Source organism: Abrus precatorius, unplaced genomic scaffold, assembly GCF_003935025.1.
Source record: "Abrus precatorius isolate BTA unplaced genomic scaffold, Abrus_2018 Scaffold8, whole genome shotgun sequence".
Taxonomy (NCBI): Eukaryota; Viridiplantae; Streptophyta; class Magnoliopsida; order Fabales; family Fabaceae; genus Abrus; species Abrus precatorius.
Window position 1 is genome coordinate 29,019,214 of NW_020874428.1, and position 68,697 is coordinate 29,087,910.

At 32.0% G+C, this 68,697-nt stretch overlaps 12 protein-coding genes across 25 annotated transcripts in view; 8 read left to right on the forward strand and 4 right to left on the reverse strand.

Annotated features, from left to right (window-relative positions):
- The window catches only part of LOC113846992 (homeobox protein SBH1-like), a 4,909-nt gene extending 1,981 nt beyond the window's left edge, over nt 1–2,928 (forward strand). Inside the window, exons 3-4 of the mRNA XM_027475801.1 lie at nt 1,964–2,205; nt 2,725–2,928. Of these exons, the coding sequence (XP_027331602.1) occupies nt 1,964–2,205; nt 2,725–2,928 (446 nt within the window). The remainder of the gene's footprint in view (nt 1–1,963; nt 2,206–2,724) is intronic.
- Nucleotides 2,929–5,768: 2,840 nt separating this feature from the next.
- LOC113874637 (subtilisin-like protease SBT2.4) lies at nt 5,769–10,850 on the forward strand. Its single transcript, XM_027512852.1, has 10 exons — nt 5,769–5,956; nt 7,404–7,548; nt 7,680–8,077; nt 8,171–8,266; nt 8,506–8,575; nt 8,815–9,097; nt 9,184–9,524; nt 9,611–9,878; nt 10,072–10,344; nt 10,441–10,850. The coding sequence occupies exons 1-10, from the start codon at nt 5,769–5,771 to the stop codon at nt 10,848–10,850; spliced, it is 2,472 nt and encodes an 823-aa protein (XP_027368653.1).
- A 545-nt stretch (nt 10,851–11,395) lies between these two features.
- On the reverse strand, nt 11,396–14,926 carry LOC113846688 (O-fucosyltransferase 15-like). Of its 2 annotated transcripts, none has more exons than XM_027475218.1 (10): nt 14,493–14,926; nt 14,316–14,405; nt 14,127–14,220; nt 13,931–13,992; nt 13,699–13,787; nt 13,113–13,233; nt 12,879–13,022; nt 12,405–12,739; nt 12,040–12,280; nt 11,396–11,785 (listed from the first exon to the last, which is right to left on the reverse strand). In XM_027475218.1, the coding sequence occupies exons 1-10, from the start codon at nt 14,778–14,780 to the stop codon at nt 11,477–11,479; spliced, it is 1,773 nt and encodes a 590-aa protein (XP_027331019.1). In that variant the 5' UTR covers nt 14,781–14,926; the 3' UTR covers nt 11,396–11,476. The 2 variants fall into 2 exon arrangements, with proteins under 2 accessions (XP_027331019.1, XP_027331020.1); XM_027475219.1 differs by having other exon boundaries at nt 13,116–13,233; nt 14,493–14,913.
- Nucleotides 14,927–18,194: 3,268 nt separating this feature from the next.
- LOC113848455 (calcium permeable stress-gated cation channel 1-like) lies at nt 18,195–25,386 on the forward strand. 7 transcript variants are annotated; one of them, XM_027477970.1, is made up of 13 exons: nt 18,195–18,341; nt 18,440–18,662; nt 19,084–19,434; nt 19,515–19,670; nt 20,219–20,354; nt 20,885–20,986; nt 21,486–21,602; nt 21,694–21,774; nt 22,265–22,605; nt 22,700–22,945; nt 23,276–23,600; nt 23,707–23,940; nt 24,549–25,384. In XM_027477970.1, exons 3-13 carry the CDS (start codon nt 19,121–19,123, stop codon nt 24,819–24,821), a joined length of 2,325 nt encoding a protein of 774 aa, XP_027333771.1. In that variant the 5' UTR covers nt 18,195–18,341; nt 18,440–18,662; nt 19,084–19,120; the 3' UTR covers nt 24,822–25,384. The 7 variants fall into 7 exon arrangements, with proteins under 7 accessions (XP_027333771.1, XP_027333772.1, XP_027333770.1 ...); XM_027477973.1 differs by having other exon boundaries at nt 18,246–18,341; nt 18,444–18,662; XM_027477971.1 differs by lacking the exon at nt 18,440–18,662 and having other exon boundaries at nt 18,206–18,341.
- Nucleotides 25,387–27,719: 2,333 nt separating this feature from the next.
- LOC113846017 (lysine-specific demethylase JMJ25-like) lies at nt 27,720–33,450 on the forward strand. Of its 2 annotated transcripts, none has more exons than XM_027473810.1 (13): nt 27,720–27,953; nt 28,685–29,232; nt 29,363–29,475; nt 29,588–29,687; nt 29,813–29,945; nt 30,017–30,080; nt 30,166–30,778; nt 31,206–31,535; nt 32,015–32,425; nt 32,505–32,577; nt 32,661–32,746; nt 32,830–32,949; nt 33,073–33,450. In XM_027473810.1, the coding sequence occupies exons 2-13, from the start codon at nt 28,690–28,692 to the stop codon at nt 33,142–33,144; spliced, it is 2,658 nt and encodes an 885-aa protein (XP_027329611.1). In that variant the 5' UTR covers nt 27,720–27,953; nt 28,685–28,689; the 3' UTR covers nt 33,145–33,450. The 2 variants fall into 2 exon arrangements, with proteins under 2 accessions (XP_027329611.1, XP_027329612.1); XM_027473811.1 differs by lacking the exon at nt 27,720–27,953 and having other exon boundaries at nt 28,690–28,885; nt 28,961–29,232; nt 33,073–33,293.
- A 2,133-nt stretch (nt 33,451–35,583) lies between these two features.
- On the reverse strand, nt 35,584–36,891 carry LOC113846399 (peroxidase 29). Its single transcript, XM_027474600.1, has 3 exons — nt 36,662–36,891; nt 36,195–36,552; nt 35,584–36,122 (listed from the first exon to the last, which is right to left on the reverse strand). Exons 1-3 carry the CDS (start codon nt 36,878–36,880, stop codon nt 35,725–35,727), a joined length of 975 nt encoding a protein of 324 aa, XP_027330401.1. The 5' UTR covers nt 36,881–36,891; the 3' UTR covers nt 35,584–35,724.
- Nucleotides 36,892–38,932: 2,041 nt separating this feature from the next.
- LOC113874638 (cytochrome b561 and DOMON domain-containing protein At3g25290-like) lies at nt 38,933–39,507 on the reverse strand. The gene is made up of 2 exons (XM_027512853.1): nt 39,307–39,507; nt 38,933–39,214 (listed from the first exon to the last, which is right to left on the reverse strand). Exons 1-2 carry the CDS (start codon nt 39,505–39,507, stop codon nt 38,933–38,935), a joined length of 483 nt encoding a protein of 160 aa, XP_027368654.1.
- A 3,328-nt stretch (nt 39,508–42,835) lies between these two features.
- Nucleotides 42,836–43,216, forward strand: LOC113874639 (stigma-specific STIG1-like protein 1). Its single transcript, XM_027512854.1, has one exon. The coding sequence runs from the start codon at nt 42,836–42,838 to the stop codon at nt 43,214–43,216; it is 381 nt and encodes a 126-aa protein (XP_027368655.1).
- A 1,409-nt stretch (nt 43,217–44,625) lies between these two features.
- LOC113846398 (putative pectate lyase 2) lies at nt 44,626–46,720 on the forward strand. The gene is made up of 4 exons (XM_027474598.1): nt 44,626–45,363; nt 46,092–46,195; nt 46,277–46,415; nt 46,502–46,720. Exons 1-4 carry the CDS (start codon nt 44,626–44,628, stop codon nt 46,718–46,720), a joined length of 1,200 nt encoding a protein of 399 aa, XP_027330399.1.
- Nucleotides 46,721–47,110: 390 nt separating this feature from the next.
- On the reverse strand, nt 47,111–48,877 carry LOC113874640 (the record flags this gene model as incomplete). Its single annotated transcript, XM_027512856.1, has 4 exons — nt 47,111–47,238; nt 47,345–47,389; nt 47,457–48,188; nt 48,835–48,877. Coding segments are annotated over 4 exons (948 nt in total), but the record flags the coding sequence as incomplete, so codon positions are not given.
- A 10,067-nt stretch (nt 48,878–58,944) lies between these two features.
- On the forward strand, nt 58,945–61,949 carry LOC113845837 (probable WRKY transcription factor 31). Of its 5 annotated transcripts, none has more exons than XM_027473472.1 (6): nt 58,945–59,356; nt 59,671–59,772; nt 60,034–60,195; nt 60,371–60,700; nt 60,801–60,914; nt 61,015–61,949. In XM_027473472.1, exons 1-6 carry the CDS (start codon nt 59,060–59,062, stop codon nt 61,654–61,656), a joined length of 1,647 nt encoding a protein of 548 aa, XP_027329273.1. In that variant the 5' UTR covers nt 58,945–59,059; the 3' UTR covers nt 61,657–61,949. The 5 variants fall into 5 exon arrangements, with proteins under 5 accessions (XP_027329273.1, XP_027329276.1, XP_027329277.1 ...); XM_027473475.1 differs by having other exon boundaries at nt 58,991–59,356; nt 59,671–59,763; nt 61,015–61,883; XM_027473476.1 differs by having other exon boundaries at nt 58,991–59,350; nt 59,671–59,763; nt 61,015–61,883.
- A 2,120-nt stretch (nt 61,950–64,069) lies between these two features.
- On the forward strand, nt 64,070–68,623 carry LOC113845838 (aspartic proteinase-like). 2 transcript variants are annotated; one of them, XM_027473478.1, is made up of 14 exons: nt 64,070–64,211; nt 64,681–65,058; nt 65,168–65,228; nt 65,594–65,688; nt 65,794–65,906; nt 66,118–66,286; nt 66,365–66,404; nt 66,528–66,592; nt 66,822–66,935; nt 67,076–67,140; nt 67,265–67,421; nt 67,499–67,618; nt 68,106–68,194; nt 68,316–68,623. In XM_027473478.1, exons 2-14 carry the CDS (start codon nt 64,687–64,689, stop codon nt 68,398–68,400), a joined length of 1,545 nt encoding a protein of 514 aa, XP_027329279.1. In that variant the 5' UTR covers nt 64,070–64,211; nt 64,681–64,686; the 3' UTR covers nt 68,401–68,623. The 2 variants fall into 2 exon arrangements, with proteins under 2 accessions (XP_027329279.1, XP_027329280.1); XM_027473479.1 differs by having other exon boundaries at nt 64,208–64,340.
- Nucleotides 68,624–68,697: the final 74 nt, after the last annotated feature.

Genomic DNA, 68,697 nt, shown 5'->3' on the forward strand with positions numbered 1-68,697 from the left:
ATAATATATTAAATTTATGGAAAATCACATTTTCACTGCATTTTATCAAATAAAAATGAGTGGTGGCTATGTCTTTTACCATCTTTTCGATATATAGATTAATAACTCATGGTTTTGCCTTTTATTCGTGTCCTTGTAAAGATTCTTTCAAAGATTTTTAGTCCTCAGTAGAACATCTCTTACAAAGTTTTAGAAACATTTATTAGTTTTTTTAATATATTTGTGCTTTGTAAATATTAAAAATTTTAAAATTTTCAATAAGTAATATAATAATAGTTTTTCTTTAAGAGTAAATTTAGAATATTGAAACTATTTTTAAAAACTAATACATCAATTAATCAATTAATTTTAACATTTCTTAATTTGTGTAGGGATTTAATTGAAAGGATCTTACAGGGGAAATATTTGTTCATACTGATAAATTAAAATTTTTTGGTTGGGTGGCCTCAATAGTATCCTTTCGGCTAATTTGTTACACAGATCCTAAACAATGTAAATCTGCTGTAATAAGTACAATTAAGCATTGTATAATCACAGAACTAGAGTATGTATGTGCATCGTCATTATTTTACTTGTGTTTGTGTCTTCAGGTGCAGGTGCATATTGCCATGCTTCCTAGAATTGTGTCTTCGATATTATGATACTATTTATTTGTGTGTCTATATCTGGAAATGGATGGCCACCTGCCTTATCTACATATACATGGTGCTTATTGCTGATTGAAATTAACAATTGATGTGACAACCATCAATATGTGCCAAACTTTACTTCAAGAAGAATGATGACTATGATGAAAAATAGCAGGAAGCTTGTATATACTTCCCTGGATATAATTATAATCAAGCTTTCTCAAACTTCCAGCTATGTATGAGCCAAAAGTAGTGCATGTTTTCCTGTTAAGGCACGTAAAGGAACAAATGCTTCATGTTCTTGGTGCCCCAGTTATCGTAGTAGTCTATCCCAGGTTTATATTAATTTTGGAAAAAAAACGTGTGTGCTGTACAGTGTGTATCCTTGAAGTTTAACAAAATTATTTGTGAATTAAAAGGATTTCTGGTTAGAGTGTCCCACCCTTGCCAACATCTTTTGAGTTATTAAACAATTTTGCTTTTTCAATAGAATTATATTACTATTGTTGTTAGTTTTGTTGCTGTTTAATATTTCCCGATAGTTTTAATTCTTCCATGACTAACAGCAATGCCTCGAAGAGCATGCTGATTTTATGACTGTGTAGTGTATTGCTTTGATTATGAACCTTTTGAAGTAAATTAATTTGTACCCCTTTTTACTGTGTTTAAATGATCTTGTGATTGTCATTTCTGCATACAATGAAATGATCTTCCTTTTGGTGGGTCAATATAATTTATTAAGTAGCCTTACACAAGTTATATTGATGAAAGAAACACTAGACACATTCACTTTGAAGAACATATTTCTCTTCTCTAACCTTATTGGGTAATGTAGAAAATGGGGGTGGCTAGTGGTTGTTAAGAATAAGGTTCTATATGGACACTGGTTTCATTTTGGTTGCATCAATTTAAAAACTCACTTTTGTTTATCATTAATCATTTCCTAATTAATGCAAGTTGCACTTCTAGTCATCCTTCATCTAATTTTTCACCTCAGTGCAATTAAAATCGGCCCTAAACATGTGCATAACGTGGTGGCTTGCTAAATATGTGAAGGACCAAGAGTAATTTCTCCAGTGGTTCTCTGTGGTGTTCTTCTGTTCACTCTGAACTGGCATATTTATGCTTGCATTTGATATTAATCGAAGAGTCGCAGTTAAATTTTTTGTAATTGGTATTGATATTTATTGCTTACCTTGTACTTTCCAGCAGACAAATCTAATGATTTTGCATTAAGCCCTCCCCATGCTTTTTGTTTTCAAATTTATGATATCATAATAATTTATGCGTGAATTCTAGGGCTTACTTTAGTTGTTGATTCCTTTGATCATCAGCTTGTAATGAAGCTACTGATAGGAATGGATCATCTGAAGATGTTGATGTACACAACAACTTAATCGATCCCCAGGCAGAGGATCAAGAACTGAAGGGTCAACTCTTACGCAGGTACAGTGGATACCTTGGCAGTTTGAAGCAGGAATTCATGAAAAAGAGGAAAAAAGGCAAGCTGCCTAAAGAAGCAAGGCAACAATTACTTGAATGGTGGAGCAGACATTACAAATGGCCTTATCCATCTGTATGTTGCATCAATAATATGATCCTTTTCCTATATCTTAATGACGTTAATATGTTAATGGTGTTTTTTAACTCAAGTCATTGAGACTTAAATCCTTCATGTTGAATTCAAACATAAAAATCGCAAATTTTCATTAAAAAAATATTTATTATATAAAAATATCTAATTAAAAATTTAATGTGTTTTTAGATATTTAAAATCAGTTTTAAAGTCTAATGTTTAACATTTTTCATATGTTAACAAATAATGATATATATTATTTTATATCTTGTTAGCCAGTGTTTCAAGGCACAAGATGAAGAATTAAAAGTAAATGTTTTTTAATTATAAATCAAGATGCATTGAAAATTACAAAAGAGGTTTGCTGATAAGTTTTTTGAAAAATAAAAATTACTTTTTTAACTGTCATTAGAACGATAGATTAGTATTCATCTCCTCTTGTATGTATAAAACAAGTTACAGTAGCTTTTAGGGGAACGCATTTTCAAGGTTTTATTTGCTTAATATATACGTCAACAGGAATCGCAGAAGCTGGCTCTCGCAGAATCAACAGGTCTGGATCAGAAGCAAATTAACAACTGGTTTATTAATCAGAGAAAACGGCACTGGAAGCCTTCAGAGGACATGCAATTTGTGGTGGTGGATCCAAGCCATCCACACTACTACATGGAAAATGTTCTGGGCAATCCCTTTCCCATGGATCTCTCCCACACCATGCTCTGAAAAACACTTTGGTGGTTTTGTGATCTGAAAGTATGTATTGTATCCAAATATGCAAGGCATTCATAAAAACATAATAAGAATGTTACTTCAATTAGTGACGATATTTATACAGTAAAAAGTGTTATAAATATGTATATCTTTAACAATTGTGGTTACTATTATTCACTATTTTCCCGTTAAGAAATTAATTTTCTCTAGTTTAGTGCATGTTTGGAGATTTTTTTTTTCAAAATGAAAATTATGGACTTTTTAAACAATAAATTGAATTTAACATTTGAATAATAATGTGATTGCTAATCCGGATCGTTTTTTGGTTAAAATTTATCCAAAATGTTAGGAAAATCGACAATTAGTAAACAAATATTTTAGTACTTGTTGAAGAAATAAAAAATACTTGATTTTTTGAAGGAAAATATAATTCCCCCCCCCCCCCCCCCTTCTTTTTAGCATCTTTCACACACATAACGTCTAAGACATATCTCCATAGCTACTATAAACTTAGCCGAAAAGTAGTAATTTTGTTACAGCTTCTGGGTTGTTATTGCTAAGAACAAAATTTTACTATTGTATAGCACAAGCCATCTATAAGAGCGTTGACTTTTGTTGGATATTTATGAATGTTGTATTTCAAAATTTTGATAGGAATTAATTTTACATTGATTGGAAGATGAATGTTAAAAATAATGTTATTTTAATATTTTTTAATCTGTGTGAAATAAGATTTTGACTTGATTGTATTTATTTTTTGTGAATAATTTGGTTTGGCCAATTCCTCTTCTTTCTACATCTTCCTTTTATTTATGAATTTTTATTTAAATAATTATATTATTAATTTATTGAACCAATAAAAAGAACATTTTATATAAAAATCATTTTTAATTATTTTAAAGTAGAAGTAAAAATATAAAAAAAATTGTTGGCTTCTTTTGGATAGATTCAGTTATCTTGTCCATTTTTTGGTCCATCTTTTTCAAAATCTTATTTTGAGTTAAGGAATTTTCAGTTTAAGACTTTCTCGGCTTGTGACAAGGGTTTCTGGTTACCAAAGAAGTAATAAAAAAAGAGTCAAGAAAAAACACTTTTTATAGATGTAATTGTTATATATATATATATATATATATATTTAAATGTAGGTTAGCACCCGTTTTTTTGGGTTGTGAATGTAGTTTTGCACGACCAAAGAAATATCTAGCTTTGAAGATTGAGTTGTTGAACCATGGGCTCGTGCAGTTTTGGATCGACATGTGATGTAGAGTAAGTGTAGAGAATGAAGAATTCTTAGTTCTGACCAAACAAAAAAAGAGAAGAAATCTTAGTCCAAATTGTCATCCTGTACAAAATTTGTAAGCTGGAAGATAAAGCAAAGTTTAACAAAAATATTCACATGAAAAAATAACTTGTAGAATTGAAACAGTTAATTTTTCATATTAAAAAAATTAAAAGGACTAAATTAAATTTTAAAAATAATTAAAAAATGGATTTGAAACGTATATTACTTTGAGGATGAAAATTACTAAAATTATTTTTTATTTTATTTAACTAATAAAAATAAGCCATTTTATAATTTTGCTCTAGGCTACGTAATCTTGAGCTGTTTTCGTTCAAAAGCGTTTCCCTATTCTCCGGTTATGGTAATGAGTGGCCCATTTCCCAAAACTTCAATTCTGGTCGTTATCTCACCCCCTTTATGTTGTCCATGAAGATTTTTGCAAGCAAATTTTATTTTATTTTTTAAAAAATAACAATTTTTATTATATTAACTACGTTATGTTTTAACGAATTTTCAATCTAATGCACTTCTTAATACATTCTGTATATATTCTAATAAATTCACTCTAATTCTTTTACAGGCTATTTCTTATATTTCTCACAATTATTCTGTTTGAAAAAAAAAACAAGAAAAATTATGTATTTAAACATTATGCTTTGCATATTATATTGTCTAAAAAACAAATGATGTCAGAATGCCTTGTGAAAATAAATAGTGTAAAATAATGTAACAAAATGATATGCAGACTTATTTGTTAAAATGTAAAAGTATTGTGACTTTTCTGTGTGCAAATATTATAGTTTGCCATTGAAAAGTTATGGTTTCATATTATTTTTCTCGAATTTGACTACAACTAAAATATATAATTAAAAATAAAGTTTGGTATAATGGGCAAATATTTAGATAGTTATATTTTTAAAAAAATGTTGTCAAGATTCGTTTTATGGTTCTATGTAGTATGGCCAGACCATTAATTTGCAAATTAAAATAAACAAAGGAACTAAAATTATTTATTTATTTTTAACCCAAACCACTGATTTTGACCACAAATGAATGATCAATTTAAGTGATATATACTTAATTTTTGTTAGTAAGATTTTGAGTTTAAAATTTGTGTATAAAATTCTATTTTACAAGATCAGTTTGTTCTATTATAATATGAATGTTTCTACTTTAAGTAAGATTATTTCATATAAAAAATATTTGTGATTTAAAAAAATACTACGTATAAACAGAAAATAATTAAACTCGTCTAGATTGAACCGACTAAGTAACGAGAGTTCCTCGTTTTACGACTAAAGCTTTGTGTGTGCTTTGTTTGTTTGTTTTGGGGCATATTGCGTGATGGCATGCATTTGTTGACGCATTTTACGTAAAAGGTGTAATATTAAATACTCCCAACCGACCTTGAACATAAGATAGTAACGGTTGGACTAAGTTGATTTAGAATGCAAAGTTGCAATTTTTGTTCACGTTAACATTGTGTTTACCTTTGCTTTCATCATTATAAGAATCATCACCCATCAACTCTATAAGTTAAACCCATTGTGGCTTTCCCTTTGTCGTAACAATGGCTAAAAGGAGTGTTATTTCCATGGCTTTACCATTCCTAAGCATTCTCCTTTCCATCTTCTTTGTTTCTATAACTTGCATTCAAGAAGAGCGATCAATATTCTTGGTCCTGTTGGAAGGAGACGCAGTTGCTTTCCATCAAGGTTCACGGGATCATCATTCATCATCAAGAATTGACCACAACAGGTTAATATAGAATGCTGAATTTTGAGTGAAACGTTTTTTTTTTCAAGTGATAAATTTTCTTTGTTAATTCAGACATACTGGATTCTTCTTGAGAAAAGTTTCAAATTTAAATTTTATAAATGAAAAGAAATTGCTTGGAGAGCTAACTCCCTCATTTTATATAGATGTTCTTAACTCAAAATATAATACATAACAAAATTTAGTCTCAATTTTACTTTTCAAGAATCTGCTCGTATAAATTATAAAATTAAATCTTTACTATCGAAAAAAAAATTATCTGTCGCTCTTTTTTCTTGTGACACTTAACCTCATTTTTATTCAACATTTTTTAAAATTATTAAATTAGTTTCGATTCATAAATTTTCCTTTCAATCTTAAATTTTTAAATTAATAGCAAAAAATTATATATTTTTTTTCTCAAATTTCAATTATTTATATCCTCAAATTAACTATTTACATGTTTTGAAATATTTATTCTTTTATTTTAAATACAAAATACTTATATTTTTTAATTTTTTATTTAACTTTGTATACACATTTTTTTAGTAATTTTAAATAGTTTTATTTGTGTTTAAAAGTATACTAAAAAAACTTACATGTAATGCATGGGATAGATGTTTGTCAGTAATTTTAAACCCCCGTAGTATCTTCTTATTAGTCTTTTGTATTTACTACATTAATAAGGTATTGAATATTTTTAATATTTTCAATGTATTAAAATATTTTTTATTAAAAAATATTAGAATAATTAATATTAGAATGTTGTTACTCTTCTTTAGTTGTATTATTAATTTTGAAAATGTTAAAAAGTTACCAAACTTGTTAAGGCACTGTAAAAATTGATTTTTTTTCCTAAACGGAAACGAACTGAGGTGTCATGTTCCGCTAAATGCCCATCTTCTCCCTGTATAAATAAATAATCAATTATATTAATCTGCATATTGTTTTTGTCTCAAGTAAACACGCAACTACACGCAACTAAAGCTGCTATACATGTATAAAATGCAATATTTAGTTAAGAAAACTAAGTTTATATATGTTGAAATCAAACTCCATTATTAGGAATTCTACGGAGTGATCCTTGGAAGCACCTTTTGTAAGGCTTGTGGCATTTTTCTTTTCTTTTCTTTTCTTTTTTCGGGTCATCAGCTTTTAGCATGTTTGAACATTAAAATGAGATAATATTAATTTCCTTTCCTTAATTTATATAGTTACTCAACAACGAAAATTAAATTAAGCGCACTACTTTTTTGCACCACATTTTGAATAACACTCTCTTCAGATATATAAATGAATCCTTAATTGAAGATAATGTAATTTCCTTTATATGGAAATCTGTTTCAAATGACATACTGGCTTCATTTTATACCTGTAATTATCTCATCATGTCCTTCAATCAACAAACCTGAACACATAAGTTTTCCTCTTTGTGTGTATGGCTAATCAGTGAAGTCTCGAAGGCACATGCAAAGCACTTATTGTCATCCCATGATCTACTTCTGCAAAATACTTTGGAGAGTGGAAGCTACAATAAACTCCACAGTTACAAACACCTCATTAACGGGTTTTCTGTCCATACAACCCCTTCACAGGTTCTCTTCTTTGTCTCCATCAACTTCAAGAATGTGATGTGTGTGTGTATATATGTATGTACACGTACGTGTCCATTCGTGCTTATTATATATTCATGTACACGCTCTAAAATGGTGACAAAAAATTTAAGGCTACAAGACTGAGAGGTACCCAGGGAGTGAAGTTGGTAGAGAAAGATAGAGGAGCGAAACTGATGACAACATACACTCCTCAGTTTATAAATTTACCGGAAGGAATATGGGCACAAGAAGGAGGAGCCCAAAACGCAGGTGATGGAGTTGTTATTGGTTTTGTGGACAGTGGCATCAACCCTCTTCATCCCAGCTTTGCTTATGATCCCATGCACCCTTTCACATCAAACCTCTCTCATTTTGAGGGTGCATGTGAGGCTGGTCCTTTGTTCCCAGCTAGTTCTTGCAATGGAAAGATTGTATCAGCGAGGTACTTCTCTGCTGGGGCTGAAGCTGCTGCTACCCTTAATGCTTCTGTGGATTTTCTTTCACCGTTTGATGCTGAGGGACACGGCAGGTATTGATTCATGTTTGGCTTCAAAGTTGGTTTCCTCTCTATCTCTATGCTGCAAATATGCACTGTTAATTATGTCTAATTGGTTTGTTTCAGTCATGTGGCATCTATTGCTGCTGGCAATGCTGGTGTTCCCGTTGTTGTGAACGATTTTTTCTACGGGCGAGCTAGCGGAATGGCACCACGTGCAAGGTGAGCTTTCTACTGCTTTATTATTATTATTATTATTATTATTATTTTGGGTATTTGGGTATTACATATATGCATGAATCAGTTATTGAAATGAGAAATTATTGTTATTATTTTTATAACTAGGTCTTAAATAACCCAAATGAGAAGTTCTTCATTTAACCAATGCCACCACACCACAAAATGATATGTAGATTTAGATATCACATTTGTGTAGCTACGAATGTTGCTGTGTTTTGCAGGATTGCTGTTTATAAGGCTATCTATCCGTCCGTGGGAACTATGGCAGATGTTATTGCAGCTATCGATCACGTAAGTGCCACTTCGGTTCTAAATTGATCGCCATCATTTTTCAGTCGAAAGCAAAATAAAAAGGAATAATATTTAATGAATTGATAAAACTATGCAGTCGGCTTGCTATTTGTTATATTTTAGACTAGACAGATATAGAATAAGGATTGTGGGAGCAGTTATTTAGTGAAAATTTTTCTACTCAACGCTTCAGGTAAAGGTGGAATAGCCAGTAAAATTCCAAAATTTGACAATTGCAGGCTGTCCTGGATGGTGTGGATATCTTGACACTTTCTATTGGACCAAATGAACCGGAAGAACACACCTTGACGTTCTTGAGCTTGTTTGATATTGCATTGTTGTTTGCACGAAAAGCAGGAGTTTTTGTGGTGCAAGCTGCAGGGAACAAGGGTCCAGCACCTTCAAGTGTTGTGTCATTCAGTCCCTGGAGTGTAGGTGTTGCTGCTTGCACCACAGACAGAAGGTACCCCGCTTCACTTCTTCTTGGAAATGGGCAAATACTTCATGGCGTGGGACTATCAGGTAGTTCTGCCTACGAACACAATCCACTTAAATTTTCTCTGTGTAGCAATCCAAATGATAAGTGTTTGAGATTCTCACTTACTCAGGACCAAGTTTTGGTAATGGATCAGTTTTGCATAAGCTTGTGTTAGCTAAGGATGCAGTAAAAATAAATGGAACAAGCCCAAGGACTATGCAGTACATAGAAGAGTGCCAACATCCAGAAGCTTTGGACCCTAATGTAGTGTTAGGAAGTATCATTATCTGCACCTTCTCAGCGGGATTTGTTAATGGAACCTCAACCGTTGGTGCCATTATTGACACCTCAAAGGCTCTAGGATTAGAGGGGTTTATTCTAGTTGCCAACCCAACCTATGGTGATTATATTGGAGAGCCAATCCCTTTTGCTGTTTCTGGTATTTTGCTCCCTGCTGTAGCTGATGCCAAGGTACAAAAGCTAGTCACGATAATTACTATTATTTATTTAACTGAAACTGTGCAGTCAGACAAGTAAAAGGTTGCATTTGAGTGTAGGTTATATTACAGTATTATGAAGAACAAACAAAGAGGGATGAGAGAGGAACTGCTACAGAATTTGGTGCTGTTGCAGCTGTTGGAGAAGGAAGAGTATCCTCTTTTGTAGGGCGATCTCCTGTAGTTAGTAGATTTTCTTCAAGGGGTCCCGATATCAGTGACATTAAAAAGAATCCTGCTGATGTGCTTAAACCTGATATTCTTGCTCCAGGGCACCAAATATGGGCAGCTTGGAGCCCCATTAGTGCCTCAGAACCTATGCTGAAAGGTACACTATTTTTTTCTTTTTTTGCTAACATGACCGAATTGTTAACATGACCGAATTGTTAACATGACCGAATTGTGTCTAAATAAATAGGTTGCTTTCTCCAGTTACACAACAACATAATCCTGTTCCTTACCCCAACTTTCAGTTGACATTCTCAAATTACATTTAACTCTTGTACTACCAATACATACAGGGCACAGTTTTGCAATATTATCTGGTACCAGTATGGCCACACCTCATGTGGCTGGAATAGCAGCACTTATTAAGCAATATAATCCATTGTGGACTGCATCTATGATAGCATCTGCAATCTCCACAACAAGCTCAAAGTATGATAAATTTGGAGAGCATATACTGGCTGAAGGCTATGAGTCCACCCGCTTGCTTCCCTCTAATCCATTTGAATATGGAGCAGGTTTTGTGAACCCCAACTCTGCCATTGATCCAGGTTTGGTACTATCATCAGGTATGTAATTACTATTAAGTAGCAGAGTTAGAAAATTGAATAAGCGATCAGCTTGGTTTTACTCAGCAACCTAACTGTTTATTGGTCTTGAAACAGAATATTTAGACTTCATCAGCTTCTTGTGCTCTTTGCCAAACATGGACGCTGATGCAATAATTGCAGCTACTGGAGAACAGTGCAACCATCCGTTTGCCTATCCATTCAGTCTCAACCTTGCTTCAGTAACAATATCTGCACTAAGAGGATCAGTTTCTGTGCGAAGAACTGTCATGAATGTAGGGAACAACACAGAGACATACTTGGCCTCAGTTCTACCCCCAAATGGAACTAAAGTCGACCTTTATCCGACTTCGTTTACCGTAAGTCCACTAGGAACACAAGATCTGGAAATACAATTCACTGTCATCGAACCAGTGGAAAATTTTAGCTTTGGTGAAATTGTTTTGACAGGAACTTTGAACCACATTGTAAGAATAACATTATCACTTTTGGCAGTTTCAGTTTAATAAAGATCAATTCTGAAGTATATCAGGCTTCAGGTTATAATTCTTTCTGACAAATAAAATGTTACAATTTTATTATATTAGGAGGTTGGCTTCCCAATACCCTTTTCTTTTGAAAAACATATATTAGAAACATTCCGTATAATTCATAACCGACTTCTCAACTTTTTGATTTTATTAAGCTTAATTTAAAAATCATTATTTTATATAAAATTTATATGACAACCATGCATTTTCTAATCAATGAATTAGTCTATGATAGGTTATGTATGTGTTTTTAAAAATACATCACAAAATGATTTTAAAATAACATGAAAGTATATATTTTTTATTACAATATTGTAAAATTAATTCGTCGTCATATACAGCTTATTTATAGATTAAATGGTCAATTTGTCTCCCAAACTGAGTTTTCAGCTTTTAGCAACAAAATCTTATCGATCATAGCAGCGCGAAGGAAACATAAAAGACCATTGTCTCTGACTCAGTATCCGTCATTAATCCCGTGCAAACTCACGATTGAGTGTAACTACAATACATGGAGCCAAAGGAAAAAAATTGAATTGGAATAATGAACAACAATGTTAAAAATTACAACAGACAATTACAGTCGCGCTTACATAAATAAATCAATCTGTCCTGCACATACATGCTTTACACCTAGGATACCTGTAAACACTTCTTGCCTTAGGCCTTGTCTGTACATGTTTAGTTTGCCTAACTGCTTTTCTAACTCTCTGTTCAAAAACACGCCATTCAATGGTAGAATTCTTCATGAATATACTAGCTAGCCTACGTTTATTTGGACGTATTGTTGGCATTTTTCCGCCACCATAATATATTCGATACCCAGACACCAAAGATGATAGCTGACTTCCTGAATCGGTCATGGCAAATGCATCTGAAGCAGTGCAACCTATGAAGTCCAGCGCTGCTAACTATAATAAAAACAATTTATTGTCATTCATCCAATAGAACCAAAACAAATTCAGTGTTCTTTTCAGTTATCATATTCAAAAAGAGATAACAACAATGAGGCGCAATGCATAGAGAGAGAGAGAGCAGATATTCACGCCCAACTAATGCCAAAAATTGAACAATATACTGTACACACAACGTAGTTTCTTGTAACAAGCAACTTAATTAGACTTGCAACATCTTCAATGAAATAAGAATGAAACCAGCAACCAACCTGAGATGAATAATTAGCGAATGGTTCAAGTTCAGCCGGAGAAAGCAAGTTCTCTTTGGTGACTAATTTAGGGTACAAGCTGGTCAAAGCAACCAACCTTGAGCGACCTCCATACAAATTAGAACCAGCTACAAATATGTGTGTTTTGCGGTTAAAACCAAGGGCAGCAAGCATAAGGATGGCTTCTTCAGGTGTCAAAGGACATAGGCCTTCAGACCTGAGCTCTGAAGGAGAAGGTAACCTGCATAGAAGATTTCAACAACTTTTAAGGCAATACTAAAAAGCTCCTCTCTCCATAATTTAAAATTGCTGTCTAAAAAAAGATAAGTGGATAAGAGCTTCACATGGAAAATTATGATGCATACTTTGTAGTCTTCTTCAGCAGCACCAATGCAGGAAAATGGATTTCACGGTATGCTTCCAATTCTTTCCTCTCTTCTTCACCTCCCCCAAATTCACACAAAGAATGAGATACCATATCAATTTCAAATCTGAGATGCAAAGCCAGGTATTTGGATGCTTTCTTGGTATTATTTCCACTCTTCTCCTTGATTGATTCTGCAAATGGACCAGTAAGATAATGGTCCAGTGGTCCAATAAAATCGGAATGTTCACGCAACCTTTTAAGAAGCAAAGCACCAGTTTCTTGAATTCTGGGAACAAATTGCAGGGCATGAAAATTACATCTGCAACGAAGTCTCTATATGAAGTTCCCCCAATTAGGAAGAGCATAGTAGGGATTCAGATCAAGAAAGATGGTAATAACAGAGCATGAAGCCATGAAGGGCTTGAGATCATGAAAATTATATTGTGGTGTTTAAGCATCAGAGGACATTTACCTGCAGCTCAAATGGTATTGGATCAAATGCCAGGCGATTCCCAAATCCAACAAAGTGAACAACTTGATTTTTAAGTATAATAGGTAGTATGTGTTTCAAGTAAAAACTTGGCTTGGCCTCCTTCCCCATGTCAACATCTGTTACCTGGAAAAGCATTCAGGACAATTAAATATAAATACAATGCTATAGTTGAGTTTAATCACTTTACCAGAGGGGGGATAGGGTGTGACTTACAACACTACCAATTGCCTCCAAGTCCAAAGATTGTAGGTCCTTAGGAAGCTCCCTCACTATCCGAATATCAGGAGTCAAGTAGTTAATAAAATGCTGCTCCTGATAGATATCGCTGAATTGACTATGAAATTATACAATAAGCAGTTATAAGTTGTGTTGACAAAGTCACATAATAAAAAAAAGAAGGCACATGGACAGCTAATGTGACATTGAAATTTTCCAAGACAAAAGGCTAAGGCTAAAAATTCTAATGATTTACGCTATTTTGTCCCATAAATACATGAAAAGCAAAATAAAATGAAAAGCAGTGTACAATCAGGTCATGTGTTCAGCCTGTCACCCAAAATTATTCATAAAGCTTATAGCTATTTATAAATTGATTCAACTTCTACAACCTGATAAAAGTTCACAAGCATAGTATAATGTCCCGCTAATCATCTGTCTCTAAACTGAGAATTGGTCCAGCAACCAAATTATTGGTTTTTTTAAATAGAGTTTAGGGTAGGGAAAACAGAACAGAGAAAGATTATGTGAGCAGGAGGCCAAGGTGGAGGTGAAGAAGAAACAGAGATAAACAGAGCATTACCTCACATCTCTCCATACACTACTGTACATAAATCTGGGGATAACCAGAGTTGAATTGAGCAACCGGGCCACAACAACAGCATTACAAACCTGTTGCGAATCAAAACTAACACAAATCACGTGCTGATCATTAAAAAAAGAGTAAAACATAAGCTTTTCTACGTTAAAATCAACCAAAACTCAATTAATTCAGAAGTCATATAACAAACATTTGTCTAACAAAGAATACTCACCGCTACTCTTTGTTGATTGATCCCACCATTAGCAGTAATCAAAATGTATCCATTTTTTCCCTCTATTCAAGCAGAGTACAAGAGAGCAGGCCGTGAGTACCAGCTAAGAAACCAATGAACATTTTCGTTTTTTTTTTTTTTTCGTAGTAACAATTACACATAGACATCATCTAAACAACCGTCACATTGCACATACCATTAGGTTCCCAATTGCGCTGATCAGCACAAGGCCTCCAAGCAGAAGCAGGGACGAAGGGTTCCTGCCACAAATCTTTTGGTTCACGCTTATTCTGTTTCATTCAATTGGACACACAAAGTAAGATTCACAGAAAATTTGCTCTATAGTGAAATTTTCTCTTACTAATAATTGAAAATCATTCAATACCTCTGCTAAGGCATGAGCAGCCAATGCCAACATCCTTACATAATTCCCCTTCTGTGATTTCTTCCTATTTCCAACTTTGTTCCATTTCCCCTGAAAATATAATATAAAGCATATCATATCAGCGTTTCAAATAATCTACAAAGTTGGTAATGATAATTGATAAAGCAGAGCACGAACATGAAGGGGAAGCGAAACGGAGGAACGGAGTCGAGGTTTGGGAACAGGATGGGGAGCATCGTGTTGGTGTGGTAAGCGGAGAAGCATGAACCAATTGACGAAGAAAAAGGAAGCAAGCAACGCAAGAAGCGTCAGAAGCAGTTTCGTTCGTTTCCTTCGATACCACGAAGAAGGGTGGGATCTACGGGAGCTGGAGAGGCGGCTCGGGCCCAGCCTCGGAGTCCGGGAAGAAGGGGAGCAGGAGCGGCACCGATCCGGAACCACGTCTAAATCGGAAGCGGAAACCATTATTCGGGTTCGGGTCAGATCCGTTAGAAGAAGAAAATGGAATGGAATGTAATGTGATTGGTCCCAAGACAAATCTGAATCCCTATCCAATTCCCATTTGAGCAGCTTAGGACTTGGGAGCAAGGAATCCCCATAGTTTCTATTACTTTCTCATTTGTAAGCTACGCGGATGTTCGAATTTTAATACTTTTTATTATTAAATTTATACAAAAATAATAATACCATTACAACGTTAATTTTTTACCTTGTCTCAATTTATCATGGTTTAATTTCAATAAAACCTTAATTTTCAAATTTTCTGTTTAATTAATTATATTTTATTCGAATGAATGGTCATTCATTTGAAATATCAAAAAATTATTCCATAGTTGACAGTAAATATATATATATATATATATAAAATAAATTAAATGGGTATTGCTGTTTTACCAAAACGGTTTGAGAATGTCAGTTAAAGAAACATTGTCGGTTCGGAAGACGGTGTTTTCGTCGATAGAGAAAATGGGCTTGGGCCCAAATCAATTACGAGCTGTTTTCTTTTACAAATGTAGATGCCGGCAATGATACATATTGAAGAGATTGCAGTGGGCTTTTGGGCTTGTCGTAGCCTTGTCTTGGGTGACTTCTTTCAATGACAAGCAATAAAACGGTGTTGCTTAGAAGAAATAAAGCATTAAATATAAGTACAGTTGGGAAAATTACCCACTACTTGCAATCCATACAACACCGGTATGGGTTGTCTTGTCAAAGGTTTATGTAACGACAAAAATAGGCAAATATCTCAAACCATTAGCTTCTTCCTTCACAAAGAGACATAACATGGCCTCCAGGTTCCAAGCGTATGTGAAAACATCTTAATGTTGTATTATAGTACCTTCCGACTCACATTTAAGATCCAGTAAAAAGAGGAAGAAAGACGTTATAGTAAAAAGAAAGAATAGAAAGTAAAATAAATAAATATAAAAGAAAGTAAGCTGTGAAATATAAACACTATTTAATACAGCCAATAAAATAATCAAAATAAGATTATATTGTCGTATTTTATATATTTACTGGCTACTACACTAAATAATTTTGTCAACATTAAATTTTCAGAATCTAAAGATGATATTTTTTTAATTAAAATCCTTTTTATATGTCCCTATTCAATTTATCAAATATGTTCTGTAACTTTTTTATTTAAAAATACAATCTATTTACTTTATTAATCAAGTTTAAGTTTACGTAAATAATAATAATATACTACATAAAAAATATTAAATAAAAACAACATTATACATGTTTCAGTTTCAAACGAAACATAATCCAACTACTCAGCAAATTATATGCATCTTTTTCACCAATGTCTTTAGTTAAAAAAATAATATTTTAATTTAAAATGCTTCCTTCCTTTAATATGAAAAGGAAATTCTACTATTTGGGAAAGTGCCATCCAATTTTCTGTTCCCCAACCTGTGTCCTTTTCGTTTTTATTTTAATTAAGTCATTTTTTAATTTTATATTTCTGATACAACAAGCATTTATTTTTAAACAAATACATACTAAATAGGAAAAAAAAATACTACTTTTAAATATTGAAATCGTTAATACAGCGAAAATATTTAGAGTACAGACAATCCCTTTATTAATAATGCTCAATTAACTTTATGCCCTGGCCCCGCTTACCTTTAATAACAAAACAAGTCTAATAGAGTAATCCGTAGTTCAATTTACCACAGCCACACAAACGTTATCTATGGTCACCTTGCTGTGCTTTGGTCAAGATAATAATAATCAATCTCATAACTTCTCTCTCGCCGGTTATTCAAAAGATAATAATGTATAAATCCATTTGATATATAAAACATGGCTCTTCAGTTTTAAATAAGGGTTTTTTTTTACTGTGACATAATCAAGAATTAACAAATTACAATCTTTAATAAAAATTATATCGTTCAATGTTATTAATGCATGTTAGTAATTTTTTAATACAATTCACTGTATATAAGTTTTTGTTGTGTATCTTTAAATACACGTTAAAAATATTTAAATATTTTTTATAAATTATTTTATTTAATAATATTACATATAGTGTAGAAAAAAATTATTAATTCTTGATAATATTCATTTGTGAGATGTGAAAGATATTAAAGTAATTGTCCGAAAACCATAAGTTCTTAGAATGAATTTGTGGATCTTCCTTTGCTGTATTGTACAGAAATGTATAAATCATTCATTATAATTTTTGTTAATTACTCCATTTTTTTAAATCAATCTTAATAATTTAAAATATAAAATAATAATTACACATTTTCTATAAAGAAAACGCATAAAATTAGGTAAGAGAGGTTCATTTTAAAAATTTGAAAAAATCATCGTATCGTGCGACAAACCTAAAGATCTCACTCAGGAGTGTGTCTAGTTAGTATCATCTTTTTAATGAAGTTAATGAACCCTCTTTATATGTTAATTTACCATAGACAAATTTAGAATAAGAATATTAAGTAAACATAATACTAACTATGAATTCATCAGAATAAAAAGGTGTCGTATGTCGTACGTGTAAATGATTGTCGAAGAACAAGTTGTCCTTTGATGACCAACACAATAAAATGTGACATAGTGGATTTACATCTGTCAAACATATTTACTCCAAACTATTTCTAACAATAAAATTAGATTGAAACGTAATTGCAATGTGGTCTTATAATTTTTCTTACAATTTGCAATATAAAAAGAACATGACAAAATTTAATTTTACTTAACAAGTAACTTGTATTGTTGTAGTACTAAACAACTTCTTTAACGCTGAAAATAACGAGACATGTTAATATTTTATTGTTTTAAAAACTAAGAACTTGTTTGATAAACTTTTGCATTCGATTATTAACAGTAATTATTAATGTTCTTTTTTTTCTTCACTGGCATTGAGGTAAATCTCGTTTAATATCGATTAAAATAAATATTGAGATTAGCAATGAAAAACTCTAAATAATCAATATTATAAGAATAAAAATACATACTTATATTTTGCATGGATCTATAATCTATCTATTTTTTTTTCTTAAATAAAAGAATAATATCTTTAAGTGATATACAAATATAAAACTATATTTACTTTTAAATTTAAAGAAAATGGCCGGAGAAATACGCGTGGTGGTCGCGTGGCCATTCCCGCGAGAAAAACGCATTCTGGACACGGGATACGGATACGCCTGTCACTTGCCATCTCCGAGTAACTGATACACAAACCTAATAACTTTCACACTCTCTAACAGCGCGTGAATCGAACTCTTTAAAATCCCTGAAAACAATGAGAAGTAGCCGTTGGAAGACACCACGTGGCACCTTGCCGACACAGTGTTTGGAGTTCACGATGCTGAGGTTATTGAATCTTTCTTACATTACAACTAATAGATATTACCATTTAATATTACATTCTAAATGACAAATATTAATCCCTTTCACAAAATGACATAATTTTGAGAGTACAGTGTACACGGGTACAAGGGGTGGAGAATGAGATGAGTTAAGACACTACTAGAATTATTCATGTGGTGCTGTTCACCAGTAACGTAACGAGTAAGAACCAACAACACTGTCTTTTTGTTTTTCCTTTTCTTCTCTCTTTCCTCACATTGAAGCCAATCTCAAATTCAGTGATCTCTTGTTTGTTTAAGGTAGAGATAGTTGGTGTGTACCAGAGGAAAAGGCCTTCTAGTGTCGTGTCTTCTAAGGAGGTTTCATTGCACCCACGGTGGCCGAATCTTCTTGCTTTCTTCTCTCTCTAAGATATCCGAATACCCTTTTATTCAATTTTGGATCTTCACCTCTGATTTCCTTCTCATTCGTGGGTTTTAAGTTGGGGTTTCCCCTCATCAAATTGTGAACCACAAGCACAAAGTACGACCCTTTTTTGTTTTCCTTTTTCTATTTTTCGTTCACTCTATTTCTCCTCTTGTTTTCTCATGTCTTAGGATGGAATAGCATGCCAGTTGATGTGAAATTCTAGAACTGATTTTGGGAGTATCCAAGGACTTTCTATTAATGTCTGTGTTTTAGCTAAAGAGGAGTATAATTTTGTTGTGGGATACGCTTCATAAATTACTTTCCTTTTGGCTGTCTAAAATTTAGGGTAGAACAGAAAATGGTAAATTAGTTATAAATCATTCCTGTAAAATTTACAGAGGAAAAAAGAACCTTTTACTTCAAGCTATGCTTTTTTTTTTATTAGAGTTTTAGATAAGATACAATTTTTATTTTTTCACCAAGTTGTATATCAATCTAACCCTGTTTGATATTCATTTCTTTGATTGCTTTATAGGTGTATACCGTGCATTGGTTCTAGAGGGAAAAGAAAAATGGCTACACTTTCAGATATTGGGCTTGCAGCTGCCTTAAACATTTTGAGTGCATTTATCTTCTTTGTTGCATTTGCTGTTTTGAGGCTTCAACCTTTTAATGATCGAGTGTACTTCCCAAAATGGTATCTGAAGGGTTTAAGAACAGATCCTATACATGGAGGAGCATTTGTCCGCAAGTTTGTCAATTTAGATTGGAGATCATACCTTAGGTTTTTGAATTGGATGCCGGCTGCGCTTAGAATGCCAGAACCTGAACTGATTGACCATGCTGGATTGGACTCTGTTGTTTACTTGAGGATTTACTTGATAGGGTAATGACAATGAACAATGAATGAATACAACATCAGCAATGGAGAATATGTTCCTGATGTTTTCTGTTTCTGTTATGCAGACTTAAAATCTTTGTTCCTATAGCATTCCTGGCATGGGCAGTTCTTGTTCCTGTCAACTGGACAAGCACCGGGCTAGAACGAGCTGGGCTAAATAACATAACTGCTAGTGACATTGATAAACTCTCAATTTCAAATGTCCATAGTCGGTCTGAAAGGTTTAAAAACCATCATTTAGTGCTATTACAGTTTTTATGCTACATCTTGTTGTTGTTTAGTAAATTAATTTCAAATCCTGCGTAACTGCATTTCAAGATGCATTGTTGACCTAATATATATGGTTTAATTATGTTGAGGCTTTAGGTCTAGTGTTTAACTTGGTGCAACCTTAATTTACAGAGGACATCCTATTTGCTTTGCATTTGTTCTCTCGATTTTGTGGTTATATCTTGATTAAATTTTCTTCATCAAAATCCTTATCGTTATCACATCTCTTCTCTAGATTCTGTGATTATGTCATGATTACTTTTTCTTCTCATCAGAATCCTGATTGTTACATCGTAAGACGACACCCCACTTACCTTTCCAATCCGATTATCAACCACTTTTTATGCATAATTTCTCTTGTTAAAGTTGTGGAGTTAACTTTTGTGGTGCATTTGTGTCACTATTTGATTATATAAGTTATTGTACAGTATTGGCCTTTCTTAAATTGTTAGTCGGTATTAAGCAATGTGCTCTGCTAAAATTTTATACTCTGCCTCAGGTTTTGGGCACACATAGTAGTTGCTTATGCATTCACCTTTTGGACATGCTATATTTTACTAAAGGAGTATGAAAAAGTTGCCTCAATGAGATTGCAATTTCTTGCAGCAGAAAAACGCCGCCCTGATCAATTTACGGTAAATTTGATTTTTCTCTGTACTACTTCTTTGTTGCATATTGCAGTTCACAAATTTTTTTGTTTCTTGTGTTAGAGAGGTGGTAGGTTACTTAGTCATTTTTACAGATAGATCTCTGATTGTATATATATCATAATTTTCTGTATATAAAAACTCTGTAAATTATAGGTGAGGATTTGATAGTCATTAAGCAAGCATATTAATAAACTAGCTATGTATATCAGCAAATAAGTGTGCGTGCAAGACAATGGAGTGATGACTGTTATATGACCTTAAGATGTATGAAAGAGATATTAGAAGATAAAAGGGATGCAAAACATTTATAAAAAAAATTAAAACAATAGAAAAGGTAAAGAACAAATATTCCTTTTTAATAAAGAAGAGCTCTCCAATCCATTTGCATCTTTATCTTTAAATATGACACGTGTGTGGAAATTGCAGTTATGCATTGAACTGTCAAATGTTAGCATTTAGATGTATGAGATATTCCATCAAGCATATTTTGCTAACAGAAAAGATATTATTTTCAGGTGCTTGTTAGAAATATTCCGCCAGATCCTGATGAATCCGTAAGTGAGCTTGTAGAGCACTTTTTTCTGGTCAATCATCCAGATAACTATCTTACTCACCAGGTTGGTTCCTCCCGTGTATAATATACTGCTAGAATGTTGTGTTAGTAATTTTCTCATTGATTCTGGTATTAAGAATTTAAGAAGCATTGAGTGGTTTATACTTTGAAAATTCCATCTTTTGCTGCAATATTAAATTCCTTAATTGCCTTATTGATTCTGAAATGATGCATAGAAGAATGCTAGCAACACACTCTTTTTAAAACACTCATAATTATTGGCTAAAATTTATTGAAAAATATAAAAATTACGTGGATCTCACTCTTAATTTAATGTTTCTCTCTCAGAATTTTGTAGTTTTCAATGAATTTTAGTCAATAATTTAGAGTATGTTAAAAAAACTGTGTTAAAAGTGTATTGTTAGCATTCTTCATAATGTATATGAAACATTGAATACATTATTAACTTGATCTATTATGAAAACTTAATTTTTCCCTTTAATTTGGGACTTTTGAAGGGGAAAAAAGTATGTTTCTGTATATTCACTGTCACATATATGCAGGTTGTTTACAATGCAAACAAACTGGCAAAGTTGGTAAAAAAGAAGAAGAAGTTGCAAAATTGGCTTGTATATTATCAAAACAAAGTGGAAAGAACTTCAAATAGACCTGAAGTAAAGGTATTTAAGTTTAATCTGATGTGCCTTCAAAAGGTTATCATAAAAATCTTCAGATTTATGACAATCTTTCCCTCTTACATGTTTTTATCAGACTGGTTTCCTTGGTCTTTGTGGAAAGAAAGTAGATGCTATTGATCATTACAATACTGAAATTGACAAACTGTCAAAGGAAGTAAGTGTCATTTAATTCCTGTTCGAATTTTTACCACACTCATCACTCTGGATGCAAATACTTATTTCAATCTAAATTCTTCATGCAAATAATATTTTGAAAAAATTATGAAAATTATTCTTACATGGGAATGAAATTTTAATTTTGCAGAATTCATAAAAAAGACAATGGTATACCAAATTTTTGCTTGTACCTTTTATCTTTGTTTTGTGCAGCAGTATTATTCTGCTTTCACAGAGTTATTTCCTCATGTAATGATTTTGTAACTGCTTGCCTTCACCTATAAATAATTTTTCTGATTGTTCACTAGAACTTAGTGCAAATAAAATATGGAGAGGATTTAAACAGATGCTGAAGAAACTTTTTTGACACAAAATTTCCCTTAGAGGATAATATCTGAAGATATTATGGGCTTTATTATGGTTTCATAATTGTGTCTTCAGAAATTCTCATGATGATTGCAATGATTCAAGTTTATAACCTTCTACAGATAGCTTTAGAGAGGGATAAGGTCACTAATGATCCCAAGTCTATTATGCCTGCTGCATTTGTGTCATTTAAATCTCGGTGGGGTGCTGCAGTTTGTGCACAAACTCAACAAACCAGAAATCCAACAATTTGGTTGACTGAGTGGGCTTCAGAGCCACGGGATGTTTATTGGTCAAACTTGGCAATTCCATATGTTTCCCTTACTGTTAGAAGGTTGATCATAGCCGTGGCATTCTTTTTTCTCACTTTCTTTTTTATGATTCCGATTGCATTTGTACAAACTCTTGCAAGTCTTGATGGAATCCAGAAAGCAGCACCATGGTTGAAGCCTCTCATTCGTATGTAAGTCTCATGTTACAGTTGTATCTCTGAAGATACAATTTGCATCCATATGGATCACTGGATTTTACTTATTTGAATTTACTTTATTGTGCAGCCCTTTCATTAAGTCATTCATTCAAGGTTTTCTACCCGGTATTGCATTGAAGCTTTTTCTCATATTTTTGCCAACAATATTGATGATCATGTCAAAATTTGAAGGCTTTGGATCTATATCATCTCTGGAGAGGAGATCAGCTTCTAGATATTATCTTTTCAATTTTGTGAATATATTTCTTGGGAACATACTTACTGGAACAGCATTTCAACAGCTGGACTCTTTCATTCACCAACCAGCCAATCAGTAAGTCATTCAAGATACAGGCATCTTCTTTTTCCTTTGAGAATTATTTACGATTTTAGTTGTCATTATATTTCCTGTATTTTGGGTGCATGCATAGTTCTCCTACTCCAAAAAGTTTGCGTGGTATGTGAATTTTTTGTATCTGTGGTAAACTATTATGTCATGTGAAATATACAGAAGGGGAAAAATTATAAATTTTCTGGATATACTTTTTAGCTATTTAATAACAATGATATAGGTTTTCTGAACATTTAAATATGGTCACATGCTTGTTCCAAAATTTCTCTTAATTTAACACACTTATGAATATTCTTTTTATATTCATGTCAGATATCCTATAACAATTGGCACTGCAATTCCTTTGAAAGCAAGTTTCTTCATCACTTATATAATGGTTGATGGATGGGCTGGTATAGCTGCAGAGGTTTTGATGTTGAAACCACTAATCATATATCACTTGAAGAATTTCTTCTTGGTTAAGACTGAAAAGGACAGGGAAGAGGCCATGGATCCTGGGAGTATTGGTTTCAACACTGGAGAACCTCGTATACAATTGTACTTTTTGTTGGGTCTAGTCTACGCAGCAGTTACACCTACTGTTCTTCCTTTCATTATAATTTTCTTTGGGCTGGCCTATGTTGTGTACCGTCATCAGGTAAATGGGATGTTAGCATTATGTTGTACATGTCAAGGATCGTTGTATAATTTGAGTCCCCTATTTTTGCTGCCATATATAAGATGAAGACACCTTCCAATTGCAGATAATTAATGTCTATAATCAAGAGTACGAGAGTGGTGCAGCTTTCTGGCCTGATGTCCATTTTCGTGTGGTGATTGCGCTGATAGTGTCGCAGATAGTTCTGATGGGACTCCTAACCACTAAAAAGGCTGCTTCATCAACACCATTTCTAATCGCACTCCCAATACTGACAATATGGTTCCATAGATACTGCAAAGGCCGTTTTGAACCTGCATTTGTTAGATATCCCTTACAGGTATCTCAATTAATCATTCTGATTGCTAATAAAATCCTGTAAATAGCTGGATGCATTGATGGTGGAATTATTGTTCAATTGTTGTCTTCTCATTTATTAGATATCCCTAAAATCCTTCTATCACCAAATACCAAGTTAGAATTTGCTACTGTATGCTTGAGTGCAGAAATGCTCAAGTGTTAGATATACTATCAATACAGTTATGGGTGACTCTTTTTTATGCTTAAAATACTGAACTTTATCATTTTTATTTTATGATCGGTGGGATCCACACATTGTTACAGCATCTCCCTGATATATCAATCAGATGCCATATGATCAATTGACTTTTGGCTTTTATGCATTTGTATATTAGTTTATCACTTTAGGGTCCGTTTAATTTTTAGTAGACCTGATATTGAAAGAACCTAGTGTGTGGGAATGATCTTTTGAAAGCCAGTTTTAAAAGAATTAATTTTGTTAAGATTGTAAAGTTGAATTTTAAATATAATTATCGTTTTTAAATATTTTATGGCTCTAATATCAATAATTTGTGGGTGGCCTAAATCTGCATCTCTCTGTTCCTCTGTCATGGAATTTTTATGTTGCTTTTGTAAATTTATAAACAGGAAGCAATGATGAAAGACACATTAGAACGAGCCACTGAGCCTAACCTGAACTTGAAAGCTTATCTTCAGAATGCATATGTACATCCAGTTTTTAAGGCTAGCATTGATGATGATGATGATGATGAAGAGGTTATCAGTCTAAAGTGGGAAACTGAGAGTATTACTGTGCCCACAAAACGCCAATCAAGAAGGAATACACCATTGCCCAGCAGAATCAGTGGTGCATCGTCCCCTTCTCTACCTGATGGCATTCCAAATAATCCAGAGCCATAAATCATGGTCCAAGAAATGATATCATCATTGTTAACCAGACAGGCTAAGATGGACGTGCATATATATTATATAATGGGCTACATCGGTTGACATGTGCTTCCAGAATAAGCTTAGAAAGCTGGGTGGTCTTCTCTTGTAAAAAGCTAGTGTTCAACTTTGGAATCGGCGCAAACTGTAAGGCTGAGATTCTTTGATGATATTTCTGATTTTGTTAATAGTGAATTTGTTCCCTTAGTAGATAATCATGCTTTTCAAAATCTGTATCACCAAAGCACGTAGAGGATTTGCAAAACGTTTACCCACGGGATACCGTAAGTTATCCAAGAACTGATCAAGATTTACATCCTGTGTATAATTTTTTCTCTTTTTACCTTCGTTTTTTCCTTGAGATTTAGCTCCGCTTATTTGGGAGGAAAAAGAGTGTCTGTACTTGTGCACGTTTTAATCAATGACTTTTCTTTTCATTGAATGATTATTTCTGTCCACGTTAATTGTCAAAAGATACCGACACAACTGGGTACAGACATATATACACATGTATAATGATCTATTGTTGTTCATTTTCATTATCCGTGTCCTTTCTAAGGTAATTTTCTATCAAGCTATGTTACTGTTACTGAAACTATACAGATGATGTTTTTATGCTGTTACCTGTCTCATGAAGGGTGTTGTAGCAACTACACCTTCATTAGGGAAATCAAATTATCAAATAATCTGCACAAATGTGACATCTATTATAAAAACCCAGAAGAAGTTCGAGGCCTACGCTTATTGAAAGGATATTAAGACGACGCACTAACAGACTGTGTTACTATTAACGTGTTTGTGATTCATTCTCATTCCAATTCTCTGAAGAGCAACATCCTTCTTGTTAATGAAGGATACAACATACTTGACGCTTTTATTATTTCAGGAAACTTATCTGCAATATCAGCTTTCATTACTTCACCAAAGTCAAACTACCCACGTATTTCATCTTAAATTTAATAAAAAAACTGAAATATATTTTTTATCCTTATATTTTTTAAAGATTTTAATTTTAGTCTCTATGTTTTAAAATTATATTCTTTACTAATAATGTGCCATAACAGCATAACAACTACTGACACATGACATAAAAAATTAATATATAATAATCTCCTAGTTAATGTCATAATTAAGAATTAAAATTGTTAAATTTAAAATTAATTAAAGACTAAAAAAAATTGTAAAGATTTAAATCAAAATCTTTCAAAAAAATATTTAAACTTGAAAAATTATGTTAATTATTGTATATATTTAAACATGTACTATGTTTTGTAAATATAACTTGTAGTTTATTGACTTATTCAATAAACTGGTAGAAATATTTAGTAATATAAAATGAAAGAAATTTATAACTTTTAAAAATTAACTTTTCTAAGATTATTTAAAGTAGTGTTTAAATTTTTAAAATTATTTATTAATATTTATTAATATTTTTATTTTTTAATAAAAACAAATTATTCATTATACAGTTAAAATTTTACGTATACGCATTTATTTTATTATTTTTATTCTTTTAACTTTAACAATATTCACATTTCTTTGTCTATATATTATTTTAATAAATATATTAAAACACTACTAAATACATGAATTAAGTATTAGTTATTATTTTATTTTAATTTGTATTTTTAAGCCAGTTGTGTTAAATGAGTTACAAATTTTAGAATTTTAAAAAAAAATTCAAAAGAAAAACAAATATGTAATAATAAAAGTGAGCATTTCAGATCAAAATCGTTTTTATGGAAATTATAATCACAAATTTCTATTATTAATGTTTTTTAATGTTAAACAAATGCAATAAGAGTATTTAGATTAAAAAATTAAAAAAAATTGAAAGCCAAATCACGACATCGTACTTTAGTTTGTTTTTATGATTAGCTATTTATAAGAGAAACATCCGGAGAAACTACCTAGTACCATAATTTGCTTCTCTTCCAAGTCTTGAACTGTGGCATCACACGGTTCCTAAAACAGACCCACGTGCACTTAAAATATATAAAATGTTTGACCCTGCGAACACCAACTTCATATTTGTGTTTTTCAAAATTATTTTTTTTACTATTTACTCAATTAAGTTTTAATAAAAAATAATTAAAAAAATAAAAACTATCAAACATTTAAAGAAAATATCAAAAAGAATAATCTGTACATAAATATGATTCTCCAATTTCATATTTTCTAAATTTAATATTATGTAACTATGATTTACTTAAAAATAATCGAGATACTGATCCTAATTAATATGCTAGTAATAGTAAATGTAATCGGCTGCAGATACGCGCAATCTATCAGTTGTAAATTGAGATCCCCAATTAACAAAAAAAGTAATGCCAATCTTAATGGTTTAAGTGAGCATTAGAGTATCAAAGTTCCAAAAGGCTCAACACAACATAATATCAGTAGTCTATAAAACAGAAAAAGATTTTTACCCAAAAAAAAGACTGAACAGATTATAAATAATTAGAAAAAGTAGAAAATTGATGGCAAAGGCATTAATAGCTGACTAATTTCAATTTCAGGCAAATCAGTGGATGAGTGACGTGTTTTTCTCTTTGCTGGTAGGGTTACCCTTTTTATACCTTTGATTGTGATTATGGTGATCGTGATCTCTCTCATTCTTATTTTCATTGAAATTTGATTAAAGAAATATGAAACAAAAAACTAAAAACTGAAATTTAAATTTAAACTTTAATTAATGTAAAAAAACAGAAAGTTTGTTTTTAAATTGATATTACTTATTGATACTCTAACTAAAATAGCAAAAAAAAAAAAAAAAACAAAAATCCAACTTTTCACCTCAAAATTTGGTTTAAAAAAAAAGAAAAGAAAAAGAAAAACTTAATTTTAAATTTAAATTCTAACCCTGAAAACAAATTTAACACACCTAGTACTATCATCTTCTACCGAGGACCAGCAGGACTATCTGTAGTCAAGATAATGCGACTAATTTCGTGATCTTTTCTTAATTTCACTCAGATTTTCTATTCTTCTCTCAAATTTTGTTTTCAGACACCTTGCGGCATTGATTCTTTTTTGCAATTTTGAACGCCACAGAGTTGATTAACTAAGCATCAATTTTCGTCCTGAATAACTTCTCATGATCAGGTATTGGTATTTTTTTGTGTGTGTATGGATTCTGAAATTCTGCTCTTTTAATTATTTTTGTAATAATTTTTTGTGTGCCATTCGACGACACGTATATGAGAGTCTTTGTAGCGTTGTTGTTGATTTCGATTTCGTTTTTGTTTGCCGTGCGTCCTGTCTACGCATGAATGCAATTGGAATTCTGGTTCGCTTGGTGTTTTCGAATTTACCGATGTTGTTGGGTTGATCGGATTAACTCAGTTCAGTTTTTTATTTGAAACGTTCATGAGAAACTGAAGAGAAAGTTTTTCTTTATTTGAACATATATACCCAGTTCTTGCTGAAATTCGTAATGGGATATATTTTACTAATATCTGAATCATCGTGACGAGGTTTCTCATGGTATTTAATTAGTCAAATTTTTTTATCTTATTATTCCATGATTCTTTTTTTCTTAACCGGTTATTGAGCTTGACATGTTTAAAGAAATTGCTCGTGTAATGATTCAGCGTGGACATTGAATTATATCGTGGTTTTAAAGACAAAATGCTTTCTTGCGTTTATAGTATGGCCTGCTTCTTTGATTCTCAGTTTCTTTTGTTGGGGTTAAGAACGTGGGTATTCTATACTGACAGTATATCAGACTCAAGCTATTATAAAAGTCTGGCATGTCATTTAAATGAGTGATAACCTGACTTGAGATTTTTGAATGTTTGTAATTGTTTGTGTGCATTTCCCTGTAAAATTTGCAGATAGAATGGAGATTGTAGTTCCAAGACAAGATCGGTCAAATCAACACACGGAGGATAAGCTGGAGTTCTCAAGATTGTCAAAAAATTATGGAAATTCAAATAGAAAGGCTGAAGGAATCCACGAGAATGGTAATGAGAAGCCAGAATTAGAAGAGGAAGAAGAAACTATGGAATATTTAAGGAAGAGAGCCGCAGTAAGAAGTGCAGTTGCACAACGAGAACGATTAAATCAGCATACTGACAATAGGTCAGACAAAATCTCAAAATGCCGAAAAGATTTTAGAAATTCAAAGATAAAGGTTCAAGAAATTCATAAACATGATGACATAAAACCAGAGTCAGAAGGGAAAGAAGACATTCTTGTACGTCCAAAGAGGGCTTCCAAGTTCCCATCCAAGAAAGGAGATGGGCCAACCAAGCTTACTGCTTCAAACAAGAAAAGAAAATTTGGAGATGATCTCTTGATTGACAATTTGGAAGATAAAGAAATGCTCTTTCTTTTAAAGTCAAAGTCCAGGAGCAGAGCTAGAAGAATGGATAGTGTGATGGTGACAATCTTTCTCAATGCATTTTTCTTACACTTTAAAAGTTTAAACTGTGATTGTTTATGACAGATTTTCTTTAATTGGTGGAATATTATATTGTACTTAAATGATGTTAGACTAATTGTCTTGACAGGATGTTGGACAAAATCGGTGGAAATGTCATCAATGCATGAAAAAGGAGAGAGCAGCTTTTGTGCCTTGTACCAAATGTCAGAAAATGTACTGCATGCGATGTTTCAATCAATGGTATGGCATTTTACATCTAATTAATCAATTCTGCTGAAGGTTTATGTGTTTGTTTGTGTAGTTTATGAATTTCCGTTACGAAATAGAGCTGTTTGAAATTTTTTGCACACAGGTATCCTGATATGTCAGTAGAAGAATTTGCTGAAAGTTGTCCATTTTGCCGTAAAAAATGCAATTGCAATGTCTGCTTACGTTCAAGAGGAGTGATTAAGGTTTAATTTTCTCTGATGTCTTCCCCTAAGTTAATTTCTTCACTGAAAAAAAAATGTCATCTGTTAGATTTAGAATTATATCTGTACTAATAAAATTTTCAAATTCTTTTTCTATTTACTTTCAGACATCTAACAGGGACATCACCAATTATGAAAAAGCTGAGTATCTGCAACATATGATTAATTTACTCATTCCATTTCTTAAACAAATTTGTGATGAACAAAGTCTAGAGGAAGAGATTGAAGCTAAAATACAAGGTTTTAATCTTCACCTTTATGTTTTTTGTTGTTACATTGAATAAATCACCAACAAAAAACTCTTTTGTCAGGGAAATCTTCTTGTGAGATTGAAATACCTCAAAGTCTTTGTGGTGACAATGAGCGTGTCTATTGGTAAGTGTCTTCTTTCTTAAGATCGTAGCACAATTCTTTACATTTTCTATGATATCTATATTTTAACTTTTTGATCTTGGAGCAGTGACCATTGTGCTACTTCAATTATTGACCTTCATAGAAGCTGCCCGAAGTGTTCCTATGAGCTCTGCCTTAGTTGTTGCCAAGAAATACGCAATGGAAGCATTACACCCCGGGCTGAGCTGAAGTTTCAATATGTAAATAGGGGCCTTGATTATATGCATGGTGGTGACCCTCTACCAGTCCCTTGTGAGTTAGAGACATCAGATGGTCATATTGAGTCATCTATGTTGTGGAATGCGAAGAGTGATGGAAGCATTGGTTGCGCGCCAAAGGAGGTAGGGGGTTGTGGTAGTTCTCTATTGGAGTTGAGGCGCATCCTCCCAAATGGGTGGATATCTGATTTGGAAGCCAAAGCTCGCAGTATGCTCAAAATTTGGGAAAACAAAAACATTTACTGTCCAGAGTCAACTGAGATTTCAAATGGAGGGATGTTACTTTTCCAAAAGCATTGGGCTTATGGTGAACCAGTTATAGTTCGTGATGTTCTTAAACAGGGGACAGGTCTGAGCTGGGAGCCAATGGTAATGTGGCGAGCATTATGTGAAAATATGGTTTCAGAAATCAGTTCAAAAATGTCAGAAGTGAAAGCCATTGATTGCCTAGCTAATTGTGAGGTTTGGTCTTGCTTCCCACTTTGACGCTGAGTTAGAATATTTGGTATAATTAAAGCATGTATATTTAAACTCGTAGTGTTTTCCTCTTTCTAAATCCCCCCTCTGCTGTGGATTGGCTGTGAATTTCTAATTTTTTCATGTTATCGAAAGAATGCTGTAATACCTACTTTACCTGTAGATTGTTTTAAGAAAGATAACTAAATTCTAGCAGTGTATGTATAAGGCTTGTAGTATTGACTACTCTTCTGTAATGTCCCACATCCATTGTCATCAAGCCTTTATTCTCGGGCTTTAGATTCCTCATATTGTGGAGATTCAACTTCCATCTTAGTATTTCAGCTTCCAAAATCAAAGTATAATATTTTATTTAGTTGTCATGCAGCATTCTAGAATTCTGATCAACAGTCTCCCTTCTGAACCTTTGCAGGTAGAAATTAATACTCACAAGTTCTTCAAAGGTTATATTGAGGGAAGAACATATAGAAATCTCTGGCCAGAGATGCTCAAACTAAAAGACTGGCCCCCCTCCGATAAATTTGAAGATCTTTTGCCCCGTCATTGTGATGAGTTTATTTGTTCCTTGCCATTTCAAGAGTACAGTGATCCTCGGGCCGGAATTCTCAATCTTGCTGTGAAGTTACCAGCCCATGTCCTGAAACCTGACATGGGTCCAAAAACATATATTGCTTATGGGATCAAAGAAGAACTTGGTAGAGGAGACTCTGTAACAAAGCTTCACTGTGACATGTCAGATGCGGTATGCATCAAGCTTCATTAGGCTATAATTTGGTTGCTTATGCAGTGGTCAGCCAATTCTCATTCATTTGAATATTCTACACATACACGTACATATTTAATCTTCTATCTTCTGAGAATCCACATTTTGGTTGGCACACTGGATTGAAAACAAAGTTTTTTCAGATTTTTTAATTGGCTGTTAGTAGAAGATGAGCTTTCCTTTTGGTGTAGACATTATCGTATGTGCTATATTACTTTCCCTCGTCTAAAAGGATATGTTCATATGGTTTGAATTTGGTTTCTTAATATGTGCAAGTATATTGTGAGGTGGTGCAGTAAAAAATTTGGTATCTTTTTTTTCTTTAAAAGAATAAATGTGTGCATTTGAAGCATGTATCTGCTTTTTTTGTTTTGAAACTTTTCCTATGCCATGTGTCAGATTTCTAATGTAAGCATATTGACTTTTTACTCTAATTTCTTGTTTGATAATTGTCAAAGGTGAATATTTTGACCCATACAGCTGAGGTAATATTAACTGATGAGCAGCACACTATTATTTCAAAGTTGAAAGAAGCACACAAGGCACAAGATGAGAGAGAACTTTCTGCTCAAGAGAGTGTTGCTGTTGGCCTGAATGGTCAACCTTGCAAAGACAACAAAGGATGCATAGGAAATAAGGATGTTTCAGAACCCAGTGATATGGAAAAGCGCCCAATTGAAATAAATGGAAATATTTTTCCAAATGGTGTGTCTGAGGGGGTCCCTTCTTCTGTTACAGAAAATGAATCAACGGAATCAGGTGGTGCCCTATGGGATATATTTCGGAGAGAGGATACTGAAAAGTTAGAAACATATCTAAGAAAACACTCGGAAGAATTTAGACATACATATTGTTCTCCAGTTGAACAGGTATTAAAATTGTAACGATTTAGATTTCTGCTTATCCTTATTTTTTATGCTTGATGCTCAAATCTTTTTTGTTGGTTAGGTTGTACATCCAATTCATGACCAATGTTTTTATCTGACTTTGGAGCACAAAAAAAGGCTGAAGGATGAGTTTGGTTAGTACATGGAATTGTATATATGTATATCATTGTCTTCTCAATGCGTGTAATTAGTTATTTATGCAAATCTTTACTTGTAGGTGTTGAACCATGGACTTTTGAACAGAGACTTGGGGAGGCAGTATTTATTCCTGCCGGATGCCCACATCAAGTCAGGAATCTCAAGGTAAAATATCTCTCGACATGTATTCGGTTAACTCCTTTGATTGTATCTTTAACTCTAATCACCATATGCCAAACCTTGCACAGTCATGCACAAAAGTTGCTGTAGATTTTGTGTCCCCAGAAAATGTCCATGAGTGTCTGCGTTTAACTAATGAGTTCCGCCAGCTTCCCAAGAACCACAAGGCTAGAGAAGATAAACTTGAGGTGATTTACTTCTAGAATATATTTCCTTCTGTCTCTTTTTTCCTGATCTTCTCTTTATCATGTCAGTTACAAAATTAATTAGAGGAGCATATGGTGATGATATTTTATCCTTTGATGGAACAGATAAAGAAGATGATAATTTATGCAGTTGATCAAGCAGTCAAAGACTTAAAAGCTTTACTTAAGTGTTTGTGACTAGCTTTATGCTGCTTGAAGAAAGCTACTTTAGTTTGCCATGGTCGGGGTGATACTCTAGATTGCTGTGAATGTAAAGTGTGTCCAGATAGAAAATTTTTTGAACTCAAATGTTTCATTGGGGGGTTACAGGCATCACAATAGAGCCATTCTCTGTTTTTAGTAATAACATGATTCCTTTTGTTAATATTACATTTTAGATAACAATTTATCAAATTTTGTGACTAAGTAATGGCCGAATGAATTAAAAAATAATTGCTTAAAATTTTTGTATTCATGCCCAAAGGAAATACAAGTATCAAATTGGACAATGTCATATTTTTTTGATGGGTACAAGATTGAAGATACTTAAAAGAGTTTGAACCATCGTGAATGAAAATTGAGACTCCACAGGAACGTGCCAAAAAGTTTTGTAATAATTGCGACTCCATCTTCATGTCAATTCAATTATCTTGCAAAAGTTATTTTAACTTTTCTTGACTTGAATTGAAAAGCAAGCAATCCAATCATTTATTATTGGTGCTGCAGAAAGATGTGTTTTTAGATGTTGTATTTTAAAGTTTTCTTTTTGATTTTTTTATTTGATTCTTGTATTTATTAATGTTATTTATTCTATTGGTTATAAATAATATTTAACTATATTATATTAATATAGTTATCAAGCTTAAGCTAAGATTGCTTCTTCCAACCTATTTGGCGTAGCAGTATGCTTTCTCATTATGATATGTATAGGATGAAATCTAGAGCACAATGGTTAAAATATGTATTTAGTTTATATAGTTGGTGTTCATTTATAAAAATTAATTTTTATATATTAAAAATTTACGTTTTAGTCTCTATTTAATCTCTATCTGAATAATACCTTTTATTAATAATGTTTTAACGTTACAGACTAATCCAAGTATTCATCCTGCAAAGTTAATTTAGAATTGAATTGCTAAGGCTAAGAATAAAATAATGGGCTTAATGAAGAAAGCCCAATCTCATTCGTCGTACAGTGATGGGCCCAGCGGGGAAGAAAGAATGTGGTTCTTTAGTGTTTGAGCGTGATCTTCATTCTCGACGTTTTTCTTCACTCCACTTGTCTGTTCTTTCTCTTCACTGTGCGTGTCTCCATCCAAATGCTACACATTCATCTTCAACTTCATCACCATGTCCTCTTCCTTTCACCACACTCCATCGCATCACCAGGTTATGATAGTTAATACTTTTACATTTTACTGATTTCATAATTTTAAAGGATGTAAAAATGTACTCCAGTTTCTTTTTATCCATAACTTTAAAGGATGGACACAAATAAAGAAATAAATTTTAATGTTTTTACTTTTATTAAAATTAATATTTAATTTCTTGTTTTACTCTTTTATCTTTTTTATTAATTAATTATTCTTTTATTTTAAGTTTATAATATATTTGATAAAATATAATTAATGTTGTCTTGAATTTTTAAAGAAGTTACAGACAAGTATTTAGAAATGTAACAAATAAAAAGGAACAAAAGGAGTAACAACTGAAAGGTATGTTGAGATGTTGTTAGTTTGATTTTGATTAATTTTAAGCAAAAAAATTTCTAATCTGATCATAAAAATATTTTTTGATTTATTTTGGATTGGTATCAATAAAATTTTAATTCCAATTTGACCTATTTAGGTATTTTGTATAGTACTACTACTAAATTAAATTATTTAGTTTCTATATTTATGTTTATATATTTTATTTAGTTAGAAAATAATAAATAAATATTATTTCATTTATATAATTTTCAATTAATTTTTTATAAAACATAAAATTTATGTAACAAAAATTGTGATACAAAAAAGATTTAAATGAATTTAAAATTAATAAATTTATTACCATATTAAAGTAAGAATTAAATGTATCTTTGAGAGTAAACTCATTAAAAATAATTATTATAATTTTATAAATATATAATTAAATGAGCATTAGTAATAAATTATGTTTTAAATTGTAATAAATTTTTAAAATTAGATTTAAAGATCAATCCAATAACAAATTAACAAATGTTAATTTTGACGATTTTTATTTTTAATTTTCCTTTACCTTTTACATTAAATTGAATTGGTTTGTGATTATTCTTACTCTTTGTATTACAATTAGTCGGGCCCCCGTCATCTCTAACTAAGGGGAAAAATTTCTCTTATCCAAGTGCCTCGTTTGTGGGGACACTACCAAAAGTTGGAAGCATGTCAAAAGTTAGGGGTTTTTCTTTCCATTACAAGCAACCACAAACGGAGTGGTACTAATGTCAATATCTTTATGGAACGTAAAATTTGAAGGACCTCTATAGCCTACTTTTTCTTTTTTGGGAACATTGGGAAGTAAAAGAAAAAGGAAGTTATGGATGTTTTGGCAGCAACATTAATCTTTTTTTTTTTTTTTTTAATTCTTATGTTTGGTCGAATACAAGTAACGTAGTAAGATAATAATGGAGAAACGTTGGTGGTTAAATATATAGGGTTTACACCACTAGATGACATATGAGTTTGACAAACCTTGTGCATGTATTATAATTTTCCTTATATATATACTTGGAGAAGACATTACACAACATTCTCTCCGTTAGTTTACCTGATTGCATTTCCTTCGGACATCACCCTGCACTTTTGTGAGAACATTGGTAGAAGAAAGCTTAACAAACGCAGATGAGAAAGCCTGGAAAAAGTTGTTCTGATCCATAGCAAACCGCGTGACAATGGGTGCAGTTCTGGGATCTGTAGAAATGCTTGAGTCAATACCGAACAAGCCTCTCCCCATCATGATGTCTCGGTAATACTGGTTGTCAAATGTAACGGGGGTAATGTCATTAGGCACAACTGTGAGGTTTGTGAGAGGAACTTGAGTTGGGCATGCCACTCTTAGTGAGGCTCCAAACCCAAAATCCATCTTGTCCCCTACCCTTGGATCATATAATCTACCAACAATGTTTAAGCAGTGTCCAACACCGAGGGTATGTGCACCTGCATGTCAACAGTTACAATAAATAACAACAAACCAAAAACTATTCTTGGTCTTCAGTTAGCATGCATTACCTAAAATAGAAACACACTCTTCAATGTTCATTCCTTTAGACGTGAAAATGGATATAAATTCATCAACCGTTATGGTGGGTGAAGGAAGCTTAGCATCAGCCTCCTGAGAACTACAAGTTCTTGAATCTTTTCTTCCAAGTGGGATCTGAATATGGGGTCCTCCAGAGAATGACACTGATTCTTTGGCAGCTAATGCAATGATATCTGCACAAGAGACCTGTCCCGGACATTCTTCTTCTAATACTGATTTTATGTGGTTGATCATTTCCAGCTTTCTGACGCCAAAGTTTCTTGAAGAAATCATTTCAGAGTTGTGATTATTGTAGCTGGAATCCAATAAAATTGAGGCATCACATCCCTGTGTTAAAATAAATACAAAAAGTGAGTGACATTAGGACATGGTTGGGTTTTGTTTTGAAATATTTAATATTTGTAAGTTTGTCAAGAAGGAAAAGAAACGCAATTACTTGAACTTGGCAATCATGAAACAGGAGCCTGAGAAATGCGGCTGGTGCAGTAGCATCTGTCATGAATAATTTAAGCAACTCATTCTTGATTACACTTTCCAAATTTGGACATGAAAACTTGTAGTAGTTGTAAGAAAGTTGATTTGCTTTTGTGCCAAAGGAAAGTGGCATCGCCATCACCACTGTGGCAAGCAGAATCCAAGGGAAAGATGTTGCCATTTTGTTTCCCTTTGCAGGAGTTAAGTACGTGAGTGTAAATAGTACGAGTAGGAACATGTAGTGGAAAACTTATTGATGTTTTTCGAACAGTGATTCCATTCTGAAGGTTGTGATTGGCTGAGTATTATTAATTGAGTTGGCCCCAGAGCGCCGAAGTGCTAGCTAGCCTATAAACCATTCTGCTTACATTATAACGAAATGAGTGAGATTGAAGTTAATTGTAGTGGGACCATATCATGCATGCAAGTCTGTTGAAGAAGACTATATAAGGAAAATTAGACAAGTATGATTGCAACTACCATTCTATCATCACGTTTCTAACTTTTAATTAATTGTTTGAAAAGTTGGTCTATCCACCCCCTCTCTTCTCCAAGGGAAGTTTTATTGGGCCCCAGTAAGATTGAGAATATGTCCTTGGTTCACTTCCCTTCCTTACTAGTTTTCTTCTTTCCATAAAACTAAAATCCTTTCCTTGCTCGTTTATCATCCAAAAATACAGTTTAAAATTCTTATTATATTATCTATTATTCATACACTTTCTAGGATGTCTTTTTACAACTCACTTTTTTTAGTCTTTCTTTTCTTTCTTATCTATTTTTCCTAGCTGTAGAAAAGAGTCGGAGGAATAAAATTTCTCTAATTGAAATGGGGAATTACGTGTATAAACTTCTAAGTCCGGGTTAGCCAATTCTGTCGAGCTGCTTTCTGTTTTAGAAAGCCATTTCGAACCCATGTCCTGTTAAAATAATAAAAGGTTGTGTCCGTTTTAAACTATCAAAATCAATTATTCTTACCATAATACACGTTCTAGTGTAAAATTTGTAGCTGTGTATAAACTTAATACATATTTCAATTACATTTAATATTTTAAAATTAATTTAATAAAAAATAATTCTACCTAATGTTAAAATAAATGGTCGGCATAATTGGTTGTGTGTAGCTTAAATGAATTAAGTGGAGGGGCGAAGAGTCCTCTGAATCAAGTAACAATGCAGACATGGGCATGTGGCTTAAGTAATTCTGCCAAAACGATGTAGACATAACATCCTCTGCTGTCGATAAGGTTTTGCTTATTATATTGCCAATTGCTAATTCATTAATTGCTTTGGAAACGCAAGGTAAGGATAGAAATAACGAAAACCTGCCAGCTAAATAGTGGCATTTGCATTGAAAGCAAATGAAGAGTTTTAAATCTACATGAACTGAGAATATTCAAAGTAATCTTGTGTATGGGACTCAAAGCAAATGTAATATTTTCAATGGCACAATCATAAAGTATAGCCTGCATCAGTCCATGTGAGACGCATTTGATTTCTAATGAGAGGAGCTTGTTGGCTCTTGATTTCTGTTATGGTTTAACGTTGTACCAGAATCACATAAGGAAATTTTGTGTGTCTATTTTGACACACAATCTCACAAACCAGTGCCACAGAAACAAAAATTGATGCACAACAGAAAATAATTTAATGATGTAATTAATCTTTTTATCAAATTTTTTAACATGTGCAAAATTTTACATAAGAAAAAATTAACAAATATTAAACTTTTATTAAAAATATAACATTTAATATTATTAATATATCAAATTATATTAAATTATTTTAATATTTAAATAAAAAATATCATATATAAATTCCTGTCATATGTAATATTACACAGGTTAAAAAATTTGATTAAAAAAACAGTTTTCTTATATCTTCCTAATATTTAATAATTTTATCTAAAAAGTACCAAATTGTACGTTCCTTTGTGTAACGATGGATTGTTCATGACTACTTGTATGGCGTGAGACTGTGTTTCCCGGATGGAACGACGGGTAGTTCATGATTCCATACATTCAAAATAAACTTTTCTATTGTATTTTTAAGAAAATTGTGGATGCAAATTATGACATTTTTACAATATAAAATCGTATTTGGCAATCATGAATTATATTCCAGTATCATAATAATTATATTAATATTGGACATATCATAAAAGTCAAGACAATGCTTCATCAACTTGCGTTTGCTCTAATATTTGTTTCATCAACTTGGTTCTCTGATTCAGAATTTAAGGTGAATAAGTAAACATGTTGCCAGTCAACCACACAGCTTGTTGCATTATCACAGATTTGCATCTGAAAATTTCCAATAGTACAAATGCGATAGCCAAAACTCCAAGTATTCCCACATAAACCCGTTTCAACGTTTCAGCTTGAACTTGATTGTGGAGCCCTACAAATATGTTGGCTATAACTATTCCAATTATGGCGTATCCAAGAACATGGTGGCAAATGTTCCAGCACTTGCAATAGCCCGCTTCTTTATTTGGTCGCATTAAGGTGGCAAGCATCTAATTCACATTGAAAGAAATTAATGTTAGGACCTTAAATAGTTGGACAGCTAAGTGGAGTAAAATTAATTAAGAACAAATTTCAGACTTACTTGTACGTTTATGAATGTAAAAGCGGTGATGCTGAGAGTACTCTGTGTTTTAGATACAAAATGTTTTGATGACTTCACAAACCATAGCCCAATGCACCACCCTATTGTGCCCATAATATAACCCAGAAATTGGAACCCTATGTGACACTTGTACCATACATCACTCACCACAGGAAATTGTCTGAAGTACCTTGCAATCATTGCACCAATGGGTAGCAAAGTGCCCCATCCTATGAGGATTAAAATCCAATAAACCTAGAAAAGAAATGCTCAAACATGTCAATATATTTTATATTTGGCAGCTTAGAAACTGGATGTGAAATAAAAATTAAAAGATAGTGTTTTGGTATGCATTTTTGTTTATCCTTTTTTTCAGAAGTTCTTAAAAAATAAAAAAATAAGTAATTAGTTTTTCAAATAAACTGAAATTATGCTTACTTTAACAGCTCAAAGGAAAGCAAATGTAAAAAAACATGACAGGTATCTTTGATAGCTGATATTTATTAATACTTGATCTTACATTTTGGAACTGGCGCTGCAGATGACTTTCATATGATATTACATCTGTTGTTGTAGCCGTTTCTGGCGGTGTAGTAGTATGCATCTGGGTCTCCATTTCACTGATTTTGGTGTCAAGTTTCGAGAGAATTGTTCTTTTATTTTGAACTTGTGCGAGTTCCTTAATGGAGGAAATTTGGGCATAGATAGGATGCAAGGGAACAAATAAACAAAGAAGAATAAGGCAGCAGAGTGCTATGGCACATGTCAATGTCTATGCTTCACATTCTCAAGTCTCAACCCTCAGAAACAAATTAATAAGCACAATCTTATTCCTCATATAGAACATAGATATTGCTACAACAACTTGTCCTTACTTGCCTAGTTTAAAAGAAATGGCATTTAAATTTAACAACTTATAATTAATGTAAAAAAGTCGCTACCAGTGACTTTCTAATAACTGATGTTGGGTTTCTGAGAATCTGTGCTTTCCTTATCAAACTAAATGGAATAAAAAGAAATACATAGTCAAATATTATTCCATTCCTCTCTTACGTTTACACTCCTGATCAAGCATCACACAATTTCGGCAACAGTTTGCCCAAACATTTCTCACCAATATATATGAAATTTAGTGGTCGTAAAAGAGTTATGTTATTCATACAGTTTTATACATTACTATTCTATTTTTATTTCTTTTCATAACATCAATAATTTTATCGTACATTTCTCACCTATCTTTTTCTATCTCTCTTTTCATTGTATAAAAAAAAAATTATATAAATACATTTTTATTCTTATATCAAAATTTAAAACCTGGTTCATTTTAATTTCCTTGGTGTCACATGGTTGCGCATGCAAACCACACCAAATACTATTAATTTACAAGCCATTGATAAAGAGAAAAAAATATAATAAGAGTAACGCTATATCTTCGTACAACATCTTTTTAATAATATTTACTTTATAAAAAGATCAAAACGTAAATAAATTAATATTTAAAAAAATATTTAATATTTTCTTCATACAGTAAATGAGGAACTTATTGGGAGAATGAAATACAGAGAATTAAAATTATTTACATAATAATTAAAATATATTGAAAAATATTATAAGAGCAACGCGTTAGAGCAGCAATATACTTTATTAAATAATTTAATTATTTTAAAAATTAAATATTATTTTTTTTACTTGTAATATAATAAGTACTTTTATTTAAAATTTATGTTTTTATTTTTTTAACCAATATACGTACCCATAACATATGTATAATACTTAAAGATGACTTTGATAAACTTTAATAAAGAAACGAATATATTACAATGAAAAGAAAAATTGAATATTTAACTCAATATAAATTATTATTATTATTATTTAATTAATGGGAGTTAGTTCAAGTGATATATGTTTGAATTTTTTTAAAGCAAAATCTCAAATTTAAATTTTGTGTATGAAAAAAATCACTTAGAAGCAAGCTCCACCATGGTGAATATATTCTATAGTTAAAAAAAAAATTACTTCCCGTGAAAAACATTTGTGATTTAAACTATGTTAATCATTCATAAAGTACTGATTTACAGTTGTGAATTCCTACTAAAGCGATACATCTACATTTAGTGTTTAATAATGTCTTGAGTATATGTATTTCATGATTTATACATTTGAGAATTAAATAAAGGCATTAATATAATAAATTTTGCCAAAATATGAAATTATAATACTCCAATCTTTTTTATAAAAATTATTTTTTTAATTTTTTTGGAAGGAATATTTAATTAACTTATACTAACTAATAAAAAAGTTCAATATTAATTTATTTTTTAAAAATTATAACATACCAATTTTATCTTTATTTAATATAATTGAATCTAACTTATTTTTTACATGTATCTTTGTTGGTTTAATTGGATATGTATCTTCTTATCTGGATAAGTAACATGATGAATACGATCACATTAGAGAAAGGAAGGTACTTTTTTTTTTTTTTTTTATCAAACAAGGACACTAATTGTAAGTTTCACCAATTATAAAAAGAAATTATATTGTTCTCTGTCTAACATGATCATGTCATCCTACTTAATAACATTAGAGGAAATTGATTTTAATAAAGGTTTTTATCAACTCTATTTAACAAGGACAAACAAAAACAAAACCTAAAAAAAAATCTAATAAATGCTTATAATAAGAACTAGTAAAATAATTTAGAAAGTGTTTTATAAAAAACACGAGAGGGAGTAGCTATCAATACTTTTTAGTCTTAATTATAAGAATAAAGATCTACTTTTCATAACACTTTTATTTATGTTAAATTATTTATTACTTTAGAATATTAATAAAATATTAATTTTGTCAATAAAGTTTTTATTTATTAAATATAATTTTTTCCAACTAACTATTATAATAAATTCTAAGAGTGGGATTCTTATTAACTAACTACTACAGTAACTTTGGCACCCTTAACGAGATCATTTGTTTACTTATTTAAAATAAAGTTATTTTAATAAATTAATTTCTTTTATCATAATAATTTATTAGATCACATCTAAAATATGGAAGGAGTATATTCGGTCATTTGCTGAGTGGAGCAAACCCTGAAAATAATCTAATAGTCAAATTATATGGCTACTGGAACCGAACGGTGGTTCTGGAACGGTTTTTTGGTTTACGTAGAATTATACTTTGGTTTTTGAATGAGCTACGGACAGCAGATTTCTGGTCAACTTATAATTAAGCTAACTAACTTTAATCTTTATCCTTTAATTAGCATTTTATCAGAATATAGATTTGTATGTATTCCAAAGTTTCAATTGATTTGTTCGTACGAAGTTTTGAAGCCTTTGAATTGTTGCAAACAAGCCTAACAAATTTAGATCAATAATCAATACGTAGTAGGACATTAGCTCATGAATGCAAAATATAATACCAAATCCATGAACCTACTCGTCTATAAATACTTTGTACCATCTTTGTATATCTCATCAATCAAAACATACAATACTCATATCTGACATCTTTTGGTCAACACAAAAAAATGAAGCCCTTCAAGACCCTTTTCCTTCTGGCCATGCTAATGGCTTTGGTGATTTCTCTTTCAGCAAGTGATGAAGAACCAAAAGGGAGAAACCGCTTCCTTTCTCAAAAGAATGAGCGAGTTGTGCTGACATGTGACAAAGACCCTAACGTATGCCATATTAAAGGTAGCGCAGGATCTGATTGCTGCAAGAACAAATGTGTGAACTTGTCCACAGATGGCTCCAACTGTGGCAAATGTGGAAAGAAATGCAGCTATGGAAAGATATGCTGCCAAGGTAAGTGCGTGAATCCTCGGACTAACGAGAAGCACTGCGGGAAATGTGGCAACAAGTGCAACGCAGAAAGTTCATGTATCTATGGGATGTGCAGCTATGCTTAGGATTCATATATGGACGAGCATTATATCAATCAATAACTATTTAATGTCATCAATAAAGCAGCCATCACCATTGATGAGTTCTGCTAGTGTTCTTTTATAATTTAGTTTGCATCAGCTGGTAACTTGGTGTAATTAATAATGTTGCAAAATGCATATAATATTTTCTTGTCCTTACACATTAAGCATAATTTGTAATTCGTTGTTTATGGAAAATTAATAAACTTTATCTTTTTACAGTTTAATTTGCTCCATATTCTCTTTATCACTTGGGAATTGGAATCTCATAAATGTAAGTAACTTTTGTGAAAATTATTGAAATTTTTACTACTGCAAGATGCTGATTTAATTTTATACTTCAAATTATGAATTTTCTTACATTTTCAATTATGTAACAATGTCAATAACATATTTATGTAAATAAGCATAATTGAATTGCCCTCTCTCATATAACTTTCTTCCGTTATATATATATAATACTATATTGTTTTTATCTCAATATTTCACAAAAAATAATAAAAAACAATAAATACATTTAATATTTTAAAAATATTAAATTATTGAATACTTTTTATATTTAGTAAATAAAAAATTAATAAAAGACTGTTATAAAAGGTTTGAGAATTGTTTTAACAAAATTCAATAACGTCGTATAATTGATGTAATTTATTTTAAATATAAGACTTAAAATTAATTATTTAGAAATATTAAATGATTTATTACTTATATCTTATTATAAGTATTTAACGCTGTAAGTTAAGTATTAGGAACTTAACGTCCACATAACTTTCGCATTATGGGTACTACTAGAAATATTAGAAAAAGTTGAATCAATTAAAACCTTACAATTTAGTATATGCATTCTATATATTAATTTAATATATACCTTTTGTCACTTATTTTTTTCAAGATATAAATATTTTCACGCATATTAATTCAATCTTACAAATGCCTGCAACGTTGACAATATATTCAGTCATACTTGTAACCCGATAACATAAATTTAGAACTAAATTTAACGACAAGACTTAGTTTTTGACTTAAATTTTTTAGCAGTTATATTGAATCCCTGGCAATGACTTTAACAAAACGTGATTGTTATACTATAAAGCCGTCCAAATATAAGATTTATGAGGATCATTCTGTTGTGAACAGTTGAACTTTGCATGTCCATCAAACAATCATATTATAAATTAATAAGTTATTAAATATATAGCCTTCGTCTCTAGAGTAAAAGTTAAGATTATAATTAGCAAGTCAACCAAGCCAAAGCTCGTGCAGCCACGTTTAAGTTAACTAAACCCGAAAAAGTATTTGTAAGGCAAGCTCCAAACTTGTGTGCTCAACCTTCTTCCCACCTATTAAATGAGTTCATTCCCTTTGTTGCCTTAACCTCACAATTTCAATTAAGCATGGCCACATCAACCCCTTTCCTCTTGCTTTCATGTTTCATACTACACCTTGCTTCATGCTTGGTTATTGTCCATTCAACAAAGAAGTACAACAACACTCTTCAATCCGTCTCAACAACTAAGTATATCCCTAAGAGTCCTAAGAAACCATTCCTCAATGAGATAGACTCTTGCTGGCGGGCCAAACCAAATTGGGCTTCAAATCGTCGAGCCTTGGCTGATTGTGCAATTGGCTTTGGAAAAGATGCCATAGGAGGCAAATATGGTGCAATATATCTTGTCAAAGATCCCTCTGATGACCCTACAAACCCGAAGCCAGGCACACTTCGTTATGGTGTAATCCAAACAGAGCCCTTATGGATCATTTTTGACAAAGACATGGTTATTACACTCGAGAATGAGCTTATAATGAATAGCTACAAGACCATTGATGGGAGAGGAGCTAAAGTGGAGATTATGGGTGGGCCTTGCATTACAATACAAGGGGTTAGCCATGTTATTATACATGGGATTAGCCTCCATGATTGTGAACCGGGTAAGGCTGGTCTTGTGAGAAGTACTGCTGAACATGTTGGCCATCGTCAAGGCTCTGATGGAGATGCCATTAGTATATTTTCTTCCTCAAATATTTGGATTGATCATTGCTATTTGGCTCGTTCCACCGATGGCCTAATTGATATTATTCATGCCTCAACTGCCATTACCATTTCCAATAATTACTTTACCCAGCATGACAAAGTAAGTTCAACAAGCTAGCTGTTCTTCCCTCTTCGTTTCCTCCTTTACGGTAACCTTTTATATTATAATAAATGGGACTTCTGTTTATAATTATATATATGTTGCATTGACTAATAAATGAGACGAATAACATAATGACTTTTCTAAAATTAGAAGTACAATTTAAAGAATAAAGTTTGAAGTTGTAATTGAGATTGTCTTTATATACATGTATTTTTATCCAAATTAATTTTAACAATTTATTTTCAATGAACAATAATTAACTACTCCATACCTTTAACTTTTGCTAAAACATGTCATTTACTAATGGACAAAAAAATGTTAATTTTTAAAATTATTTTTATTAGTATATATAACCTTTGTTTAATGAAAATTAAACTATCAATACAAATATTGTTAATCTATTCTAATAATCTGACATACTTTATTAATATTTGATGTATTAATAGTATATATCAAGTTTTTATATCAATAAAACAATGTGTTATTATAATACATGTTAGTGTGAATATAAACTTCCGATGTTTATACCTTTAGTTAATTTTTATCAAATAAAAGTTATTTTAGTAAAGAATAATTTTGTGTTAATATATGACATTTTCTATGCACATTTTTCTTTTGAACGAGTCGAATCATCACTTTGCTGCTGATCTCCTCTCTCCACACACATCAAAGTTCCTTCATTTTGCGAGTTTGAAGGATATCTGATTGAGCTAACGTGCCTGCAGGTTATGTTGCTAGGACATAATGACCAATACACAGCAGATAAAATAATGAGAGTAACAATAGCCTTCAACCGGTTTGCTAGTGGCCTAACTGAAAGGATGCCAAGGTTGGAGTTATATTCTATGAATTGAATTTGCAAAGTGTGAATGAAAATAAATAATGTATTGACTTGACAATGCACATGCAGGGTAAGATTTGGTTATGCTCATGTTGTCAACAACAGATATGATGAATGGAAAATGTATGCTGTGGGCGGCAGTGCTAACCCAACCATTTTAAGTGAAGGAAATTTGTATATAGCACCGGATGACCAAAATGCTAAACAGGTCGAAACTCAGTAGCATAAAATCCCCTCCCCCTCCCAATACATATACAATGCATCAAGACACTGAGTGTTGTTCTTGGATGACAGGTTACCAAGAGGGAAAAGAAGGAAAACTGGCATAGTTGGAAATGGAGGTCCTCTAAGGATTTATTCCTAAATGGTGCTTATTTTGTGCCATCTGGGTATGGAAGTTGTGCTCCAAACTATTCACCTGCTCAATCTTTTACTGCTGCTCCAGCATACATGGTGCCTGCAATAACTCTCAATGAAGGTCCCACCAGTTGTATTGTTGGGATAGCATGTTAGTACGCTTTAGTATTGCAATTAATTTCTGTTTCTCTTTCATCTCCTTTACTCTTTTTTTTTTTCTCTCTTTTTTTGGTTGATTCCCGAAAGCCTGTTTTGGAGGCGTATATAAAGAATTATTGCATTGCAGAAATCTAGTTTGTAACTTGGCACATTAGTATTACTTAAGGAAATCAAATGTTATTGTTCAAAAAAGTACCAAAGATGGTTCTGCCGCAGATTGCTTTCTTCCAATAAATTTAAAAGATAAAATACAACCCAACATCACATAAAAGTGCCAATGAAGAAGCAACTCTCTTAGTACTAAGAGGCCTATATAATTGTATAAATAAATAAACTTAATCAACAAAAGGAATATGTATTTTTGTGGCGCGCATTATTTGGTCTTCTTCAGAAAAATCTGTTATCGTTGCTTTGAACCCCGCATGTTACGGGTGCTTTAGTTCTCACTTTCTTCAAGTAACAAATACCAGCTCCAATTCCAAATGCCCCTGCAGCCGAAATAGCAGTAACTGTCCCTGCAGCCAAAACCCGAACACCCAAAACCATAAACATGAGCTCAATTTTCCGCTTCAAAAACTTTTGCCCCATAGAATGTTAGTCCATTAACTTTATTTTTATCACCTGCAATTACATGGACCCTCTTCTTGTGCTGTGCAGTATTATAATCTGCCAAACAGACAATATCCAATTATTTCCAAAAGCCCATCCACAAAATTTAATTGGTTATACATACCTTTACAATGGGTAGTGAAATTTCCTTCCTTGCACAGGCAAATGAAACTCTGAGTATGGGTGTCAAATCCACAAGTTCCACCTCCTTTGGAGGGATCCTGGCACTGAAGGCAGCGTGTAGTTACGGGGATATCAAAATCAATTCTGATCCCATATTCAGGGACTTGATCATAAGGCTGAGGAGCACCAATGTTTTTCCAATAAACACTTGTATAACTTGTGCAATACTTGAGCATCAACCTCAACGATTCAGTGGCTTTTGGATAGTAAGAGCAGCAAGAGCTACCACTCATAGCAAAGGAACACCCTGGCATGTGCCTGCACAAATAGCTACCACTGTCACATGATGAATCACAGTGTTCGGGGAAGCGCTCACAGAAGATGGGCTTTGGCTTAACGATCACATGATCCTCACTGCAATTGAAGAAGATGTACTCATTTTGAGGGGAAAGTTTGAAGCGTGTGCTGGTATCTAAACTGAATGGCCTTGTGGGACGATAATTCTCGCCATCTTCACAGTTCCACATGAATGGATCAGTGACTAGAATGTGTGGATCAGCATAGCTAACGTTATGAACTGGGTATCTCCCCGAAGGGGTTCTGACTTCAAGCTTTCCTGAGTCAGAACATGCCAGAATGTATCGGTAATATGGACTTCCACAACCATCGTCAATGCCAAAAGGGTATTCGATGGGAATGCCACCACAAGAAGTTCTGCAAAGGTTGGATTGAGCTCTTGTGAGGATGAAGAACGAGTGGATGAGTTGAATAATTACAAAAAACTTCGGTTCCATCAGAGATGATAGCATGAAGAACAACTAGATGGTTTCTGAACCAAAAGCAGTCAAGAAATTAACCTCGAAGAAAGAGTAAGACAGAATAATATCTGCTAGTGTTGCTTTATACAAGCTCCTTTTGCTTTTATTCACCTTTGATATCTTTATTCCTAATTATGCCTTTGTTTGTTTTATAGCTTTATGCATTCTGAAGCCGCGCACATATTATATGGAGAGAATAGAGAATTACCCAATTTTGTTACCATTTCGACTTAGTTGCATGTGCATCAACGTAGCATAAACTATGATTGCATATACATCAAAGGTATGAGATGCCTCGTCTTTAAATCGAGGTACTGCCCTATGCCTTGGTGCACGTTTGATGTTTCAGCACCATATTTTTTTTAATGAAATTTAAAATATACTAATCTAATCATGCACTTAAGGACTTGGGTGCTACATGAATTGAAATTTAAAACTTTCATTTTTCTTAACAATATATAAATATGCAGTTAAGACCCTGCAAATTTTTGTGGTCAAGAAGTCCCGCAATTCAAATGCAAAAAACATAAAGTGAATGAGAGATAACAGCATACGGCCCACTTGAGTCGGAACATGGGCTTATGATGATGGCTATAAGTATGGACCAGAATCAACTCTAAAGAAAATCAAGCCAATTGGATTGGAAGCATTATTCGTGGACGAGGCTCATGCCTCAATTATCATCTGCAGTCCCCACCCATTAGAAAATCTGTACCCAAGTTGAATCCCCTTCCAAAAAATTAAATGGATGCATTATTCTGCAGACTAATACATTTTTTGAAAATAGAATAATAAAAGATTTTCGAAACAATTTCTTGTTATCTAAAAGACTTGTCTACATTGCAATCCGTTTGTAAAAATAAAATTTAATTGACGGTATAAGTAGCAACTATTTTGGAGACTACTCACATTTATTGATGTTAGTAGGTAAGTGTATCTATCAAAAAATAATAAAGAAATTTTGAATTAAGAGTTTCTAAGTTATCGTTTCAGAGAGATTATTTTCAAGTATTAAAAATAATTTAATTTGATTGTTTAAACGTAACGGAATTGTAGCGGATCAAAAATAAAGTTTAATTTTAATAATAAATTAAAAGAACAGTAATAAAATATATGAGAGAAATCAAATAAGATGAGTTTAAGACTTATGAGTTCACCTACTATATTTCTTTATATTCTAATTAATTTAATCTTGATATTGGTATTCAAATATTTATCAATCACTTATAATTAGTTCTATTAACACCCAATGATTATGTAATATCAATATTATTTTCCTTGAGCAAACACCTCCAATGATTATGCAAGGTAATTGGTCGAGAAAGCATAGAGATTCTATGAGTTTGTTAATTCAATAATGGCTGAAAAAAAAGAAATTAAGTGTAATTAACCTAACCCATTTATCTCGATTTATCCTATAGTTCCGTTAATTACATGTGTTAAGATCGTTTACAATGTAACTAACTATGTAATGCTAAGGGTAATCAAATCTTAACATACACAATATAATCTAATAGAATAAAACTAAACATTAAAAGAAAACCAATATCAACATTAAAGTAAAAATTACATAAAGTTTGTAGTAAGATCTGCCATAACCCTAAATATGGGTTTAGTTACTCATAATAAAATAAACTACGAAGAACGTGATAAATAAACTAATAACTACAAAAGAAAACTCAAACAAAAAAAACCTAGAAAGGTAAAAGATGAAAAGAGTTCTCGTTCTCCGAAGGGACGCTCAATCACTTGCTTAGACCCTAAGGGAAAGCTTGTTGTCCTTATTAATGGTCTCTAATAACTCTCAAAGATGAATTTGGGTAGAATTAAGAAAGGGAAGAATGTATGTAAAGAAGTAGAAGTGTCAAGTGTAGAGCATAAGACCTCTTTATATAGACTGTACTTTGAGTTTTCAATTGGTTGAACTCTATCTTTTCAAATAAGTTTTATCTACAATTAGAATCTTAACTGAAAACTGCTATAAATCTTTATTTAAGTTTTAATTTTAAATTTAAATTCACATAGCACAACAAGGACTAAAAGTATTTATTTTTTTTTCAAAATATCTCTATGATGCATTAATAACAACTTCTAACTAAACTGCAATAATTAATAACATAATTAGTATAAATATATATAAAATAAAGTTTAAGTATATAAATATAAGTCATAAAATGTGTCAAAATATGAATTTATCAATTGACTTTTTTAAAAGTGAAAAATTAAAATGCTAATCCATTTAAGTCTGATTTTTAACTCATTTGAATTAGCATTTTTTGGGTCGAATTGCCTTGGATCAGTAAATATGTTAATCTTTTAAAAATAAATAAATAAATAAAAATTTAATATTAGGAGTCTGAGTTGTTGGCGTGTATGTTCCGATGTACTAGATCGTAAAAGATTAATTGTAAATGTTTGCATATTTAGTGTGAAAGCAGAAATTCAATTGAGGTAGCAACTTGAATCTGTGTTGGTTTTGCTTCGTAGTCCAGCGCAATTCGTACAACATTCACGAGTAGGATTCATGACAACCGGGCAGATTCAAAACAAAATAAAGGAACGGGCATGCACGGAGTCAACATGATGTTCGGCATATGTGTCGTCTAGAACATGCAAGTTGTAATGAGTTTAAAAGCAAGTAAATGTCAGCAAGTTATGAGCTATTCAGAAGACTTTTGTGGCTTTAATTCATAAAGCTAGCTGTGCGGAAAAACGCTGCCATGGTTGAAAATCCGCTAACACATCTTGGGGACACGGACATGCAATAGATTTACAGTTGATTGTTATACATTGAAAATATCTAGCTGAACAAAGCAGTAAAATTTTGAATCTGAAGATGGTTTTGCCTCCTCAACATATACCTAAGATAGAGAAAATAAGCGGCATTCATCGTTAAAACCAATTAAGTCTATCAGATTTTTTTTCAAAACAACGTAAATGCATCTTTTCTTTTTTTCTTTATACCATTACTTACTATAGAGAAATTAGATCGTACAAATTGAGGTCTTAAGTTTCAGACTAGCTAGTGCCGTTGTTCGATCCAAATGGGTGACATATACCCTGCTAATTTTTATATTGCTGCTTTTCAAGGAAACTTCTCCATGATCCTCTCATGGCCTTGAGTCTGCCGAAAAGTCACAACATTTCATGCTTCAGGCTTTAGAAAACAACCAAGAAAGAACTCTATTCACCAGTGCAAAACATATAACTATCTGTACCACAGAAGCACGTTACCATCGTACCATCAATACGTGCGCCCGTTGGTCACTGGAGTTGATTAAAACCAAAAGAAGAGCTTACTTAATTACATGGCCAGCAATTCTTTTGAGAATAATTATATTTTTACAATTTTATACTTACAGTTTTTCCTTATGAGTCATCAGATAATATTATTAGAAATAGATTAGCCTACAAATCTTACATTTTTAATTTATGTAAAACATTTTAACAAAAATATCATGTCTCCGCTGTAACTCTCTTTTTAATCAATTCATATAAACACGTGTATGAATTAAGAGTTTGTAAAAGTATCTAATTTCTATTTTTCTTTTTGTGTTAGTTGTCGATGTAATTTAAGGATGATAACTAAGTGGCTTGATAAAATATTGGATGTTAAATAGTAATTTTTCTATTACTTCAATTTACTCCAATATATTTTTTTCTATGTATTTCTTATTTTTATTTTATTTTGTCTGCTCTATTTAACCTCTTTAACAAATATATATAACCTATCGGTCTAAATGTGATGTGACGGCAAAAAAGAAGGGCAAACAAAAATAACTAAAGATGAATGAAAGTGTTTGCGGAAACGTTGTGTTGCCTAAATGTTTTTGCGGATGGCGGTGACTGTCACTGAGTTGTCAATCGTATGGTTTGAAATATAGGGAAACATGTCTGATCCCTGCATAATTTCGTATATAAACAACTAAAAATCAAAAGGAGCAAAACAACCAAACAAAGCTACAAGTTACTTGTCGACTTATCAGCATAATCATCGAAGAATGAGTGTTATCTGCTAAATATGCAGTACCAGCTGTTCTAGAATTGATACTATTTTCTTAGGCAGAACAATTATAATATTTTGTTTTTATTTTATTATTTTAAAATTAATCTTTTTTCTCTTTATTTTTAGTATATTATTAAACAGAATTGGTCTGTTTTAGTAGGAGTAAAAAGAAATGATGTATTTAAATAAATATATTTTGAAACAATGTGAAAAGTATCGGCGAGTTGCCTAGCAGCCCACGCAACGGGAGGTGTTTGGACTTTGGGTGTTTCTCTTTCTCTCTCTTATGCGTAGGAATTTGAAAGAGTAAGAGAAACAAAATTTGTATGTATTTATTAGTTTTTTGGCACAAGCAGAAGAAGTGGGTGTTGAAACCTAATCAGGCACCAGATTTCTTACTCGTACGTCATGAAAGTAGGGCATGTGGGACAGAATCCAATCGTCAACATAAATCTCAGTCAACTCAAACCCTTTTCTCCTCTGTTGATTTTCTTTTCTGTCTGTCTTTGAAACTCTCGCAGCTCTGCAGCGGTGGCAGAAAGGTGTATTTTTAATTATTAGCACTTTCTCTGACTTTTTATAAAATATAATTATCAGAATTTTTTTATTTATAAGAGGTAATTTTTTAATATGTGAAAAATTATGTATATGATAAAAAGTTTAAGTGTGATCATTTTTATAAACAAACATATTTAATAAATCTTTAATTTTATAATCTTTAATAAAAAATTTACTATATATTATTTTTTGTTACTTGTAATATTATATAGATTAAAAACATTATTTTAATATATTAACTGTTAAAATTTTTTATTCACTTATGAGATTTGTGTTAATAAAATATTTATATGTTATTTTATGTTACCAATTTTTTATTAAATGTATACATATTTTTTAATATAGCATAAATTTATGTATGATACATAATCATTTTTTATTAACTTAGATTAATTAATAAATAAATTATTTATAAAAGGAACTAAAGAACGGGTAATTAGACTGAACTCTCCTACAACTAATATTTATTGCATTTTATTTATTGTTTTAATGTTTATTCAAGAGTATATAATAAAATTTAGTTTTAATAAAGTATATAAGTATTGATATTATTAAATGTTATATTTTAATAAAAGTTTATTATTTATTAATTTTTAATTGCGTATTATTAGACATACATTAAAATAATAAATATTTTACTTAGAAAACTATATTTACCTTTTTTGTTCTGTTATTTTTTAAAAAATCGTATATGAAATAAATTAAAAAGATTAAACCTATAAAAAGAATTCAAAAGGCAATTAATATCAATGCAGTTCCAAACAAAGCAGACATGAATGTGACGTGCATGCTGTTGCTAAAGTGATGCAGGTCAAATGCGGTAAAAGAGAGAGAGAAATGGATAACAAGCTAGAAACGACAAGAACGTAAATTAAATTATATGAGGAAAAATTTATGTACAAGTATCAACATGGTTGTGCAATTAAATTATCTTTTTGCGGAGAGATACATAATAATCAATAGTTCAACTAAAAAATGTTGAGAATTAATTGAAACTATTAAAATCTTAGTTAATTTAAAATAATGTTTGTTATTATATTTATAAATTTGAAGAACATTGTATATTTTGTTTAGATTGAGAGTTATGATTTTTTAATATTTTAAAAGTTAAAAAGTATTTATATATTTTTTTAAATAAAGGTTAAACATGTAATACCTAGAACACCGTATAATTTACTATTAATTACACCACATTTTTGTCTCTTTTATTTATATTTATTTTGAAAAATTATATATATTGCCTACACTTGCTGATCAGCATGTTCCACAGGTTATGGTAATATTTTCCCTCCTCAAATTAGTCTTCATAAAATATAGCGTCAATTTAATTAATAAATAAATTAAAGAAATTATGCTTAGGGTTCTTAACTGTGATTTTTACTGGAAAAACTAGTTCTCATATATCTTACGAATGTTGTGGACAAATTTAATTAACGGAATACAAATTCAGGAATTAATTTAATGGTTAAATACATATTTAGAGAATGCAGATACAAATTTTGTCATTCAGAAATAAATCCGACAAAATTATATTTTTTGACTAATTTAATTATTTATTTTTAAATAAAAAGGCAAAGGTTTCCAGGCAACGAATTACATTCTTCTCATATCAGGATGGGATGCTGCGATATATAAAAGTGTAAATAAATTGATATCTTGTGTTGATCTTAATTTAGCTTATTGAATTTTAGGGAGAACTTGAAATTAAGAGTACATTTTCAATGTCGAAATCTGAAAGAGCAAGTAACATAAACTACGTCCTAAACCATTTTCTTAGTTTTTTAAACTCAAGCTTCCTTGTGAAAGCAAAAATTATTCTCTCTTCTCTTCCTAATCAATCCTTCAGGAGAAAATGGATCCTCTGCAGTTCACAACAGCATTTTGCATATTTATGTTTATAAATTTTTAATTACAAATTAAGCATATTTTGTGGCTAAGATCCCCTGTGCAGTTGAACTGCAGAAAATCTTGATCCATCCGTTCCTGAATTCCTGTCCATTTCCTTGGGCGCCGCACGTTTGAATCTTCTATATAATTTATCGATCCAATAATGACATTCATGGAGAAATTATTTTCACCGTCTAAGTTTCATGGAGATCGAGTCCAACTTGAGTTTGGCTAAACTATGAAAAACAATTATATCACCTAACTTGAATTGAGTTATCGTGGACCTTTAGGCATGTGAACAATTATGCATGCATTTGATTTTATGTTTACCAGGGAAAACTCGTGTAATAATATTCTAATTCACGTACTAAACAGTCAATGTTCAACCCACGTTGCTTATTCCTTTGACGGGGTATGTTCAATGCTTCTATGGCGAAGTTTTGTTTCAAAGCATAACTTTTCTCATTCAAGGTAAAGAAAGGAAGCTGTAGATCATAATGGGGGGTTTCGTTGTTTGGTAAGAAAACCAAAATTTTCCTTTTTTCTCTGATGGGGTAATTTTCAAAAGAAGTAATTATTAAAGTCATTTGAAGGAGCTAAAGTTAAAGACGAGCGTCGCAAGAAATTGAAAATTTGTGTACTAGAATGCATGGAAAGAAGAAAAAGTTGTATGTGGAAGATTAGTACATAAACCGGCCAAGTGTATTTCCTTTCTTAAGTTTGCTTTAATTACAACGTCGGTGGAATCCATCCTTTTAGTGTCTTTTCGATTAAGACTATGAGGAATCCAAATTAAACTTAAGTTAAATTGGAGTGAATTATTGATTCAACATAAGTCTAGGCTGTGGGTGAATTTCGTAACTTATCCACTCGCAACATTTTAATGCAAGTATTAATTACAAAACGGGACAAATACGTTTTCTTTTTTTTACACTTTATTTAAAACATGTTTATTTAAAGACTTTAAGCTCCTTAACTTACATATAAATTTAAGTTCATTAATTTATTTATAAGTATTTTTAAACTTATTAAAAAATTCCGAATATAAAATAATTTTTTTAAAATGTTAAGCTATGACTTAAAAAATGTTCATAATAAGCAAATAGGCAATTTCAGCATTATATTCAGAAATCAAATTAAACTCAAACATTATAAATCTAATATAACCCAATATATTTTTACCCCCCATATCTAACACCTATCGTATTTTTTTTCTTTTATTTTCAATTTTTTATTTTAATTTTTCTCCAAATAAAAAATAATTAGGATAAGTAAAATCAGATATAACATATTTTTCAGAAGATCTAGGCGTGAATTATTTATTTATGACTTAACCTACTAATTGTAAAATTTGTACTTGAAAATTTATTTAAAGACGTATATAATAACAAATTTCAGCTAAGATATTTATTAAAAATGCATAAACATGTGACAAGTAAAAATGAAAAATGCGAAGTTCTATTAAAAAAAGGTGTAAATATTATTTCAAATTCCAAAGTCATAAATGTTCATCACGAATCAAAATAAGAAACATAAATAAATGCAAAGTTGGGAAATCCATCATCCATCGTGTAAAATAAATCTGGAAATATAAGGTATAAAATGACCCAGATCTTCAATTATTTACTATGACAGCTCATCTCATCTAAGATCGTCGCATAATATCGACCCAGTCACGCCGTTGCAACCTTGTAGGTATTGTTCCTCGTGGCAGCGTATGCAACAGAGGAACAGCGGTTTAAGGATTCGGGTAGGGCAAAGTCACTGTAAGTTCATGCACTCCCCACGTAATCGGGCAAAACCAACAGGGTGGACCATTGACACTTTGATTTATTCACATTTCCTATTAACGATTTGTCATTATATATATATATATTTCATTATTCACCTCATTTTAGAAATTATTAAGATAAAAAAAAAACAGAAATATACAGTTTAGTTCAAATGAGATTGAAATTTAAGAAAAAAAATTAAATAACTCACATCCTTTAAAGAAAAAACTAAAATGTAAGTACTCGTATTTAATGCATAAGAATAAACTAGGTTCAAAATTGTATTTATTTATTTTACTAATTCTGTTATTTAGTATTTATTTATTTTATAATCCTAAGATCATTAATTTACATTTAACTTAATAAATAAAACTTAAATAAGTGATAAAAAAAAGTAATTCTTTGATTGGAATAAAATCAATAAAAAAAATTATAAACCATATAATATATAGAGAATCGGCATTTTGACCTTTGAGGAGAAGGAAGAATTAGCAAATGGGATGATGTTCTTGAACCGATCCTCATGGGTAAACAGTTAACAAAGATTTGTAGTATATATTTAAAAATACGTTAAAAAGTTTATAAATATAAATTTAATATAAAAAAATAATTAATACTGTTAAAATAAATACAAATTTTTATACATTTTAATATGAAACCAAAACACATCGGAGTTCAAACGTGGATGGTTTTCAATAGAATTTCTAACATATTTTTAAAGTATTATTCTGACCAGCCTTGGGATATATAGACTGTTTAATGATATTTCAGTCATACTTATAATTATTAATCATGTATTAGGAAAGGTAACGAATATTATACTCCAAGAAAATATTTCGTGTTCAGTCATATCTCCCGCACACTTGTCCTTCTCGACAATCCAAATCGTTCACTTGCCTGAATTTTATCACTCTTTTACTTTAATTGCATGTTTATAAATTTTAAGAAAAAAATATTTAAGTATTTCTCATACTTTATCGTATCTTTTTAGTTATATCTTTATATATATAATTCTCACATCATTTAATTCATGTGTTATATCTTCAAATAAATAGACAAAGAAAAAAGGTAGTTTATTAGCAAAAAAGAAAAAAGGTAGTTATTCATTCTTCTTTTATCTTGTTATTTAAAATAATAATTATGATAACAATTAACATAATTATTTGTATTTTTTAAATATATAAAATTTAAATTAAGATATTTTCAATTATAATTAATATATCAAAATACTCAAAGTATTTGAAATTATCAATGCTTGGAATAGTTTTTTATAACGAACTTTTTTAACTTGTGACTTTTTATAAATTTAACCAACATCTCAAAAATATAAATCGAAGAGTAGAAATATAATATAACAATATAATTTAAATTTAAACTATAAAGGAAAATGATATTTTAATAAAGGGTTAATCAAAACAATTTGGTAACTAATATTTAAAAATAAAAATTGAAAAATTAATATTTATTAAACATATATTAAAATATTCTAAAATTTTAAAAATACATAGTTGTAACAAAAAAAAAGATTTAAATACTCATTAGCATTTATCAAATTTTAAAGTAAAACTAGAAAAGAAAGAGTTAATTTTGGTCACGTGGAACGCGCCGCACAATTCGCGGCGGTGGTCTCTGTTTCTTCCTTCCATTTATAAACAAGTGAATCCATCGTTGACCATATCCCACGTTGCTCCATTGCATCCTTTTCAGTTTTAGTATATTACTATTTTACTTTGCCAAAAAGTTTACTAATTTACTACTGTTGCAATTGACACGTATCCGCATCAGCTAATGAATGTTGATAAATTTTATTAAATATAGCTAATCATTATTTTTCCCTCACCCTCAAGCTAACTTAATTAGTTAATACATGTATAATTTAAGGGGATTCAATTATTTTAAAATAAAAAATTTAACTGATAGATAAGGTAATATTAATTTTTATGCATAATTCAAAAGGGTACACTCTTGTGATCAATTTAAACCTCATATATAATGATATTTTTTTTTTCTCTATAATAACTCTTGATATATATTGGGGATCTAAGTCGTTAAAATTTGAAGTCAAAGAGGCTTAAAAAGGATCATACGTGCGCCCGCGTTAGCCTCTAAAATATTAGTCTGGACAAGTGTAGTATGAAAGCTTTAACGAAGACTTTTGGCATTGTTTTTCTTTTTTATAACTAAATATAATGAAAACGGTGAAGTTGAATTGAGAAAAAAGAATTTAGAAGTGAAATTAGAGGGGATGGGATGCATGTATTACGTGTTTGAGCGGTGTGGGGCATTGGAAAATTTCCTGCATCCTGACGCACTATCTGACGCAACTAAAAATAAAAATTGGCTATGAAATGAAAATAATGAGAAAATGGAAAATCCATTTGGTCTACGTTCTCCCAAGTCTTCAACTCTAAACCCGTTTTATAGCCGACCATATTGCACCGGTAAAACACTTCACAGACTCTTTCTCTGACTCTGTCACTCTCTTCTTCTTTCTTTTCCACGTTTCCATCCCTTCTTTTTTAATTCTATATTTTTCAGCTCTCATCAATTCCTCTCTTAATTTATGGACAAAGGATGGGGTCTTGCTCTTGATTCCTCTTCCTCCTTCCCATTCTTCTCTTCACCCTCTGCTGCGCCTACGCCTAACCACAACATGTTCAACACTTTCGGATTTCCAGCCAACCTTAGCCGCACCGCCACTTCTCCCTCACCGCCCTCCCATGAAAATCGGACGGTCGTCGGTGAAGTCGACTTCTTCTCCGATAGAAACGACTCATCGCCTCAACATGAACACATCAACATCAAGAAGGAGGTTTCTCCTCACCATGGAACCCCTCCCGAGTTTGATCTTCATGTAAATGTAAGTTCCCCATCATTTTGTTAGATCCTGCTTTATTCTTAATTATTAGTTTTCAGCTTGGCCAAGTATACAAACTAAAAAAATTACTTGTTTTATTAAATTTATTAATTATTAATCGATCACTTTTAGATTACTTAAATAATATAAATATTTCATAAAATTATTAATAAAAGAATAATAATAATTATTTTCTTAATTTTTCCATAAACAAACAGTCAAAACAAATTTTTCCTTCTATTTCTAAACATATAAATAAAAATAGAAAATGGAATTTTTTTCGTTTTCTCTAATATTTTTTTGGTACCAATTTTTAGACTGGTTTGCAACTCCTTACTGCAAACGCTGGGAGCGATCAATCAACGGTGGATGACGGGGCTTCATCGGATGCTGAAAATAAACGTGCCAAGGTCACCGAGGTACATAAAATTTTTTATAGATATTATTAATATTACTTTTATGGAAATTTAAGTCGTTATCATCATATATTTACTAAAATTAAAAGAATTATAAATATTTTAATTATTAATATAATAATTGGTTTTTTAATCTATTTATAGGAATTTCATTAACTTATAGTGTTTACAGAAATTTTTGTCATTCCGACTGTGCACTTATCGAAATTTATTAAGTATTATATTCGGTACAAATTAATTGAGATGAAATATTATTGTTTTCAGCTGGCACAATTGCAAGAGGAACTTCGACGCATAAATGCTGAGAACCAAAAGCTAAAAGAGATGCTCAGTCAGGTGAATAGTAATTACGATAACTTGCAAATGCGTTTTGCCATGTTAATGCAAGAGCAACAAAATCAACGTACTAAGAACATGGAGCATGAGGTAATGATTAGTTACACATTGTTGATATCTTTAATTGTCAAATTTCAATTATTTCTATGGCAATATTGTCAACTTAATTATTTTTATAACTAATTTACATCAAATTGGAAATAAAAACAAAAAACAAAACATTTGACCGGATTTTTAACCTTTTTTTTGTTTTTTTTTGTTTCAGGTTGTTCAAGGAAAAGTTGAGGAGACAAACCATGGGATTAGCAGAGGAATGTCTAGACAGTTCCTTGAGATAGGACCTAGTAGTGGTATAGGTGAAATAGACGATCAAGTATCTAATTCTTCTTCAGATGAAAGAACTCGATCAAGCACTCCTCAGGACAATAAAAATGAGAAGAATAAGAAAGAGATTGATCCAGACACGGAATCTCAAGGTTGGGACTCCAATAAGCATCACAAATTAAACCCTTCCAACGCTATCGATCAATCCACTCCGGAGGCCACTATGAGAAAAGCTCGTGTCTCAGTCCGTGCCCGATCAGAGGCATCCATGGTGAGAATTAATATAATCACTCTAAATTAATTTATACACGTTAACCAAAGCAAGTGATGAACAGTACAACTTTGTAACTGAATTATCTTATTGATTGTAGATCAGTGATGGGTGTCAATGGCGAAAATATGGACAAAAAATGGCTAAGGGAAACCCTTGTCCTCGAGCATATTACAGGTGCACTATGGCAGTTGGTTGCCCAGTTCGCAAACAGGTGAGTTGATTTTTGGATTGATTAATATATAATATTTAGTACAGAATATTGTCATCATAGAAACTTACGTGTACCTTGGTTTATTAATAATATATTACAGGTTCAACGTTGTGCGGAAGACAGAACAATTTTGATAACAACTTACGAAGGGACTCATAACCATCCACTACCTCCTGCTGCTATGGCCATGGCATCAACCACTGCAGCAGCTGCTAGCATGTTGCTATGTGGGTCAATGTCCAGTGCGGATGGAATAACGAATCCTAATTTGTTGGCAAGAGCTATTCTTCCTTGCTCTTCTAGCATGGCAACGCTTTCAGCTTCAGCACCATTCCCTACAGTGACACTGGACCTCACACACAACCCTAACACATTGCAGTACCAAAAACCCCAGGTCCCATTCCAGCTACCATTCCCATCGCAGCCTCAAAACACAGGGTCGGGACCCACACTAGCACTATTACCGCAGGTGATTGCACAGACACTCTATAGCCAATCCAAATTCTCTGGTCTTCAATTGTCTCAGGACGTGGGGTCTAATTCTCAAACTCCAAGACCGTCGTCGCTCGCTGAAACGGTTAGTGCCACCAATGCAGCCATCACACCCGATCCCAACTTTACTGCTGCACTTGCTTTTGCCATCTCCTCCATCGTTGGCGCCGCTCATCCAAATAACAATAACAATAACAATAGTCCCAATGTGATCAACAGTGCTACAATCAACAACTTTTTAGGAAACTAAAGTTCTTTGTTTTTGGTCATATATTGTTTTTTTTTCCCTTTCAACGTGGGAAAGGGAGAATGAATTTGTGAATGTTGATATTGCTATTGTCCATGTCAATATGTCATGGTAGGGTCTAGAATACAATTTCTTCGTTATTTCTTTGTTATTTCGTCGATCTTCATTAATTAGGATTCAAAATTTTTCAAAGTAAACAGACAAGAAAAAGAATTTTAAGAGACTTTCGTACACTTTTTTTTAGTTTATTTTGACATTTTGTATATAGTATATTAAAATAATTTTTTTAATTTACGTTAAAAAAATGTTGATATATTGAACCAATCATGTGACATTATTTAAGCTATGACAGGAGCCAAATATGTCAGTTGTGCCGTTTATGTGGTCGCACCGTACCTCATCCATGGTACAAACGGGTCTTCCTCAGCTCTTCTTTGACTTCATCGATCCAAATAAAAGATAGTCACTTGTTTTAGATCCGTGTGAATGTGTTGTGAATCCTTCCTCCAAGGTAATTAAATACCCAGACCAACTTATTTGAATATTCATGTGCTTGCATGTGATGGGGAAGACTAAATTAGCTTCTTCCAGAATGGGAAACCTTTTATAGGTATATCAAGTAAATGGACAAAAGGAAAAATATATATAGTTAATGATGTGATATAGTTAATAAAATTTAATATAATAAAATATGAGTATAAAGATATACAAGTTCTTTAAAATACCAGACCAATCTAGATGGCAGGTAGTTATTACCTGTGAAAGTTGATCACCCTCCTAGAACTGCACACTCTAGCATTCAATATTAGAATTGAGTTTTATATTTACTCTATAAACAAGAAAGGTATGGTGCATTCATTGACCTGGTTGCTACATAAATATTAGGAACCAGATTACCGTTGTCTAATATAATATGACAATATTCATATTTATGTATTTAGAATTTGAACATAAAGATCTGTAGTGTAAGATATTACAAGCATTTGATTATTCATGACAAATATTTAATACCATAAATTGATTACTATGTGGTATTTTTTAATATTTTATGGTACAATTAGGGTTTGAAGTTTGTAACTCCCGTAAGAAAAAAAAAATAGTCTAGCGTTTGTATTTCAAGCCAATTTTAAATTCTGACTTATGCTATCTTTTTTTTTTCTCCGACGTAATAGTTTGTATGTTACGACATTGCCCAGAGAATTAGCCTATATATTATGGCGGAAGTTTTATGAAAATGTCAGTTTTAATAATTTCCTGCATATTAAAGAGGATGTTGTTTGTTCTTAATTTGGATATGATTCAATACTTGAATATGATTGGAGAGTTTATTCTTATAAATTTTTCAATTCGATTCGAATTGTGCATCTAAATATAGTGGGTGAGAAATTTTTTTATATACACAAAAATTTAAATTTAAAATCTTACTTATGCAATATCAAGTTATTTATCTATCAAAATAACTTAGGTGGGTTGTTTGTCAGTTTAAATTGTTGAGATTGAGAATTATACGATTTCATATTAAAATTTTACATAATTATACCATATGAAATTTTATGTATATCCACTCTTTTTAAATATTTATGAATTGGGGCCTTATAAATAGATACAACATTTTTATATAAAAAAAAATGGTTACGTGAAAATTCACCGTGAAAGATCACAGTCCTGACTTTTCTAATTACTTTATAATAAAAGACAGAATGTAGATAATTTCCTTTATATTAAATTTTCCGCTAATTATAAAGATTCTCATGTTTACTTTTGTAATCATTGTTTCATTAAAGTTCTTGATGGTAAACATATTAGTGTATGTCTTTGAATAAAATTATCATACTTTAGAAAGCACGTATTTAAAAAGTTAAAAGAATATAAATGTTGCAAGATGGAATTTCAAGTGTGAAAAAAAAATATTAATCCCTTTGAACTTAGCTTGAAACATACTTAAAATCTTAAACTTGAAAGGAATGATATTTTTTGTTCTCATTTGAAAAAATTAAATCGACAAAAATGATTTGAACATTTTAAAAATATAATAATATGTGATATGACTTGAAAGGTATAAAAATATCTGAAATTACATTACATATTTGGTTATTTAAAAGTAAAAAAATGAGTGAGAAGTGAGAGTGAGGTGAATGTGGCGTGCTAAGGAAGCGACGCGACGTGGTCATGGGTTTATAGTTTTTAGGCATTCTGTTGCAAACCCGAGTGGGCACGTATCCTCTTCATGCATTATTTATTTATTATCCACCGTTCATGAATCTCACGTTGGATCCTCCTTCGTCAATACGTGGCCTTTTCTGGCTCTATCCTTTTAGATCTACGGCCAAGATCACGTAGAAATGGACGCTAGGGATTGAAAGATTCCACCGACCCGCTTTACCTTTTTTTCTTGAATTGGGCTTGCGTTCTTATTAGGCGAAAAGAAAGGAATAAAAATCGGTAGGGCCAGAAGAAGGGAAAGGAAGGAAGGTGTGACAGTGTTGTAGTGTGTTCCTTGCAAGTTATAATTCTCTCATCTCTCAACTGCATTCTTCTAATCTCTTCTCAATTTATTGGTAATTTCATTCTCATGATCTCCATTGTTATTCTTCTTCTCTTCTGTTTAAATTAATTCTTTTATCGCATTTCACTACACTCTCGTTTCTGAGGTTTTGTGCTTTTATTTCTCCTCATCTTCAACACCCGTGAGTTTCTCTATTTTTTCACTCAATACATTTTATTCACTGCGTTCTCTTTTTGTTTAATGCGGTTATTTTTTATTTTTTTTTGTTATTCATGCGCGGAATGTTTCTGCAAATTATAATTTATTATTCCTATATAATAATAGCTTTTGATATCCTGTTTATCTCAGTACAAATTGAAATCGTTTTCTGCTATGTCCTGATTTTTAAATTGCACGCATTTGTAGATTTTATTTTATTCGTATCAGTGTGAATCGTCACGCCTCCTTGATAGTAATACTAACCATTTTCACTTGTTAACACACGTTTTCTCTAATATTTAACATTTTTGTTTGGTGAACAGTGGGACATGGGGAGCAACGCGAACGCGGTCGTGTGGTGTTTGTTAGTGTCAACCCTCTTGGTTGCTGCGGTGTTCTGTGAACCCGATGATGGGCTGCGTAGGATTGGGCTAAAAAAGATTAAATTGGACCCTAACAACAGGCTTGCTGCTCGAATTGGGTCCAAGGATGGTTACTCTTTTCGGGCTTCCATTAGAAAGTTTCATCTCCAAAACAACTTTGGTGGCACTGAGGAAACTGATATTGTTGCGTTAAAGAATTACTTGGATGCTCAGTACTACGGTGAAATAGCCATTGGAAACTCTCCTCAGAAGTTCACTGTCATTTTCGACACGGGCAGCTCCAATTTGTGGGTGCCATCGTCTAAGTGTACCTTCTCGGTGAGCCTTTTGCTTTATACACTAATCTGTTATTTGTGACTTATGAATGTGTCCGATCGAGTTCCTTCATTTATCGTGTTTATTCATGTCATTTTGCATTTTGGTGCAGGTTGCGTGTTACTTTCATGCCAAGTACAAGTCTAGCAAATCAAATACTTATAGGAAAAATGGTCTGTCCTCATCATTTCTAATAAGGCTTTAAAGTTAATTTCCTTTTTAAGTCCGTGATGCAGTTTGCGGAAGTTCCCGCCGCGTTTTGTAAATTAAAAAACTATAGTTTTGAGATTTATGTAGCTGCTTAATATTCTTTTATTTGTTAGAGTAGTTTGAAGTCGTCTGTTTTTTGTCTCTATATTATATCAATAGCAAAAAATTTGTATTCCTTTCCCAATGAGTGAAACGGGGGATGGGTTATGAACATATAGTGTACCTCTACCATATGAAGGAGCTAAAGTTTGAAATTTTGGACCTGTAGAAGGAATGCTGAGTATTATGTCTTTCTGTAAAACATAATATTTTTATTGCTGTTATTTAGGGACTGCTGCTGCAATTCAATATGGTACTGGAGCAATTTCTGGTTTCTTTAGTTATGACAATGTCAGAGTCGGTGACATAGTTGTAAAGAACCAGGTAGGAAATGTTGAATTTCTGATTATCAGCTTTTGTTTCAACAGAGGAGGGTGTGAGTTTTGCTTGTTTCATAGTATGTTGATTAATAATTGATACCACAATCAGGAATTTATTGAAGCAACTAGGGAGCCTGGTGTTACATTTTTGGTGGCCAAGTTTGATGGTATACTGGGACTTGGATTTCAAGAGATATCAGTTGGAAATGCTGTTCCAGTGTGGTATCAATTAACATTTTAATCTTGATTCTTCATTTTGTTAGTACCGTATTGAAACAGCCTCTTGCAAATGCAAGGCTGTCTACTCCAGACCCCACTATCTCTTCCCTAGACCCTGTGCGTAGCGGGAGCTTTATTGCACCTGGCTGCTCTTTCTTATTTTATTAAAAATTTGTTGAATCCCGTCTGATTATCCGATCTTAACCTGTCATAGGTATAATATGGTTGAACAAGGTCTCGTTAAGGAGCCAGTATTTTCATTTTGGCTCAACCGCAAACCAGAGGAAGAGGAAGGGGGTGAGATTGTTTTTGGTGGTGTTGATCCTGCTCACTATAAGGGAAAGCACACTTATGCGCCTGTAACAAGAAAAGGATATTGGCAGGTTATACCTTTTTTAATAATTAATAACTTTTTCTTTGCTCACCTTTTTCTCTTTGTTAAATATCTATTTTATTTTCAGTTTGATATGGGAGACGTACTTATTGGCGGTAAACCCACTGGTATGTGTAGAAAATGTATTAGCAGAAATGCCATTTCGTTGTTCCTATGATATATGATAGAATATGGATAAATAGGTCATGGTTTTAACTTCATTGGACTTGCCTCATCTAATTGTCTATCAGGATATTGTGCTGATGGCTGTTCGGCCATTGCAGACTCAGGGACTTCTTTATTGGCAGGTCCAACGGTATGAATAAATACTTGAATATTTAGATGGTTTTCAGTTTAACATGGCTATATTATATGCAGCATTCTTTCCATGGGACATTGTCTCGTCAGTTCATGATCAATTTCAACATCAATCATTGACAATTCTCATTGCATTGTTTATATTGCCAAATGATAAAAGGTCCAACAAATGAATCTAACTTGCTTGTTTTGTTTCTATGGTCACATATTTGGTTTTGTTCTTATAGACTGTAGTTACTATGATAAACCATGCAATTGGAGCATCTGGAGTTATAAGCAAAGAATGCAAGACCATTGTTGCAGAGTATGGACAAACAATATTGGATTTGCTTTTGGCTGAAGTGAGTACCATTTATGATTTTATTCTTGGCATTTTTTTTTTGTTGATTATATTCTTACCTGTGGTCGCGAGTGGTATGTTTGAAAGATTTTACCATTTTTTAAAATAATTTTTCTTATGGTTTTTGCTTTACACCTTTAGACACAGCCAAAGAAGATCTGTTCCCAAATTGGATTGTGCACTTTTGATGGGACTCGTGGTGTTGAGTAAGCCCTGACAATAGCTTTACTCGTTGAATCATTGGTCATTTATTTAAATTTAAATACTTCAATATACTTACTGAAATGTGATTTCCATTTTATTATATGTTCACCCCCTCCCTCCGTTTAGTGCTGGTATCGAGAGTGTTGTGGATGAGAATGAAAGAAAATCATCTGGTGGTCTTCACGATGCTGCTTGTTCTGCATGTGAGATGGCAGTTGTTTGGATGCAGAACCAGCTGAGTCAAAATCAGACCCAAGATCGTATACTAAGCTACGTCAATCAAGTGAGTTGGTTCTCGTCATTTTGCTGTTCTAGATCCTTTTGTTTCTTTTGATTCTTAGCTTCATGATGATGATGCAGCTCTGTGAAAAAATGCCTAGCCCAATGGGAGAATCATCAGTTGACTGTGGGGATATCTCTTCATTGCCTGGCGTGTCCTTTACCATTGGTGGAAGAACTTTTGACCTTGCCCCACAGGAGGTATGATTTCCTCGAAGACTTGAATCTGATTGGTGGTTGCTTTTGCAATGGTTGATCGCAAACTATATTCAATTTAATGGAAAAAAAAGATAAATTCATGAAGATAAATAGGTGTTATAGTAGTGGAGGACAAGACAAATATCCAATAGAAAAGTATCAAGAACTGAATAGAAGTTAAAGCTAGTTAAATGCGCTAAAAAATGGTTTACACCTTGGCTAAAACCCATCCTGTAGGTGCCTTAGAGTAATGTTAGCCTCACATAATGGTTAACTAGTTATATGGTTTAATCAGATTGATATTTGGTTGAATGTGGTAAAGAATCTTGTATTATATGCAACTGGTTGAAGAGGCTAAACACTATAGAAAATGGACCAATGTTAGAATTTCTCTACTCATAATTTTATATGATAGCAAATGGGGAGTAGCAGCTTTTATGCATGGATGTCCGTTGTTGTCCTCATTCACTTCTCTATTTGGTTTATTCAGTACGTACTCAAGGTTGGTGAAGGTCCTGCGGCTCAGTGCATTAGTGGCTTTATTGCTATAGATATTCCACCTCCACGTGGCCCCCTCTGGTACTTTAAATTTCATCAACTAACGCCATGACATTTGCCTCACTTTAATTTCATTCCCCTCGGCTTTTGATTGTGGTTAATCTGATTATGTTTTCCCTCAATCTTATCTACATTTACGTAGGATCCTTGGAGATATCTTCATGGGGCGTTATCACACAGTATTTGATTTTGGTAAACTTAGAGTGGGATTTGCTGATGCAGCATAGTGTTCGCGTATACTTACTATTGGTTTGTATGCCCATGCAATCAAAATGGACCTAAAGTTCCTGGATTGTACATGTTTATATTAATGTTATGTTAATACTTTGGCTATCCCTACCCATGGACGGACAAAATGGCTTCATAGATGTATGTGTCGCTGTGGCCATAATTGTGTCCGTAGACTCTTAAGCATGCTTAATGAAAGGTTGTAGATGAGACTTTCTAATCCATGTTATTTCTCCCTTTTCATCTTGTTTTGCTAGATACTAGTTGCATGTGTGGCGTTATTTTGTGATGCTTCC

Coding starts and splice junctions, on each gene's coding strand:
- LOC113874637 (XM_027512852.1), top strand. CDS start 5,769: ATGGCTAAAAGGAGTGTTATTTCCATGGCTTTACCATTCCTAAGCATT. Junction 8,267..8,505: donor GGAATGGCACCACGTGCAAG/GTGAGCTTTCTA, acceptor TGTGTTTTGCAG/GATTGCTGTTTATAAGGCTA. Junction 8,576..8,814: donor TTATTGCAGCTATCGATCAC/GTAAGTGCCACT, acceptor TGACAATTGCAG/GCTGTCCTGGATGGTGTGGA.
- LOC113846688 (XM_027475218.1), bottom strand. CDS start 14,780: ATGGTTTCCGCTTCCGATTTAGACGTGGTTCCGGATCGGTGCCGCTCC. Junction 12,281..12,404: donor CTGCTGAAGAAGACTACAAA/GTATGCATCATA, acceptor TCTTCTATGCAG/GTTACCTTCTCCTTCAGAGC. Junction 11,786..12,039: donor TCGCTAATTATTCATCTCAG/GTTGGTTGCTGG, acceptor TTTTTATTATAG/TTAGCAGCGCTGGACTTCAT.
- LOC113848455 (XM_027477970.1), top strand. CDS start 19,121: ATGGCTACACTTTCAGATATTGGGCTTGCAGCTGCCTTAAACATTTTG. Junction 19,671..20,218: donor GTCCATAGTCGGTCTGAAAG/GTTTAAAAACCA, acceptor ACTCTGCCTCAG/GTTTTGGGCACACATAGTAG. Junction 23,601..23,706: donor ATGTTGTGTACCGTCATCAG/GTAAATGGGATG, acceptor TTCCAATTGCAG/ATAATTAATGTCTATAATCA.
- LOC113846017 (XM_027473810.1), top strand. CDS start 28,690: ATGGAGATTGTAGTTCCAAGACAAGATCGGTCAAATCAACACACGGAG. Junction 31,536..32,014: donor ACTGTGACATGTCAGATGCG/GTATGCATCAAG, acceptor TAATTGTCAAAG/GTGAATATTTTGACCCATAC. Junction 32,950..33,072: donor CTAGAGAAGATAAACTTGAG/GTGATTTACTTC, acceptor TTGATGGAACAG/ATAAAGAAGATGATAATTTA.
- LOC113846399 (XM_027474600.1), bottom strand. CDS start 36,880: ATGGCAACATCTTTCCCTTGGATTCTGCTTGCCACAGTGGTGATGGCG. Junction 36,553..36,661: donor TTCATGATTGCCAAGTTCAA/GTAATTGCGTTT, acceptor ATTTTAACACAG/GGATGTGATGCCTCAATTTT. Junction 36,123..36,194: donor AGAGTGTGTTTCTATTTTAG/GTAATGCATGCT, acceptor GTTGACATGCAG/GTGCACATACCCTCGGTGTT.
- LOC113874638 (XM_027512853.1), bottom strand. CDS start 39,507: ATGATTGCAAGGTACTTCAGACAATTTCCTGTGGTGAGTGATGTATGG. Junction 39,215..39,306: donor TTACATTCATAAACGTACAA/GTAAGTCTGAAA, acceptor AATGTGAATTAG/ATGCTTGCCACCTTAATGCG.
- LOC113874639 (XM_027512854.1), top strand. CDS start 42,836: ATGAAGCCCTTCAAGACCCTTTTCCTTCTGGCCATGCTAATGGCTTTG.
- LOC113846398 (XM_027474598.1), top strand. CDS start 44,626: ATGGCCACATCAACCCCTTTCCTCTTGCTTTCATGTTTCATACTACAC. Junction 45,364..46,091: donor ACTTTACCCAGCATGACAAA/GTAAGTTCAACA, acceptor ACGTGCCTGCAG/GTTATGTTGCTAGGACATAA. Junction 46,196..46,276: donor CTAACTGAAAGGATGCCAAG/GTTGGAGTTATA, acceptor ATGCACATGCAG/GGTAAGATTTGGTTATGCTC.
- LOC113845837 (XM_027473472.1), top strand. CDS start 59,060: ATGGACAAAGGATGGGGTCTTGCTCTTGATTCCTCTTCCTCCTTCCCA. Junction 59,357..59,670: donor AGTTTGATCTTCATGTAAAT/GTAAGTTCCCCA, acceptor ACCAATTTTTAG/ACTGGTTTGCAACTCCTTAC. Junction 60,701..60,800: donor CCCGATCAGAGGCATCCATG/GTGAGAATTAAT, acceptor TATTGATTGTAG/ATCAGTGATGGGTGTCAATG.
- LOC113845838 (XM_027473478.1), top strand. CDS start 64,687: ATGGGGAGCAACGCGAACGCGGTCGTGTGGTGTTTGTTAGTGTCAACC. Junction 67,141..67,264: donor GATGGGACTCGTGGTGTTGA/GTAAGCCCTGAC, acceptor CCCTCCGTTTAG/TGCTGGTATCGAGAGTGTTG. Junction 68,195..68,315: donor CCTCCACGTGGCCCCCTCTG/GTACTTTAAATT, acceptor ACATTTACGTAG/GATCCTTGGAGATATCTTCA.